Genomic DNA, 72,089 nt, shown 5'->3' with positions numbered 1-72,089 from the left:
ACCACAATTAAGAAGAATTACATTAAAATTATGCCAAGTAGCACTCCGCATCAAAAATTCTATTTTTATCATTTACCCACTCGAGGACGAGCAGGAATTAAGCTTGGGGATGATTGATACGTCTCCAACGTATCTATAATTTTTGATTGCTCCATGCTATATTATCTACTGTTTTGGACATTATTGGGCTTTATTATCCACTTTTATATTATTTTTGGGACTAACCTACTAACCGGAGGCCCAGCCCAGAATTGTTGTTTTTGCCTATTTTAGGGTTTCGAAGAAAAGGAATATCAAACGGAGTCCAAACGGAATGAAACCTTTGGGAACGTGATTTTCTCAATGAACAAGACCCGGGAGAGTTGGACCCTATGTCAAGACACAAAAGAGGAGGCCATGAGGTAGGGGGCGCGTCTACCCCCCCCAGACGCGCCCTCCACCCTCATGGGCCCCCTGTTGCTCCACCGATGTACTCCTTCCTCCTATATATACCTACGTACCCCCAAACGATCAGAAACGGAGCCAAAACCCTAATTCCACCGCTGTAACTTTCTGTATCCATGAGATCCCATCTTGGGGCCTGTTCCAGAGCTCCGCCGGAGGGGGCATCGATCATGGAGGGCTTCTACATCATCACCATAGCCCCTCCGATGAAGTGTGAGTAGTTCACCTCAGACCTACGGGTCCATAGTTGTTAGCTAGATGGCTTCTTATCTCTTTTTGGATCTCAATACAATGTTCTCCCCCTCTCTTGTGGAGATCTATTCGATGTAATCTTCTTTTTGCGGTGTGTTTGTCGAGACCGATGAATTATGGGTTTATGCTCAAGTCTATCTATGAACAATATTTGAATCTTCTCTGAATTCTTTTATGTATGATTGGTTATCTTTGCAAGTCTCTTCGAATTATCAGTTTGGTTTGGCCTACTAAATTGATCTTTCTTGCAATGGGAGAAGTGCTTAGCTTTGGGTTCAATCTTGCGGTGTCCTTTCCCAATGACAGTAGGGGCAGCAAGGCACGTTTTGTATTGTTGCCATCGAGGATAACAAGATGGGGTTTTCATCATATTGCATGAGTTTACCCCTCTACATCATGTCATCTTGCTTAAGGCGTTACTCTGTTTTCATTAACTTAATACTCTAGATGCATGCTGGATAGGGGTCGATGAGTGGAGTAATAGTAGTAGATGCAGGCAGGAGTCGATCTACTTGTCTCGGACGTGATGCCTATATACATGATCATACCTAGATATTCTCATAACTATGCTCAATTCTGTCAATTGCTCAACAGTAATTCGTTCACCCACCATAGAATACTTATGCTCTTGAGAGAAGCCACTAGTGAAACCTATGGCCCCCGGGTCATCTTCATCATATTAATCTTCCAATACTTAGTTATTTCCTTTGCTTTTTTACTTTGCTTTTATTTTACCTTGCATCTTTATCACAAAAATACCAAAAATATGATTGCCTGCTTGCATGATATGATTGACTTCACTGTGTGAAGACTGTTGTTGATTGGCTTCATACTATCTTCCATCTTGATCCATACTACCTAACTGATGATAGTCTTCGTGCTTTCACTTCATTGCTTACTTGAATATGGCTTGTCTAGTGTAGTCTACCTTCCGCTGCATATCAATTGGTTTATTTCTACTGTTTGTCTTCAAAACCCCCGTGTTTTGAAGACTTTCATAAAAATTGCCTATTCACCCCCCCTCTAGTCGATAACTAGCACTTTCAGCATTAAACATGCTTATCATCCTCTACTAATTAATACCATGTCTAATATCAGCATCAACTTAATCAAATACGAACCAAACGTGTGGTTGGATGGTTAGGGGGATAGTTCTATTTCAGCCCATCGGAGTTCAAGGTGCGCCCACTTCGTCAATCTCTAGATGATGTGTCAGCTCAGTCTCGCGGAGGTGCTTATAGGAAAGATTATGCATAACGTGCGTACATTCATAGAGGTAAGTGTATGTGTGTATGTATGATCGTCTAAGGACGTATCCGAGACTTTTTGTTTATCTTCCCTAACCCTAGATGGTTAGGTCAAACTCTCCCCTCCAAACTTTGTCGGTGAGCCGGTGAATTCGCCTTCCCTCTGCCCGTCGCTCTGGGGAGGGGAAACCCGGTGCCTCTGCTCCGGTTAGTAGTTTAGGTTAGGGTTTTTTAGTCCTCGCATGTGCGGGGATCGGGCGGATGGCTGCGCTACTTCTTCGAGTTTGTCTCCCGGGCTTTGATCCTCCTCGTGTTTGTCCATCTGGACGTATTCCACGGAGCTCCGACATAGATTCCTGATGTCTCTTTGGGGCGGTGAGGTTATGGTTTCTCGTCTTGTGGTGATATTTGATGTCAGGTGCCTCAGATCTATGCAAGGGTTGAACGGTGACGACAACAGCTCCAGGGCGTTGGCCCTTAGGGGCAAGTGCACGAAGACTTCCCAACTATAATCGACAAGGTCAAAGCGGCTCCGGAAGGGGAGTGGCGACAACGGTGTGTCGGTGGCTTGTTCGGTTGTTTGGGGTATTGGAATCTCAATGTGCTTCCGCCTCCGGTGCTCCGTCCGCGCAGGCGGCCAGATCCGGGAAGGGACGCAGCGGCGAGGAGGGGAGGCGGGGAGCGGCGGCGCGGAGGGAGGAAGGGGGTGGGGACAAGTGAGGGCTGCGGTGCGGAGGCGGTGCGCGTCCCAGTGCGGGAGCAACCGGGCCGGGCTGACACAAGGCTCGGCCCGTTATAATAGACGCGGGCGGGCTGTCTCGCTTATAACGAGAAGCTGCGCCGCCTGAAACCAGCGCCATACTAGGCCGGCCCAGTGCCACAGGGCTCAAACCGCTCATTTTTTTACTGGTTTTCTTTTCACATTTCTAGTTTCGTTCTTGAATTCGATCGGTACTATATATAAAACTTAAGTATTTATTGATCAGGTGGCAGGATTTGCAGTCCCCTGCATTAGCACTTGGCGATGCCGCCAAAATATCCAACTGAAAATCTAGAAAACAGCAAGTATTCACCCACGTTTTCTTATGAAAAGCCCCTTTCTTTTATTTTGAATATAATTATACTTACACTTCCAATATTTTTCAAAAAAATCCATTCCTGCTTTTTTTATCCAGCTTCGATGATCATAAAAAAACAGATAATCCAAAAGCCGAAAAATCTATTCCTACTTACCAAAAAAATCAAAAAAAGGAAGAAACCATCAAAAAATAATGAAACAGTGAAAACTAAGAGAATGAACAAAGAGAATGAACAAAGAAAAATAAAAACACAATAAATAAATAAAAATAGAAGGTAACAAATAAAACAAGAAATGATAGAAAAAAAAGAAACAAAGGAACCGAAAGAAATTGTAGAGAAAAAGAAAGAAAAAACTAATGAAAAACAAGAGAAGAAACGAATAAAACCAATGAAAAAGCATAGAAAGACAGAAAAAACAAAAAAAATATGAAGAAACGAAGAAAAATCAAAAGAAAAAACAAAAAAAAAGAGGACCCCGTTTTGTCACGAAACTTAGTCTGCTTATTCAGTTTTGCCGTTGGAACCTGTGTTGCCTCTGCCGCCTCTTTTCCTAATTATTCATCACTGCGCATAGAGAACAAGTCATGCCGTCGACTTAACTAACATTAATTTTTTCAGTGTGTAGACAGCAGACGCATATTATTTCTCGCTCTTGTTTCCCCATCATCTTCCTCCTCTCTACTCTCATCCTCTAGATTTCTCTTCATACTCGTACCGGACGTTGTTGTCACCGCATGTCGGGTGTCGACGGTCACAATGGCGGACAAGGAGGACATTGTCTGCTTTTGGTTGTTTATGTTGCCCTGCCAAAAAGTGGCACATAAAAAATAGTTGACCTCGGTGCAGTCGGTGTAGTTCATGTGGAGGTAAATCGCCATGTATCCTTCTTAATCTCGCCCAAATCAGGCTCAACTACTTTCTTGTACTAAACCACTTGTTGGTACTTTTGTACTGTTCAGTTTGTCATGACCGCATAGACTTGTGCGACGAGAGGAACGTTATGAAGAACAACTCTTTCTCCCCCTTCAGTCTACTCCCTCCGTTCCTAAATATTTGTCTTTCTAGAGGTTACAAATGGTGACTACATACGAAGCAAAATGAGTAAATCTACACTCTAAAATATGTCTATATACATCCGTATGTGATGACCATTTGAAATCTCTAGAAAGACAAATATTTAGGAACAGAGGGAGTACATGACTGTACAGAAACAACGACAGGTTCACATACTCATTCGAATCTTGTTCATTAGATGTCTGATTTGATGATAGTTCAGTATATGTTTTTGGCTATGTGTTCTTTTATTGACTGAACAAGATTTAGTTCCAACAATTTTCAATCCTCTTTGTTTATTTCAATTATACATTTTGCGTAATGCCAATTTCAATTATGCATTTTGCGTAATGCTAGACCACCACCTAACCATACATAATTTCTGTGTTGGATACCTGATTTGAGCCAAATCCATAATCCTAAAGTTCTTTGAGAGGGTAACTAAAAGCTTTTGGATCGCATCATGCATACATTATATTTATGCATCCATATATATATATATATAATATATATATATATATATATATATCTTTTATATATCTGTGCATGCTAATATGAAAGAGCGGGTTACGGAGATCCAATGAATCACGCTCGTTCAACCGTAACTATCTAACGGTCTATCTCGCTTAGGTGTTTAGCACTAAACATGCTTAGCACCCTCTACTAATTAATATCATGTCTAATTTAAGTGTCAACTTAATTAAGTACGAACCAATGTGTGGTTGGATGGTTAGGGGGACAGTGGTACCCCAGCCCATCGGAGTTTTAAGGTGCGGCCACTTCGTCAATCTCAAGATGATGTGTCAGCTCAGTCTCTCGGAGGTGCTTATATGATAGGATATGCATATGTGTGTACATTCATAGAGGCAAGTGTATGTGTGTATGTATGATCATCTAAGGAAATATCAAGGACTTCTTGTTTTTCTTTCCTAACCCTAGACGGTTAGGGCAAACTCTTCCCTCCAAACTTCACCGGCAAGCCCGTGGATTCTCCTCCTCTCTGCCTGCCGCTTCGGTGGCCGGTGGCGAGGAGGGGAATCCCGGTTGAAAGATCGTGGATGTCGCCTAGAGGGGGGGGGTGAATAGGCACTTTAAAATAATTACGGTTTAGGCTTGAACAAATGCGGAATAAACCTAGCGGTTAATTTGTCAAACACAAAACCTACAACAACTAGGCTCACCTATGTGCACCAACAACTTATACTAAGCAAGATAAACAACTATGTGATAGCAAGATATATGACAAGAAACAATATGGCTATCACAAAGTAAAGTGCATAAGTAAAGGGCTTGGGTAAGAGATAACCGAGGCACGCGGAGACGATGATGTATCCCGAAGTTCACACCCTTGCGGATGCTAATCTCCGTTTGGAGCGGTGTGGAGGCACAATGCTCCCCAAGAAGCCACTAGGGCCACCGTAATCTCCTCACGCCCTCGCACAATGCAAGATGCCGTGATTCCACTAAGGGACCCTTGAGGGCGGTCACCGAACCCGTACAAATGGCAACCCTTGGGGGCGGTCACCAAACCCGTACACTTTGGCAACCCTTGGGGCGGTCACCGGTACCCGTCAAATTGCTCGGGGCAATCTCCACAACCTAATTGGAGACCCCGTCGCTTGCCCGGAGCTTTACACCACAATGATTGAGCTCCGAACACCACCAACCATCTAGGGCGCCCAAGAACCCAAGAGGAACAAGCTCAAAGGTACCAAGCACCCAAGAGTAATAAGCTTCTCAACTTGTAACTTCCACGTATCATGTGGAGAACTCAAACCGATGCACCAAATGCAATGGCAAGGGCACACGGAGTGCCCAAGTCCTTCTCTCTCAAATCCCACCGAAGCAACTAATGCTAGGGAGGAAAATGAGAGGAAGAACAAGAAGGAGAACACCAAGAACTCCAAGATCTAGATCCAAGGGGTTCCCCTCACCTAGAGGAGAAAGTGATTGGTGGAAACGTGGATCTAGATCTCCTCTCTCTTTTCCCTCAAAAACTAGCAAGAATCCATGGAGGGATTGAGAGTTAGCAAGCTCGAAGAAGGTCAACAATGGGGGAAGAACACGAGCTCAAAGGATAAGGTTCATTGGGGAAGAAGACCCCCTTTTATAGGTGGGAAAAAATCCAACCGTTATGCTCACAGCCCGCACCGAGCGGTACTACCGCTCCAAGGAGCGGTACTACCGCTAGGGTGGTAGTAGCCCTTTGAAACACAACCGCGAGGAGGCAAAAAAGCCAGAAGAACCGTCGGAGCGGTAGTACGGCTTGACCTCACGGTACTACCGCTAGGGGTAGCGGTACTACTGCTTGCGAGTGGTACTAAAAAATTACATCCGTGCCTACCACCGCTGGACTTGTGACGAGTTTTTGGTCCCAAGCGGAAGTAGCCGCGGTAGTACTGCTCCAAGCGGTAGTACCGCTCCCAAGAGCGGTAGTAAAAAATTACATCCGCTCATGTCCGCGGTAGTACCGCTGCAGCCTTTTCAGAACACCAAAACCGACACAACTTCTGCAAACGGACTCCGAATTCGACAAAACCAAGTTTGTTGGAAAGCTAGAGACAAGGGCTAACACAATCTTGATAGAAATACCAATAAGAAGCAAATGAGAAAAGGCCCAAAAGAAAATGGTGAGAACCCTTCCTCGGATAAGACCGGTAAAACCTCCAACACCGAAAACATCATAGAAGACGCATGCAAACTTCGTTTTCGATGAACTCAAGCTTGTCATCAAGATGACCATAAGCTCTAAGACTCACAAAGAGAACCAAACAAGAACCAAGAAACATGATGCAAGGATGCAATGGTTTGAGCTCTCGACGAACGATACGATCAAGCTACTCACTTGAGAGCCCCCCTTGATAGTATGGCTATCGATCCTATAACCCGGTCTCCCAACTACCACCATGAGACCGGTAAAATAGAAAACCTATCGAGGGCAAACCTTTGCCTTGAACATGATCCACTTGAGCTAGATGATGACGATCTTGTCCTCCTCAAGATGGACCACCTTTCTTGATTGCGTTGGGTCGATGGAGACTAGATGATTGCTCCCCCATACTCCACTATGGGTGAGTCACTCTTCGGCACATCTTCACAAGTCCATTGACACCACAATGGATGGCAAGCTTCAAGCACTTGATCTCTTCGTGATTCCCCACTTGAACTTGTACACGGCAATCTTGATGACGATCACCACTTGATGTCATCCTTCCCATGGGTTGTATGATATCATCCTCTTGACGCAAGCCCATGGACACGTACCATACCATGGGATCACTTGATCCCTCTTGGTACATCTTCTACTCTTTGTGAGTTGATCAACTTGATTCACTCTTGACTTAGTCTTGATCAACCTTGAATCTTTCCAACTCTCTTCGTTTGGATGATGTCTTGAAGGCTTTGGTTTGTTCTGGCTTTGGTTTGTTCCTAAGCATACGCATCTCCTACGCATGCATTATTGGTTGTTGCATTGCATGGTGATGCATAATTCCTTACATAAACTCCTTGAAACCAACACATGGACTTCAAGAAATGCCTATGGAAAAATCCTTCAAATATAACTCAATGCAACCATTAGTCCATAGAGAATGTCATCAATTACCAAAACCACACATGGGGGCACCGCATGTCCTTTCAATCTCCCCCATTTTGGTAATTGATGACAATCACTTTCAAGAGAGTTTATATAAGGAATTATGCATCACCATGCAATGCAACAACCAATAATGCATGCGTAGGAGATGCGTATGCTTAGGAACAAACCAAAGCCAGAAGAGACAACTCTCTAAACTTCTCCACAAAACTCTCTGAAACTTTCCCCCCATTGGCATCGATTGCCAAAATGGGCTAAAAACTTAGAAGACCAATATAAAATGTGTTCCTCCATAAATTGTGTAGTTCTCAACAAGAGAGTGGAATGCAATACACATATCCAACGGTAAATAGTTGGAGGAAGACAAACTATATTGAGGCCCAAAGATTGCAAAAGGAAGATATGCCACAAAGACATAATTAAAGAGAGAAACAAGCAATCAAGCAATCAAAAGATACCAATTGAACCAACTAGGCCAATGATCCTACGAGCCACATGAATAAAGGATATTATGATAAGAGCGGAGCAGTGTTCTAAAGAAACTAGAGAAGCTCCCCATGATTTGTGCACATCAAGAATTTTTGTATTTGGATACAAAGTGCACAAAATAGGATCATAGCTCCGCCAAAATCAATAGAAACTTACAACAAGTGCAAGAGAGCATATAGGAAACTAAGCCTAGTACTTGCAACAAACACATGGTTGAGCAACAAGTAAGAGAGGCAACTTAAGAGTGGGCTCAACCAAAAAGATGTGTGTGAGTCAAGGCAATGCACTTGAGAAGACTAATGTACAGAAGAGCATTAAGCATCAATAAAGTCTTCAAAGAATGAGGCACACAGTGCAAGGCCTATCATTCCCACACACAACTAGCAAATGGGTTCACAAGCTTACTAATAAGCATATAGAGAACCTATGCTTGTGACAACCCGAGGTGAAGATAGAAGATGAAAGGCGCATCAAGACGAGGGATGCCAATTAAGATGGCAAAAACCTCGTAAATATAAGCATGAGGAAAATAATCTTCACCACACAAGAGCGCATCAAGATGCAACGATAGAAGACACGCACTCAAGGCAAAAGCTTTCACAGAGCCACCAAAGAAATAACATAAGAAAGACAAGGTGGACATGAAAGAAAGGATATCATCTAGATATGCAACTTCTTTCAAGTGTATAAGATTCTAGGTAGACGAAATCATGATGATATATATATATATATATCTACAAAGAAGGATGTACACCCGAAATAGTTACAACACGAAGGAACAAGATATCCAAAAGGAAGTCATACATATACCAATAAGATATTTGCTTGAGAGCATAGCATGTGGCTAGATATGGTCTTATTGTATATAAATGAATTCCAACCACACGAACATCAAAGACATCACAACTAGCAACAAGACATCATTGTTGGGATGCTTTGAGAAAGGAAACAAGTATCACAAGAAAGAATGGATAACATGCCATGATACAATCTACACAAGGTTGATGCAAGAAATGTGTGCATGAAGTATATGAAGATACTTGTTACCGAGATAACATTGGAAGGATGTAGTAGATACCAATTGAAGGTACAAAGTAGTTCATTAATCATCCTAGCTTGACTCCAATAAGCACATGGTGACAACACCTTCCTTGTGAGTGAGCCGAGCATCCAATGCATCTCCACTTGTTCCTAGAACAACAACACAAACAAAATGGTACCCAAACTCATTGGGACCAAAGAGTTAGAGAACCAACAACACATAGGACAAACTCCACATAAATGTGTGCATATAGATATGAAAATGAATTTCATGCACATCTCATCCAATTTGAGACTTGGTGGAGTTCCCCCTATATATTGGGTCAAAGAAAGAAAACATGCCAAAGAAACTACAAGAAGTAAATATGCATGCTCAAGACTTTCAAGAACCGAGACCAAAAGACAAAGAAATACCAAGCGAAGAAAAGATACCAAATGAATAAATCATCACTTGGAGGATATCCATAAAAGATACATCAAGGAATGAGATATCCATTGATACACTCAAAAAGAAAGATGTCAAACTCCCAAAAGAGAGAATGGTTCCAAACAAACCAAGCCCTCTACAAAGTTTCATGATGGCACAAAGCACCAAAAAGAAACGGCTTGCCTTCCACAAACACACACTTGATAAGGATCACAAGATGAGTGTTTTATAGAGAATAAGATAGCTCCCCCAAGACTAGTGCATTATAGAGAATTTGCATTTGAATACAAAATGCACGAGGTGGGATCACCACTTTCACTATATCTAGAAAACACTAGACAAGGTCAAGAAATTAACAAGATCCACAAGTGGTATGGAATACAATGGGAGTTGACACAATCCTAGGCAAGAGATAAAGCAAATAAAAGCAAAGGCCAATGTAAAGATGATCAATAATTTCTACCACACATAAGTGAGTACCAATTGTCAAAAGACAAGAAGTATTTGGAAATAATTCCCGGTGGTAGATAACAAGGATATCCGACATCATCTTCACACCAAACAAAAAGCAAATTGCAACTTGTAGAGCTAACATGCCACCTAGGAACAAGATAATTTACAATATCAATTCTAGGTGACAATATCTCAAATGTACACATTTTCTAGACTAGTAATATACACATAGCATATTACTCCCCCATAATGTGATACCAATTAAAGATAAACAAGAGGCAAAATAACGATCCAACACGAGATAACACTACAAAAAAATACACTTCCGTGATGATACGTGTTTGTCACAGTAGGTCGCTTTTTTTGTCATGCATGTACATCCATGACAAATTTATGACAGAATCAAGATAGTCATACCTGTTGAGGGAGTCCTGGATTAGGGGGTGTTCGGGTAGCCGGACTATACCTTCAGCCGGACTCCAGGACTATGAAGATACAAGATTGAAGACTTCGTCCCGTGTCCGGATGGGACTTTCCTTGGCGTGGAAGGCAAGCTTGGGCGATGCGGATATTCAAGATCTCCTACCATTGTAACCGACTTTGTGTAACCCTAACCCTCTCCGGTGTCTATATAAACCGGAGGGTTTTAGTCCATAGCACAACTTCATCAGACAACAATCATACCATAGGCTAGCTTTTAGGGTTTAGCCTCCTTGATCTCGTGGTAGATCTACTCTTGTACTACCCATATCATCAATATTAATCAAGCAGGACGTAGGGTTTTACCTCCATCAAGAGGGCCCGAACCTGGGTAAAACATCGTGTTCCTTGCCTCCTGTTACCATCCGGCTTAGACGCATAGTTCGGGACCCCCTACCCGAGATCCGCCGGTTTTGACACCGACATTGGTGCTTTCATTGAGAGTTCCTCTGTGTCGTCGCCTTTAGGCCCAATGGCTCCTTCGATCATCAACAACGATGCAGTCCAGGGTAAGACTTTTCTCCCCGGACAGATCTTCATCTTCGGCGGCTTCGCACTACGGGCCAAGTCGCTTGGCCACCTTGAGTAGATCGAAAGCTACGCCCCTGACCATTAGGTCAGGTTTGGAAGCCTAAACTACACGGCTGACATCCGCGGGGACTTGATCTTCGACGGATTCGAGCCACAGCCAAGCGCGCCGCACTGTCTCGATGGGCATGATATAGCTCTGCCGCCGAACAGTGCCTTGGAGGCCGCACACGCATCGGTTCCGACCATTGATTCAGAGCCTACTGCGCCGATCGAGGATCGGCGGTTGGACGCTGCCTCAGGGGATGCGATCTCAGAGGCGATCGAGCCGAACTCCAGCCCCGCACTCCGCATGGCCCATGACTCCGAGGAGCCGGATTCCTTTTCGAACTCCGAGCCTCCCGCGCCCCTGCCGATCGAATCCGATTGGGCGCCGATAATGGAGTTCACCGCCGCAGACATGTTTCAGCACTCGCCCTTCGGCGACATCCTGAATTCGCTAAAGTCTCTCTCTTTATCAGGAGAGCCCTGGCCAGACTACGGTCAGCAAGGATGGGATTTGGATGATGAAGAAATTCAAAACCCACCCACCACCCACTTCGTAGCCACTGTCGATGACTTAACCGACATGCTCGACTTCGACTCCGAAGACATCGACGGTATGGACGACGATGCAGGAGACAACCAAGAACCAACGCCTATAGGGCATTGGACAACCACCTCATCTCACGATGTGTACATGGTGGATACCCCTAAAGGAAGCAACAACGAGGAAAACGGGGATGGAAAGAGGGATCGATCTCTCAAAAAACAATCAAAGCGTCGGCGTAAACATCGACCCAAGCCCCGCCTCGATAAAGACCCAGCCATAGAGCAGGATGAGCCGGTAGACGATGAGCATGCCTTAGAGCAACCGTCCCAACAGGACAACCCGGATAGACAAACCGAACATCCCTCCCCCGGCAAAAATGGCATTCCGGACGACCCTACGCTGGACAAGCCCACGAAGCAGAAGAACCTCCACAAACGGCTCGTTGCAACCGCACGCAGCCTGAAAAAGCAGAAGCGGAAGCTAAAAACTACGGAAGATGCACTCAGGATCAGATGGAGTAAAGTAATCAATACCGCAGACAAATACGGCGACAGTCGCCGCACTAAAAGCTATCCGAAGAGAAAGCTACTGCCTGAATTCAACGAGGAGGCCTTCGAACCCTCGCATTCCAAAAGTGAGAAAGCCACACGGTCGGATAGACGACCCCATGGCTAGCATAAAGCGGCAAGCAGCGCCGCACTTAAGCCGGCATGCGACCCACTTAAGGATTCGCATCATGGCCCAGCCAGGTCCATTTACGGGCCAAGAAAGCAAGCTCTCGTAAGCAATGCACTAAAGCCATTATCAGAATCCGGCACACCCAAATACAGGGGTGCCGCACACCCCCTATGTTTCACCGATGAGGTCCTGGATTATGAATTTCCAGCAGGATTCAAACCCGTAAACATAGAGGCATATGATGGAACAACAGACCCTGGAGTCTGGATCGAGGATTATATCCTCCACATACATATGGCTAGAGGAGATGACCTCCACGCCATAAAATACTTACCCCTCAAGCTTAAAGGGCCAGCCCGGCATTAGCTCAAAAGCCTTCCTAAAAACACAATCAGAAGTTGGGAAGAGCTCGAGGACGCTTTCCGAGCAAATTTTCAAGGGACCTATGTCTGCCCTCCGGATGCAGACGATCTTAGTCACATAACTCAACAGCCCGGAGAGTCATCTCGGCAATTCTAGAATAGATTTCTTACTAAAAAGAATCAGATAGTCGACTGTCCGGACGCTGAAGCCTTAGCGGCTTTCAGGCATAATGTCCGAGACGAATGGCTCGCCAGACACCTCGGCCAAGAAAAGCCAAGAACAATGGCCGCACTAACAAGCCTCATGACCCGCTTTTGCGCAGGAGAGGACAGCTGGTTGGCAAGATGCAGCACCAGTGACCCAAGTACATCCGAAACTAGGGATGGAAACGAAAAACCGCGATGCAATAAGGACCGTCGCCGGACTAAGGAAAAAAGTCCGAAGAGCATGGCAGTCAACGCCGGATTCAAAAGCTCACGACAGAATCAGAAAAAGCCGCCCCTCCAAGATAACAGGGACGACCTATCCAACCTAAACAAAATCTTGGATAGGATATGTCAAATACAAAGCACTCCCGGAAAGCCTGCTAACCATACCCATAGAGATTGTTGGGTTTTCAAACAATCCGACAGATTCAACGCCGAACACAAGGGGCTCGACACACCAAGCGAAGACGAGGACGAACCCCAAAAGCAGAGTACCAGGAAACAAAAGAATTTCCCACAAGAAGTAAAAACAGTAAACTTACTCCACATAACAAAACGTGCGGCGCCCATAAAGGTACGCGCCCCATGGCCTATCCCAAAGGAATCCCGCCACTGGTTGTCAAAACCAATCATCTTTGATCATCTGGATTATTCTAGAAGCGTCAGGAACCCAGGCTGGACTGCCATGGTACTCGATCCAATAATTGGCGGACTCCAGTTTTCAAATGTCCTTGTGGACGGTGGCAGCGGACTCAACCTGATATATCAGGACTCAATCCGCCACATGGGGATCGACCCAAAAAGAATTCGCCACAGCAAAACCTCCTTTCAAGGAGTAACGCTAGGTCCGGACACCCATTGCATGGGTTTTCTCCGGCTCGAGGTTATTTTCGGCTCTGCCGATAACTTCCGTCATGAAAAGCTGACTTTCCACATCGTCCCATTCTCAAGTCGCTATCAAGCACTACTGGGACGCGAAGCTTTCGCCCGCTTTAACGCAATACCGCATTATGCATCTCTTACGCTTAAGATGCCCGGTCCACGCGGCATCATCTCCTTAAAGGGGAAGCAGTGAGAACACCTCCCCCAAGCGGAGGATTGTGCGGCCGCTTTAACAGCCCCACGATACAATGGCTTCACCAGCCAGAACATCGAAACAGGTCATTAAGACCACGGACACAGATAGACGAGTCCGGCACAAAAGTATCATTGATAAAGGCTTAGTGGCCATATACCCCTGCACTAGGGGCTTCACACGTATAAAATAAGAGACAATAAAGCTCAATCTTTCATATTTTACTTTACACTTTGTTTATTTCATATAACTTTTGTTCGGCATGCCCCTTTTTCAACTTAGTTGCTCTCTTTTTACAGATGAACGTCGTGCTGCGCTCGTCCAGGATACGGCACAACGGAGACACAGGCGCAGACGTGCAGTAGGGACCCGTTCCAAGGATTCTTTTCAGATTAAGACCGTGCGTAAACCTTTTTTACTGTCTCTTGTTGATACACATCCCTTGGTTCTATGACCAAGGAGGAGGCTGGCGTCTTGGCATGTGGCCACGTCAGAATTCTTGCGCGTACCTGGACACTAGGGGCTTATACCTCAGAGCGTTACCTCGCCCGCTCTCATAAAGACCGAATACCTTAGGGAGTGTTCGGCGTCGCGAGTTTGGCCTTATATGCATTAGCTCCGAGTCATGATTTTGGTCAAATGTTGGGTTGCCCGGCTCCTGTGTTCGGCCGCCTTATGTTCCGCTCTATCGGCTAAGGCGGCACTAGGAGAACTACTGCGATTGTGCCCTGGTTCGGCCAGGCGAGCACCTCAGTAGAGAAAGCCGAAAACCGACTGTCATGATATGGCGTGAGACTGGTCAACCACTCGATGACTCTCCGGAATCTGTAGGATTCCTCCGCATTAACGAAGGGCCGTTTCCCGGCCAGGCACATATGCGCCCCGAATTCGGGCGAGCGCAGTCGCCACCAGGGGCTACCTAAATAGTCCCATTGTCAAGCTCCTATGGCTAAGTGAAAGTGTTAAAGCATTATAGTTAGGTTGCCTAGCTCGCTGCGCTATCACCTCCTTTGTAGGACCAAGACGTTGGATTAAGTGTGAAAATGCGCCTTCTGCGAGCACCCCCGCACTATGTGCGTGGGGGCTGAAGCCAACGACTGCAATCTTTCAGATTTTGTATATATATCTTAAAAGGGCCGCACAGGACATGTTCCAAATACTTGAAGGCACAAGTATAAAAGGCTACTACAATTCATCAAAATATTGCTTTATAATTACATATGCTATCAGAACATAGCATCCTTCGAGCACTGCGCCTCTATTACACGAGCGCCTTCAAGGACTTCCTGAAAATAGTGCTCGGAGGGTACTTGGCTTTTGTACGAATCTCGGGATGCAACAACGGTAGTCTCCATCTCTGCCCAGTATGTCTTGACACGGGCAAGAGCCATCCGTGCGCCCTCTATGCATGCTGACCTCTTCATCGCATTGATACGTGGCACCGCGTCAAGGAATTCCTGCACCAAGCTGAAATAACTCTTTGGCTCCGATCTCCCCGGCCATAGATGACCCACGATGTACTTCATGGCGAGTCCGGACAATCTATTCAGTTCGGCCCATTGAGCCAGACGATCGTCCACTGCCAGTGGACGCTCTGGATTCTAGAACTGCGACCAGAAAAGCCTTTCCACTTTGCGATCTTCTTGATCTCGAAAGTATTCGATCGCATCTGCAGCACTCGCTGCCAAATCCAGATAGGTGTCCTCCGCACTCCACATCCGGTCCAACGGAGCAAACTTCGGATCGCAAAACTTCCTCCGCAGCATAAAGGGCTTTCCAGCCGCAATCTGTCCGGCCTGACACAACTCCTCCTTCGCAGCTCTCATCGCAGAGTGAGCGTCCTTGGCATCAGCAACGGCCTTCTCTAAGTCCGTCTGTCTCGCCCGGTCTTCTTTCTCAAGAAACTTGCAACGGTCAGCAGCACTTTTTAATTTCACGGCCATCACTGCCATCTCCTTCTTGCTTCGGCAGTGAGCAGCCTGTTCGGCTCTCAGCTCTTCAAGGGCCTTCTCGGCAGCCGCATCACTTTTCCTGGCTTGTTCCTTAGCTCGGGCAAGTTCCGCCCGAAGACTCTCCATGGCGGCCGCACCATCTGCGTCAAGCACACACATTGTAAGATACTGGCATAAAGCTCCTCTTACCAGATGCCGCTCGAGGAATTGCATACCTTGAGCCTCATCAAGCCGCTCGTTGACGAGCGCGATGTCGGCATCTACCACGTCAAGTTGCCGCTTTAGTTCGGCAAAATCATCAGTTCGGCTCGATTCCGGACACTTCGCCACCTGTATACAAAGGCGACATTTTAGACCTGGGATTATGATCCTCTGCGCGCCGTCAATTTTGACAACGCACAGAGTCTCAGGGGCTACTATCTACACAGGGCGCATCTTGTTTATGCGCAACTGACAAAGAAGTACATTATCAAATGTACCTCAAAACCCGTCAGCAAACTTCTGACGGCCTCATGCAATCCGCTTTCCATGGACGAAATCCTCCAATCACCGTACCCATCAATGCACGGTGCTCCTCTGAGATAGAAGCTCGCCCCAGCAGAATCATCAGCTCCTCCGACCACGCATCGGACGGTGCCGGACTCGTCCTATGACCTCCATCGAAGGCCGGACGCGGAGAACCTTGGGGGGACATATGGCTACCTTCCACCCCTGCCGGATTCGGAGAAACCCTCCGCGACGACACCTCAGGGTCGCCCGCCTCGCCAGGCAGTACGGCAGGGGGAGGCATTCCACTCTCCATCATCTCCGGAAGAAGATCCCCCAAAGACGAGCTCTGCTGAGAAGGGCTGAGGTCCGAGCTACAAAGTAAAATTTCGATTAATCTTCTCAAATAAAAAGCAAGGATTTCTCTCATCCCTCTAAAGGAAAATCTTTCTCTACTTACGGCTCGCTGGAGGGCTGATCCCTTTGAGGGCGTAGTTCGGCCGAGGATCTCCCCGGCGTCGGACCCTCTGACGAGGACTTTTTCCCCCGCTTTGAGGCCATGGTCTCCGGGTCATCAGAGGCGGCCCTCTTCTTCCCCTTAGGAGAGGAATTGTCGGTTCTTCCCTTCGGAGCAGCCTCCTTCGAGGAGGCCATAGTTTCCTTGTCCTCCCCCTCACTTCCCTCCAAAGGCACGATCTTCAACATCCTGACTAGCACGGGATCCGGCCTGGTCTCAGGAAGGGGAGCTGGACACCTGATCAGCTTTGCCTTCGCTATCCACCCCTATTTAAAAGGACAACTCTTTTAGGGGCGAATTTATGACAATTTTACGGATAGCGAGTCCGGGCACAAGGTTACTTACTTGAGTATCCGGGCGATTGCAGCTTAAACCTGCATCCTCGGTCAAATCCGGACACATTGCTTGTGATCCGAAGAATATTTTATACATCTCCACGGGCGTTGCGCCCATAAAATGCTGGAGAGCTCGTGGTCCCTCTGGATTAAACTCCCACAGACGAAGGGAGCGAAGTTTGCCGGGCAGTGTTCGGCGAATCAGCATGACCTGCGTCACCTTGACCAGGTTGAGGTCTCTTTCTAAGAGATCCCTAATGCGGCCCTGCAACAAGGGCACGTCTTTGGATAACCCCTAATCTAATCCTTTGTTGACCCATGACGCTAGCCGTGGTGGGGGACCCGAGCGAAAGGCAGGAGGCGCCCCCCACTTGGCGCTCCTGGGAGCGGCGATATAGAACCACTCTCGTTGCCACAAGCCGGGCTCCTCTTGAAAGGAGCCCTCGGGCCATGGAGCATCAGCATTCTTACTTATGACAGCGCCTCCGCACTCTGCGTGCCGTCCCTCGATCATCTTCGGCTCCACTCCAAAAGTCTTGAGCCATAATCCGAAGTGAGGAGTAACACGGAGGAACGCTTCGCACACAACAATGAATGAGGAAATGTGGAGGATGGACTCCGGAGCTAAGTCATGAAATTCCAGCCCATAATAGAACATCAGCCCCCTCACGAAGGGATCCATCGGGAAGCCTAACCCCCGAAGGAAGTGAGACATGAACACTACGCTCTCACCGGGCTGGGGACTGGGAATAGCCTGCCTTTGAGCAGGCAATCTATGCAAAATTTCGGCGGTCAAGAACTTAGCCTCTCTCAACTTTAGAACGTCCTCCTCCGTCGCATTCATCGGCCTTCAAGGTCGGAACCGGACATTGTCGAAGGTCTGAAGCGCCTGGAATCTGGAGCCTAGGGTGTTGGAACTCGAGGCGATGGGCGAACTTGTTTTGAGATTGGAGAAAAGGAGTAAGGCCTTGGTCTCTTTATAAGAGGTTGAATACCAGGAGCCCTCCCCGTAACCGTTTGGGACTCGCCTTTAATCGAGAAGACATGCCAACGGGCATGATTGGGTTACCCACGTCCGTATTGATGAGAATCCCGTAAATAAAGGGGACACGATCTCTGCTTTGACAAGACGTGCCAAGGAAACCGCCTCGCAAAACACGCTGAGGTGGAAAAGTGAAAACGATTCAAATAAAGGCTTGGCCGTAGTGTGATGTCACGCTGCGGAATACGTCAGTGGATTAGATTTGTGTTAATATTATTCTCTCTGTGGCAATATGTGGAAACTTATTTTGCAGAGCCGGACACTACTCTTGGTGTTTACAAACTTTTATGAAGAATTTGGAGGAACCCGCCTTGCAATGCCGAAGACAATCTACGTGCTAGACTCGTCGTCATTGAAGCCTGGTTCAGGGGCTACTGAGGGAGTCCTGGATTAGGGGGTGTTCGGGTAGCCGGACTATACCTTCAGCCGGACTCCAGGACTATGAAGATACAAGATTGAAGACTTCGTCCTGTGTCCGGATGGGACTTTCCTTGGCGTGGAAGGCAAGCTTGGCGATGCAGATATTCAAGATCTCCTACCATTGTAACCGACTTTGTGTAACCCTAACCCTCTCCGGTGTCTATATAAACTGGAGGGTTTTAGTCCGTAGCACAACTTCATCAGACAACAATCATACCATAGGCTAGCTTTTAGGGTTTAGCCTCCTTGATCTCGTGGTAGATCTACTCTTGTACTACCCATATCATCAATATTAATCAAGCAGGACGTAGGGTTTTACCTCCATCAAGAGGGCCCGAACCTGGGTAAAACATCGTGTTCCTTGCCTCCTGTTACCATCCGGCTTAGACGCACAGTTCGGGACCCCCTATCCGAGATCCGCCGGTTTTGACACCGACACCTGTGTTGTCGTAGAAGTGTTCCATGACATTACCAAAATTATCATCACAGAAGTGTCCACTTCCATGATGATAAATCGCGCGTCACAGAAGTGCTTTCATCAAGGGTGACTGACACGTGGCATCCACCATAACGGAACGCCGTTAAGCTATCGGGTCGGGTTTTGGATCCGATAACCCGTTAACAGCCCCGACCAATGGGAAATTTCCACGTGTAAAATTCTTATTGGCCGGACGAAACACGTGTCAGCTCGTCAGTGGGTCAGATAGGCGCCTATGATACGTCGACACGTGGAACGGCCCAACAAAGTCCCATTCCTGTGTAAAGGCCGACCCGTTTGACTTGGTCAAAAGCTGGCGGCCCGGCCCATGGAAAGCCTGTTAACAGCCTGTTCGAATATAGCCCATTTATAGCCCGCTAACCCAAGGCCCATTACCCTCTATCCGAATTAGGCCCAGTAGCGTCATCTGGGCCATCCAATATGATTCCAGCCCATTTTCACTTCTGGCCCATGTATGGCCCATGACGTCTTTCGGCCCATATGAGGCCCTATGTAACTCTTGGCCTATTAACGGCCCGTGGTGAAACTGGCCCACAATGAACAGTGTATCACTTTACACCCGTTAACGCCCCGTGGTGAAACTGGCCCGTGATGAACAGTGTATCACTTTATACCCATTAATGGCCCGTTATACTGTTGGGCCGTTTCCAGCCCATGTTATCTTCCAGCCTTCTTCAGAGCCCATTTATTCTTGGGCTCATTTCTAGCATTCGTTTACTTACGGCCCGTTATTGTCGTTTTCTGCTTGTGGGCCAAATTCAGTCCGTGGTTACAGTCGGCCCGTTTGTGGTCCGTTAATACGTTGGGCCGTTTTCATAGCGTCATCAAATACGGCCTATTAATGATGGACCATTATGGTCGGCCCATGAACGGACGATTCCAACTCTAGCCCGTTTACGGCCAGAATGCGGTTTGTTTGGCCCATGTTTGGCCAATCGATCATACGGCTCGTATAAGGCCCATTGATGATACGGCCCGTAGAAGGCCCATTGATGATACAGCCCGTAGAAGGCCCATTGTTTCTACAGCCCGTAGAAGGCCCACTGCTTCTACGGCTCGTAGAAGGCCCACTGTTTATACGGCCCGTAGAAGGCGCACAGTTTCTACGGCCCGTAGGAGGCCCAGTGTCACTACAGTAAATATTAGCCCATGGTTATTGTGGCCTAGCTTTTGAAAAAATAGGTTATTGCAGCCACTAGCAAACCGCAGAAAAAGAACTGCACTGACTACAAGCAAACAAATAAACAAGACAACAAGGAAATAAATAAGCAAGCAACTTACACTAGGCTATCACGGCTATTACACATATTACATCCACTGGGCATCAAAGTTCGCCACCAGTGCAAATATAGGTGAAAGGATCGATATGGTTGACTAGAGGGGGGGGTGAATAGGCAACTACCAATTTTTAACTTTTATTTATCAAATTAAACTTTGCATCAAAGTAGGTTGTCTAGATGTGCAACTAGGTGAGCAACCTATATGATGCAAAACCAACAAGCAAGCTAGCAAGAAAGAGAAGTAACACTAAAGAGCTTGCACAAGTAAAGGTAAGAGATAACCAAGAGTGGATTCGGTGAAGAAGAGGATGTGTTACCGAAGTTCCTTCCCTTTGAGGGGAAGTACGTCTCCGTTGGAGCGGTGTGGAGGCACGATGCTCCCCAAGAAGCCACTAGGGCCACCGTATTCTCCTCACGCCCTCACACAATGCGAGATGCCGTGATTCCACTATTTGTGCCCTTGAAGGCGGCGACCGAACCTTTACAAACAAGGTTGGGGCAATCTCCACAACTTAATCGGAGGCTCCCAACAAAACCACGAAGCTTCACCACAATGGACTATGGCTCTGTGGTGACCTCAACCGTCTAGGGTGCTCAAACACCCAAGAGTAACAAGATCCGCTAGGGATGAGTGGGGGAATTGAAAATCCCTTGGTGGAAGTGTAGATTGGGGCCTTCTCAACCACTCCCGAGCAAATCAACAAGTTTGATTGGCTAGAGAGATAGATCGGGCGAAAATGGAGCTTGGAGCATTTAATGGAGCTTGAGCAATAAATGGAGCTCGGGGAGGAAGAGATAGGTCAAAGAGAAGAAGGGGACCCCTTTTATAGTGGGGGCAACAATCCAACCGTTGCCCCTCACCAACCAGCCCCGCACAGGGCGGTACTACCGCTGAGAGGGGCGGTACTACCGCCAGGTTAGCGGTACTGCCGCGCCAGCCAGCGGCACTGCCGCGCAGAGGAGACTAGTAGGGAATAGGACCCAACACTGTACTACCGCGGTGGTAGGGGAGGTACTACCGCCTCTACAACCGCAACTAGTGCCGGAAAACCCAACACGAGAAAAAGACCCCTCAAGTCGAGGCGGTAGGAGCCACACAACCCAGCGGTACTACGGCAGCGGGGTCATGGGCGGTACTACCGCCGTGGAGCGGTACTGCCGCTTGTGACCCTTCAGCCGTACTACCGCTGGTAGTGCGGTACTACTGCTGGGGCACAGAAGAGAGAGAGAGAGAATCTCTCCAAAGAGGCTGAGGACGAGGCGGAGGTGCCAGGCACCCCAGCGGTACTACTGCTGTGGAGCCACGGGCGGTACTATCGCTGTGGAGCAGTACTGCCGCTTGTGGCTCCTCAGCGGTACTACCGCTGGGTTGCGCGGTACTACCGCTTGGACCCAAACAGGATAAGGAAGAGAGGAGAGATCTCTACAATGGAATGGAAAAGCTCGGAGGGTGAGAAGCTGATGTGTACGTGTTGATTCCACCCATGCAATACCCCAGCGGACCCCCTCTTGATAGTACGGTGCCCTCTACGCAACTAGTCCACCGAGAAAGAAATGAAAGAGCTGTACCGTCTTGAAATATACTCCAAGGGGAAGAAAATGTCTCGTGCCAGGGGAGAATCTGTGAATTATTCAAAGCATAAGATTAGTCCGCAAACATGTTGTCATCGATCACCAAAACTACCTTGAGAGAGATATGCCGTAACAATATCCCCCTTTTTGGTGGATTGATGACAACTAGGGATTTGCGCAAGGAAAAGAAATAAAAGAAGAAAACTCTGAACTACAAAATATAGACGGGCTCCCCCAGAATGTGTGCACCTAGATAGTGGAGCATTTGGAGCAAGACACACACATTCGGATCAACACTCCCCCTATATTTTATAGTCCAACAATACTAAGCACAAGATATATGAGAGAAGAGAATAAAACAGGACAAGCATGCATCTCATAATAAACTACAGTACTGAATAGACATAAGTAATAAGGTAGCGATAGGGAGCATATGTCTCACACCATATGTCTAGAACTTAGGTCTCACAGGCACCAAACCAAACCAAATAAAGACACGGAGAGAACACACAAGAAACCACCACAAGACGACTCAAAGCACGGCAATAACACAAATCCCTACACTCTCTCCCCATTTGGCAGCGAGACACCAAAAAGGGGAAAGAGTGATGCTACGACTCCAGGTGATGGGAAGATGAAGATCTCGAACATCACATCTCTGCATCTTCATCGTGGGTCGAAAACTGCTTGGCATCGGAGTCGGTCCAAGGGCAATGCTGATGAATCCATTCCTCCTCTTCAGTGATCTGACCCTCAGACCCACTAGCAACTGTCGCTCCCATCTGACGCATGAGCTCCTTGTGGCGCGTCCTGGCATGCTTCTCCGCCACATGAGTCATGTACTGACCATGAGACTCCATGCAGAAAAGCTTCTTCATCTTGCGTTTAAGCTTCTGTGCCCACGACGGTTCTGTACTAGAGGGCCCAAAGTCCTCCTCATGATCATCAGTAGCAGCCCCACCCTCGGTCCCCATGGCAATAGCAGCAGCAGACGGATCCCCCATGGCAGCAGCAGCAGACAGACCCCCTGTGTGAGGCGCTGGGGTGGCCCAATTGTCCTTCTTCCTCAGACACTTGATCTCATGAGAAACCAAGTCTCCAGTTTCTAGCAACACTCTGGGATAAGTCTGTGCCCAGGCCCTCTCAATGAGCCTCATGATGAATGGACCATATATAGGGCACTTGCGCTCAGACACGGCAGAGAGAAGTTCAGACCACATGACATGAGAAATATCCAGGCTCTCTCCAGTGCTTGCTTCCTTCTCATGCTGACAGAAAAGGAGCATGTCCACGAGGTAAGAGTGGACCATATCCAGATTCCCGATCTGAGGGAAGAGAGTCTCACGGAAGATGCGATGAAGAATGTCCAGATACGGAGACAACTCATAGGTCTTCTTCTCAGTTACTGGGTGAACTTTCATAGTCCAGTAGGGACAAAGGGCTTGCTTGTGGGTGGACGTAGCATTGCGGTGAGGGCGGAAACCGACAGGATTCTCAAGCCCGTGATCCACCACATCAAGTAACTCCATGAAAGCCTTCCACTTGACGGAAAGCAGCTTGCCATTGGTCATCCATGTCAGAGTCTTGTCGACATCCGTCCCAAGATGGACGGTGGCATAGAATTGAGCCACCAAATCCGCATCGAAATCCTTGTTGAATTGCATGATCCTGAGAATGTTCAGCTGAGTGCACATCTGAAGGGCTTCGCCAAAGTACTCCGGGTCCTTCTCCATAGAATCAGTGTCAATGGAGCGAATATCAACAAAGAGATTCTTCTTGGCCTTGATCACATCAAAGTAGATGGCAAACTGAAAACGGTTCCAGAACGGGCGGTTGACCAAAGTGGGTTCTTGGTCCACCGCATAGGGGTTGCGGCGCCGCTTCTCCCAAAACTCCTTGTTGGTCATCTCAGTCACAGCTTCCCTTTTGGCTTGTTGGCGGATCTCTTGGTTTGCTGAGGAGGTGGAGGAACACTTGCGGATGCACTTGCTGGAGGCAGTTGGGTGCTCGAGGAGCCACCGGCTGGCTCAGAGGTGCGGTAGCTTTTTGATGTTGCACGCCCGGGGTTGATACGGCGAGCTTGATGCTCAGAATGGTCATCACCTGGAGCCAAACACAAGAGCACGCAAAACAACCAGAAAGAACGAGCATAAGCCAACAAACACAATAAAAATAATCAAGGTAAGGTAGGAATTTGATGGAATTTGGCATGCAGCGGTAGTACCGTGACATGTCCGCGGTAGTACCGCCCCAAAGAGAGCGGTAGTACCGCTCGAGGTCAAGCGGTAGTACCGCTCCAACGAGAGCGGTAGTACTGCTCGAGGCGGAGAAACAGCAGTTTCCTACAGCACGAGGCAGAGAAACAACGGTTTCCTACTACCGTGGTCAGATCCGGCACTACCGGCCTGCCAAATTCAAAAATATTCCTACCAAACTCTAATCGAGATAGTCTAGTTGCCTTCTCCAACTAACTCAAGCCTAGATTTAGCCAAACGAAGACCACGCTCTTCCTCAAGAGCATTGGAAAGATCCGAAATCTCATCGGCATAGTCATGACTATGCCCTTCCATCTTAGTGATGGTGTCTTCGTGAGCCTCGATCATGTCATTGGCTTCACCAAGTTGTTCCAAGAGAGCAACAAAGTGCTTCTTGGATTTTCCCTTGAGTTTGCCCATAAAGGCCTCAAACTCGTTAGCCTCCACATTAGCTCCCTCAAGTTCATTAATGCTATCCGTCGGAGAAGGATGATTAATGATGGTAGTTTTGATATTGGGGGTTACCTTGTTGGTGTCTTTAGCCATGAGGCACTTGGCGGTGATGCTCTCATTGGGTGAGTCGAAGAGAGACACCCGTGAAGTCGTCGCAATGGCAACGGAGGCCATGGCAACTGACTCATCATCTTCATCATCGTCATCATCCTCATTGTACTCTTCTTGTACAACCAATGCCTTGGGAGGAGTCTTCTTGGTGAAGTTGTTCTTGTTGGGGAACGACTTGGCCTTGTCTTTTCGGATGAGCTTGCCACCATTGTCTTCCCTCTTCTCATACGGGCATTCCACAACAAAATGACTCACGTTGCCGCAATTGTAGCAAGTCCTTACACGTTGCTTGCCCCTCGTGCCACTCGAGTTGTTTTTGCTAAAGTTTGGCCTCGAGTTTTTCTTGCTCCAAAATTGCCTTGAAGCAAGTGCCATGTGTTCATGATATGCATACTTCGTATCTTCGGGGTTGCTCTCCTCTTCTTCCTCTTCTTCTTCTTCAATGGTGAGCTTGGCCTTCAATGCAAGGTTATGCTTCTTTGCCCGTTGAGAACGGAGCACCGCATTGTCGGCGGTCTTGTCCAAAATGTTCATGGCCACAAACTCATCCAACACTTCGCTTGAGGTCAAAGTGTGGAAGTCTGGTCTTTGACGAATGATGGAGGACATGGCCTTGTGGTAGGGCATCATTGCCTTGAGGAATTTGCGCTTGATCCAATTGTCATCCGTGTCCTTGCTCCCGTGATCTCGTAGTGAGATCGCGAGTTTGGTTACTCTCCGATAAAGCTCACGAGGTTCTTCATCTTCTTTCATAGCAAACTCATCGGCCTCATCTTGCACCACTTCATAGTTGGAGCGTTGAATGCTTGCGCTTCCCCGGTAGAGAGAGACAACACAATGCCATGAATCTTTGGCCAAGGTGAAGGGACGAAGATGAGGTAGGTCTTCGGGTGGAATTGCATCTTGAATGATAAAGAGAGCATTCTCATTGAATTGACTATCCGCGGCTTCTCGAGGAGTGAAGTTGCTTGGATCATGCGGATAAAAACCTTCTTCAATGATTCTCCAAAAGTTAGTGTTCACATGATTTAAATGACGTTTAAAGCGGTAAACCCAAGAATCAAAGTCCTCATTTTTCACAATCTTAGGGGGAGGACCGGCATGATTCAAATGAGTAGAAGGAACCGGTCCACCATAAACAAGTGGTGGTTCCACATGAGCAAAGATGCCGGTGCCATTTTTACCACTAGAAGATGGAGCATTTTCACTACTAGCTTCCCCCTTGTCGGGGATAGCATCCGTCACCTTGTTGGTGGGATCACCCACTTTCAACGGTGCGGTGGAAAGTTTAAGCCCCTCAAGAAATTTAGTAAACATGCTTTCAACCTTAGTCGTCATGGAGGTCTTCAATGTCTCTAAGGCCACATTGAATTCCTCACGAGAGACCGAGGTTCCCCCATCGCCCGTGGACGAGATTGGATTCACACCGGAGTGTTCCTCCACACCGTCTACGGTATCAACCATACTCTTTGGACGGTAAAGTCCTTAATAAAGAGACGAGGCTCTGATACCAATTGAAAGGATCGATATGGTTGACTAGAGGGGGGTGAATAGGCAACTACCAATTTTTAACTTTTCTTTATCAAATTAAACTTTGCATCAAAGTAGGTTGTCTAGATGTGCAACTAGGTGAGCAACCTATATGATGCAAAACCAACAAGCAAGCTAGCAAGCAAGAGAAGTAACACTAAAGAGCTTGCACAAGTAAAGGTAAGAGATAACCAAGAGTGGGTCCGGTGAAGACGAGGATGTGTTACCGAAGTTCCTTCCATTTGAGGGGAAGTACGTCTCCGTTGGAGCGGTGTGGAGGCACGATGCTCCCCAAGAAGCCACTAGGGCCACCGTATTCTCCTCACGCCCTCACACAATGCGAGATGCCGTGATTCCACTATTGGTGCCCTTGAAGGCGGCGACCGAACCTTTACAAACAAGGTTGGGGCAATCTCCACAACTTAATCGGAGGCTCCCAACAAAACCACGAAGCTTCACCACAATGGACTATGGCTCCGTGGTGACCTCAACCATCTAGGGTGCTCAAACACCCAAGAGTAACAAGATCCGCTAGGGATGAGTGGGGGAATCGAAAATCCCTTGGTGGAAGTGTAGATCAGGGCCTTCTCAACCACTCCCGAGCAAATCAACAAGTTTGATTGGCTAGAGAGATAGATCGGGCGAAAATGGAGCTTGGAGCATATAATGGAGCTTGAGCAATAATTGGAGCTTGGGGAGGAAGAGATAGGTCAAAGAGAAGAAGGGGACCCCCTTTTATAGTGGGGGCAACAATCCAACCGTTGCCCCTCACCAACCAGCCCCGCACAGGGCGGTACTACTGCTGAGAGGGGGCGGTACTACCGCCAGGCCAGCGGTACTGCCGCGCCAGCCAGCGGCACTGCCGCGCAGAGGAGACTAGTAGGGAATAGGACCCAACGCGGTACTACCATGGTGGTAGGGGCGGTACTACCGCTCCTGGAACGGTACTACCGCCTCTACAACCGCAACTAGTGCCACAAAACCCGACATGAGAAAAAGACCCCTCTAGTCGAGGCGGTAGGAGCCACACAGCCCAGCGGGGTCACGGGCGGTACTACCGCCGTGGAGCGGTACTGCCGCTTGTGACCCTTCGGCCGTACTACCGCTGGTAGTGCGGTACTACCGCTGGGGCACAGAAGAGAGAGAGAGAGAATCTCTCCAAAGAGGCTGAGGACGAGGCAGAGGTGCCAGGCACCCCAGCGGTACTACTGCTGTGGAGCCACGGGCGGTACTACCGTTGTGGAGCGGTACTACCGCTGTGGAGCGGTACTGCCGCTTGTGGCTCCTCAGCGGTACTACCGCTGGGTTGCGCGGTACTACCGCTTGGACCCAGACAGGATAAGGAAGAGATGAGAGATCTCTACAATGGAATGGAAAAGCTCGAAGGGTGAGAAGCTGATGTGTACGTGTTGATTCCACCCATGCAATACCCCAGCGGACCCCCTCTCACTACAGGAATCAGCTATTTTGCCGTCTGCCACGGCGGACGGCAAAGGCATGAACGGCGGACGGCAAAGGCCTTTGCCGTCAGCCGCGGACGGCAAAAGGCTCCGGCAAAGTAGGCTACGGTAAACAGCTACTTTGCCGTCTGCTTCCTGGCGGCTGACGGCAAAGGCCCTTTGCCGTCTGCAGCGGACGGCAAAGAGAGCGGACGGCAATAATTGCGCTTTCAGTCCGTTAAGTGGCTAACGGCAGGCCTTTGCCGTCCGCCGCTGACGGTAAAATTTCTAGTGTCTTTGCCGTCCGCAGTATGATGTCATCTACACGTCACTACATGGCAGGTTCTTTGCCGTCTGCCACTGATGGCAAAGTGCAGGTTCTTTGCCGTTTGCCACTGATGGCAAAGTCTTTGCCGCCTGCCACTGTAGGCAAACTGACCAAATGGGTCAGCTCCCAGGAAGCACAGCTGGATGCCACGTGTCTTCTTTGTCGTCCGCGGCAGACGGCAAAGAGCCCGTTGCCGTCGGTGGCGGACGGCAAAGAGCCTGCATATTGGCTCTTTTATCTGTTTTTTTATTAAATCCAACAATTTTCATCACAAATATATATGACATATATAGATATATTTCAAAAGGCCATTACAGAGCAAACATATAAGATATCCAACACATAACTTCATCATCCAACCATATATATTACATGCATAGTTCCATCATACATAACAAGTTCAACATAGAGGCATCCAACCATATATATTACAATAGTTTCATCCAACGATACATGCATAGTTCAACGATACAAAAGAAACAGAGAAAGGGATAAGGAGCACTCCATCTATGCAAGCTTTCGTCAAGTGAATGAAATCTGCAAAATGAAAAATAAGAAAGTTAGAACAAGAGGAGTAGAACAAGAAGAAGAGTAGAACAAGAAGAAGACTAGAACAAGAAGAGTAGAACAAGAAGAAGACTAGAACAAGAAGAGTATGTCATTTATGAGCTAACTTACGTGAAATGGATCATATATATATGAGCTAACTAAGTTGAAATGGGTCGTTTATGAGCTAGCTAAGGTGAAATGGATCATTTATGAGCTAACTTAGTTGAAATGGGTCGTTTATGAGCTAACTAAGGTCAAATGGATCGTTTTTGAGGTAACTAAGGTGAAATGGATCGTTTTTAGCTAACTTAGGTGAAATGGATCATTTATGAGCTAACTTAGTTGAAATGGATCGTTTTTGAGCTAACTTAGGTGAAATGGATCATTTATGAGCTAATTTAGTTGAAATGGATCTTTTTGAGCTAACTTAGGTGAAATGGATCATTTAAGAGCTAATTCAGGTGAAATGGATCGTTTTTTAGCTAACTTGGTGAAATGGATCGTTTATGAGCTAAATTAGTTGAAATGGATCGTTTATGAGATAACCTAGGTAAGATGGGTCATTTTGGAGTTAACCTAGGTGAAATGGGTCATTTTAAAGCTAACGTAGGTAAAATGGATCATTTAGGAGCTAATCTAGGTAAAATGGGTCATTTTTGAGCTAACTTGGATGAACTGGATCATTTATAAGCTAACCTAGGTAAAATGGGTCATTTTAGAGCTAACTTAGGTAAAATGGATCATCTATGAGCTAACTAAGCTAATTATGCAATTTTTGACATAAGTATGCTAAGTACAGATCGTTTTAGAGCTAACTTAGGTAAAATGGATGGTTTTGGAGGTCAGTAAGCTTATTAAGTCATTTTGGAGGAGAAGAAGCTAAGTCTAGGTCATTATGGTAAGCATTGGAGGAAATAAAGCTAAGTCTAGGTCTTTATGCACGTGTTAAGCAAAACACTAGATAAACTTACCAAGATCCAGGAGGTGTAGGAGCTGGGTGGCTCGTGTCGGTAGCTGGAGAAGGATCGTGCGATGCTTGTCTGGAGTTACGCTGCACCAAAGATCATTTCCAATGTCTTGTTAGCATGATGACACTCAAATGTTAAGACTAGCAAGTAATGTCCATTCAAATAAAACTCACCGTGGTCCCAGGAGCAATCACTGGCATCGGCGGAGCGGTCTGACCTGTCTTCTCGCACACAGACTGCACATTTGGTTTTGACGACTCAGTCATACTAGTTAGTAATGAGACAAACACTACATGAATGTTTTGGCTAATCTGCAGAAGAAACTTACCACAAGGAGCTCGTACATGGCCCTTGCCTGCATGTCATTCCGTGCCCTCTCCTCCTCCATCATCTTTGTCGTCCTCTCCTCCAACTCCCGCTGCCTCTCCGCCGCCTCCGCCAGAAGTTTCTCCGTTCTATCTCTCTCACTCTGTATAGCAGCCTGCAACACCACTCACATGACCATTTGTAATCATTGATGGAAGCGCACACAATGTAATGGAGAAAGATAACTGAGTACGTATCACTAACCTTGATGGCGAGTTGCACTGGCCGTTCACGAGGCCTTATCTCAGGAGCGAAGCTCGACTGGCGCGCCTTGATCTCCGGGAGAGTGCTAGGACAACGGATAAGTCCATCTCCAATGGCTATGGAGCCATGGGACCTCCCGCCACCAGATATCATCACCAGCTCTGGATCAATGGGACCCTGGCTCGGGTTAAAGTCCTCCCCTTTCCTCGCCTTCCCCTCATCTCTATATCTCACGAGCTTGTTGTGGGAGGAGATGTTGGTGAAGTTGTTTGCATCATCGAGGTCAGACTGAGAGAAAGCCTTGACTTTCTTGAAAGAGGCAGTGTGAGCCATGGCATACAGGTCGTACACCTCTGGCACCTTATCCGCCTTATTGTAGCGTGCCTGAAAGAGAGAAACAATGAAAATTAGTAATTAAAGGGCTCAAGCTAGCATGATGAATGAATTGAAGGAAATATGCCCTAGAGGCAATAATAAAGTTATTATTTATTTCCTTATAATCATGATAAATGTTTATTATTCATGCTAGAATTGTATTAACCGGAAACATAATACATGTGTGAATACATAGACAAACAAAGTGTCACTAGTATGCCTCTACTTGACTAGCTCGTTAATCAAAGATGGTTATGTTTCCTAACCATGAACAATGAGTTGTTATTTGATTAACGGGATCACATCATTAAGAGAATGATCTAATTGACATGACCCATTCCATTAGCTTAGCACCCGATCGTTTAGTATGTTGCTATTGCTTTCTTCATGACTTATACATGTTCCTATAACTATGAGATTATGCAACTCCCGTTTACCGGAGGAACACTTTGGGTACTACCAAACGTCACAACGTAACTGGGTGATTATAAAGGAGTACTACAGGTGTCTCCAAAGGTACATGTTGGGTTGGCGTATTTCGAGATTAGGTTTTGTCACTCCGATTGTCGGAGAGGTATCTCTGGGCCCTCTCGGTAATGCACATCACTTAAGCCTTGCAAGCATTGCAACTAAATGAGTTAGTTGCGGGATGATGTATTACAGAACGAGTAAAGAGACTTACCGGTAACGAGATTGAACTAGGTATTGGATACCGACGATCGAATCTCGGGCAAGTAACATACCGATGACAAAGGGAACAACGTATGTTGTTATGCGGTCTGACCGATAAAGATCTTCGTAGAATATGTAGGAGCCAATATGGGCATCCAGGTCCCGCTATTGGTTATTGACCGGAGACGTATCTCGGTCATGTCTACATTGTTCTCGAACCCGTAGGGTCCGCACGCTTAAGGTTACGATGACAGTTATATTATGAGTTTATGCATTTTGATGTACCGAAGGTTGTTCGAAGTCCCGGATGTGATCACGGACATGACGAGGAGTCTCGAAATGGTCGAGACATAAAGATTGATATATTGGAAGCCTATGTTTGGATATCGGAAGTGTTCCGGGTGAAATCGGGATTTTACCAGAGTACCGGGAAGGTTACCGGAACCCCCCGGGAGCTAAATGGGCCATGATGGGCCTTAGTGGAAAAGAGAAGAGGCAGCCCTACATGGGCTGCGCGCCTCCCCCTTCCCCTAGTCCTATTAGGACTAGGAGAGGTGGCCGGCCCCCTCCTTCTCTTTTCCCCCTCCGCGAATCCTATTCCAACTAGGATTGGGGGGGGGGGGAATCCTACCCCCAGAGGGAGTAGGACTCTCCTGGCGCACCCCTTGTGGCCGGCCAGCCTCCCCCCTTTGGTCCTTTATATACTGAGGTAAAGGCACCCTAGAACACACAAGTTGATCCACGTGATCTATTCCTTAGCCGTGTGCGGTGCCCCCAGCCACCATATTCCTTGATAATACTGTAGCGGAGTTTAGGCGAAGCTCTGCTGCTGTAGTGCATCAAGATCGTCACCACGCCGTCGTGCTGACGGAACTCTTCCCCGACACTTTGCTGGATCGGAGTCCGGGGATCGTCATCGAGCTGAACGTGTGCTCGAACTCGGAGGTGCCGTAGTTTCGGTACTTGGTCGGTTGGATCGTGAAGACGTACGACTACTTCCTCTACGTTGCGTCAACGCTTCCGCAGTCGGTCTGCATGGGTACGTAGACAACACTCTCCCCTCTCGTTGCTATGCATCACATGATCTTGCGTGTGCGTAGGAATTTTTTTGAAATTACTACGAAACCCAACAGTGGTATCAGAGCCTAGGTTATTTATGTTGATGTTATATGCACGAGTAGAACACAAGTGAGTTGTGGGCGATATAAGTCATACTGCCTACCAGCATGTCATACTTTGGTTCGGCGGCATTGTTGGACGAGACGACCCAGACCAACATTACGCGTACGCTTACGCGAGACCGGTTCCCCCGACGTGCTTTGCACATAGGTGGCTTGCGGGTGACAGTCTCTCCAACTTTAGTTGAACCAAGTGTGGGTACGCCCGGTCCTTGCGAAGGTTAAAACGGAGTCTATTTGACAAACTATCGTTGTGGTTTTGATGCGTAGGTGAGATTGGTTCTTGCTTAAGCCCGTAGCAGCCACGTAAAACTTGCAACAACAAAGTAGAGGACGTCTAACTTGTTTTTGCAGGGCATGTTGTGATGTGATATGGTCAAGGCATGATGCTGAATTTTATTGTATGAGATGATCATGTTTTGTAACCGAGTTATCGGCAACTGGCAGGAGCCATATGGTTGTCGTTTTATTGTATGCAATGCAATCGCGATGTAATGCTTTACTTTTATCACTAAGCGGTAGCGATAGTCGTAGAAGCATAAACTTGGCGAGACGACAACGATGCTACGATGGAGATCAAGGTGTCACGCCGGTGACGATGGTGATCACGACGGTGCTTCGGAGATGGAGATCACAAGCACAAGATGATGATGGCCATATCATATCACTTATATTGATTGCATGTGATGTTTATCCTTTTATGCATCTTATCTTGCTTTGATTGACGGTAGCATTATAAGATGATCTCTCACTAAATTATCAAGAAGTGTTCTCCCTGAGTATGCACCGTTGCGAAAGTTCTTCGTGCTGAGACACCACGTGATGATCGGGTGTGATAGGTTCTACGTTCAAATACAACGGGTGCAAAACAGTTGCACACGCGGAATACTCAGGTTATACTTGACGAGCCAAGCATATACAGATATGGCCTCGGAACACGGATACCGAAAGGTCGAGCGTGAATCATATAGTAGATATGATCAACATAACGATGTTCACCATTGAAAACTACTCCATCTCACGTGATGATCAGTTATGGTTTAGTTGATTTGGATCACGTAATCACTTAGAGGATTAGAGGGATGTCTATCTAAGTGGGAGTTCTTTAATTAATTTGTTTAACTGAACTTAAATTTATCATGAAACTTAGTACCTGATTAGTATCTTGCTTGTTTATGTTTGGTTGTAGATATATGGCTCGTGCTGTTGTTCCGTTGAATTTTAATGCGTTCCTTGAGAAAGCAAAGTTGAAAGATGATGGTAGCAATTACACGGACTGGGTCCGTAACTTGAGGATTATCCTCATTGCTGCACAGAAGAATTACGTCCTAGAAGCACCGCTGGGTGCCAGGCCTGCTGCAGGAGCAACGCCGGATGTTATGAACGTCTGGCAGAGCAAAGCTGATGACTACTCGATAGTTCAGTGTGCCATGCTTTACGGCTTAGAACCGGGACTTCAACGACGTTTTGAACGTCATGGAGCATATGAGATGTTCCAGGAGTTGAAGTTAATATTTCAAGCAAATGCCCGGATTGAGAGATATGAAGTCTCCAATAAGTTCTATAGCTGCAAGATGGAGGAGAACAGTTCTGTCAATGAGCATATACTCAAAATGTCTGGGTATAATAATCACTTGATTCAATTGGGAGTTAATCTTCCAGATGATTGCGTCATTGATAGAATTCTTCAATCACTGCCACCAAGCTACAAGAGCTTCGTGATGAACTATAATATGCAAGGGATGAATAAGACTATTCCCGAGCTCTTCGCGATGCTGAAAGCTGCGGAGGTAGAAATCAATAAGGAGCATCAAGTGTTGATGGTCAACAAGACCACTAGTTTCAAGAAAAAGGGCAAAGGGAAGAAGAAGGGGAACTTCAAAAAGAACGGCAAGCAAGTTGCTACTCAAGAGAAGAAACCCAAACCTGGACCTAAGCCCGAAACTGAGTGCTTCTATTGCAAGCAGACTGGTCACTGGAAGCGGAACTGCCCCAAGTATTTGGCGGATAAGAAGGATGGCAAGGTGAACAAAGGTATATGTGATATACATGTTATTGATGTGTACCTTACTAATGCTCGCAGTAGCACCTGGGTATTTGATACTGGTTCTGTTGCTAATATTTGCAACTCGAAACAGGGACTACGGATTAAGCGAAGATTGGTTAAGGACGAGGTGACGATGCGCGTGGGAAACGGTTCTAAAGTCGATGTGATCGCGGTCGGCACGCTACCTCTACATCTACCTTCGGGATTAGTATTAGACCTAAATAATTGTTATTTGGTGCCAGCGTTGAGCATGAACATTATATCTGGATCTTGTTTAATGCGAGACGGTTATTCATTTAAATCAGAGAATAATGGTTGTTCTATTTATATGAGTAATATCTTTTATGGTCATGCACCCTTGAAGAGTGGTCTATTCTTATTGAATCTCGATAGTAGTAATACACATATTCATAATGTTGAAGCCAAAAGATGCAGAGTTGATAATGATAGTGCAACTTATTTGTGGCACTGCCGTTTAGGTCATATCGGTGTAAAGCGCATGAAGAAACTCCATACTGATGGACTTTTGGAACCACTTGATTATGAATCACTTGGTACTTGCGAACCGTGCCTCATGGGCAAGATGACCAAAACACCGTTCTCCGGTACTATGGAGAGAGCAACAAATTTGTTGGAAATCATACATACAGATGTATGTGGTCCGATGAATATTGAGGCTCGTGGCGGATATCGTTATTTTCTCATCTTCACAGATGATTTAAGCAGATATGGGTATATCTACTTAATGAAACATAAGTCTGAAACATTTGAAAAGTTCAAGGAATTTCAGAGTGAAGTTGAAAATCATATTAACAAGAAAATAAAGTTTCTACGATCTGATCGTGGAGGAGAATATTTGAGTTACGAGTTTGGTGTACATTTGAAAAATTGTGGAATAGTTTCGCAACTCACGCCACCCGGAACACCTCAGCGTAATGGTGTGTCCGAACGTCGTAATCGTACTTTACTGGATATGGTGCGATCTATGATGTCTCTTACTGATTTACCGCTATCGTTTTGGGGATACGCTCTAGAGACGGCCGCATTCACGTTAAATAGGGCACCATCAAAATCCGTTGAGACGACACCTTATGAACTGTGGTTTGGCAAGAAACCAAAATTGTCGTTTCTAAAAGTTTGGGGCTGCGATGCTTATGTGAAAAAGCTTCAACCTGATAAGCTCGAACCCAAATCGGAGAAATGTGTCTTCATAGGATATCCAAAGGAAACTATTGGATACACCTTCTATCACAGATCCGAAGGCAAGACTTTTGTTGCTAAATTCGGAAACTTTCTAGAGAAGGAGTTTCTCTCGAAAGAAGTGAGTGGGAGGAAAGTAGAACTTGACGAGGTAACTGTACCTGCTCCCTTATTGGAAAGTAGTACATCACAGAAAACTGTTCCTATGACACCTACACCAGTTAGTGAGGAAGTTAATGATAATGATCATGAAACTTCAGAACAAGATACTACTAAACCTCGTAGATCAACCAGAGTAAGATCCGCGCCAGAGTGGTACGGTAATCCCATTCTGGAAGTCATGATGCTTGATCATGATGAACCTACGAACTATGAAGAAGCAATGGTGAGCCCAGATTCCGCAAAGTGGCTTGAAGCCATGAAATCTGAGATGGGATCCATGTATGAGAACAAAGTATGGACTTTGGTTGACTTGCCCGATGATCGGCAAGCAATTGAGAATAAATGGATCTTCAAGAAGAAGACTGACGCTGACAGTAATATTACTGTCTACAAAGCTCGACTTGTCGCAAAAGGTTTTTGGCAAGTTTAAGGGATTGACTACGATGAGACCTTCTCACCCGTAGCGATGCTTAAGTCTGTCCGAATCATGTTAGCAATTGCCGCATTTTATGATTATGAAATTTGGCAGATGGATGTCAAAACTACATTCCTGAATGGATTTTTGGAAGAAGAGTTGTATATGATGCAACCAGAAGGTTTTGTCGATCCAAAGGGAGCTAACAAAGTGTGCAAGCTCCAGCGATCCATTTATGGATTGGTGCAAGCCTCTCGGAGTTGGAATAAACGTTTTGATAGTGTGATCAAAGCATTTGGTTTTATACAGACTTTTGGAGAAGCCTGTATTTACAAGAAAGTGAGTGGGAGCTCTCTAGCATTTCTGATATTATATGTGGATGACATATTATTAATTGGAAATGATATAGAATTTCTGGATAGCATAAAGGGATACTTGAATAAGAGTTTTTCAATGAAAGACCTCGGTGAAGCTGCTTGCATATTAGGCATAAAGATCTATAGAGATAGATCAAGGCGCTTAATTGGACTTTCACAAAGCACATACCTTGACAAGATTTTGAAGAAGTTCAAAATGGATCAAGCAAAGAAAGGGTTCTTGCCTGTGTTACAAGGTATGAAGTTGAGTCAGACTCAATGCCCGACCACTGCAGAAGATAGAGAGAAAATGAAAGATGTTCCCTATGCTTCAGCCATAGGCTCTATCATGTATGCAATGCTGTGTACCAGACCTGATGTGTGCCTTGCTATAAGTTTAGCAGGGAGGTACCAAAGTAATCCAGGAGTGGATCACTGGACAGCGGTCAAGAACATCCTGAAATACCTGAAAAGGACTAAGGATATGCTTCTCGTATATGGAGGTGACAAAGAGCTCGTCGTAAATGGTTACGTTGATGCAAGCTTTGACACTGATCCGGACGATTCTAAATCGCAAACCGGATATGTGTTTACATTAAACGGTGGAGCTGTCAGTTGTGCAGTTCTAAACAAAGCGTTGTAGCGGGATCTACATGTGAAGCAGAGTACATAGCTGCTTCGGAAGCAGCAAATGAAGGAGTCTGGATGAAGGAGTTCATATCCGATCAAGGTGTCATACCTAGTGCATCGGGTCTAATGAAAATCTTTTGTGACAATACTGGTGCAATTGCCTTGGCAAAGGAATCCAGATTTCACAAGAGAACCAAACACATCAAGAGACGCTTCAATTCCATCCGGGATCTAGTCCAGGTGGGAGACATAGAGATTTGCAAGATACATACGGATCTGAATGTTGCAGACCCGTTGACTAAACCTCTTCCACGAGCAAAACATGATCAGCACCAAGGCTCCATGGGTGTTAGAATCATTACTGTGTAATCTAGATTATTGACTCTAGTGCATGTGGGAGACTGAAGGAAATATGCCCTAGAGGCAATAATAAAGTTATTATTTATTTCCTTATAATCATGATAAATGTTTATTATTCATGCTAGAATTGTATTAACCGGAAACATAATACATGTGTGAATACATAGACAAACAAAGTGTCACTAGTATGCCTCTACTTGACTAGCTCGTTAATCAAAGATGGTTATGTTTCCTAACCATGAACAATGAGTTGTTATTTGATTAACGGGATCACATCATTAAGAGAATGATCTGATTGACATGACCCATTCCATTAGCTTAGCACCCGATCGTTTAGTATGTTGCTATTGCTTTCTTCATGACTTATACATGTTCCTATAACTATGAGATTATGCAACTCCCGTTTACCGGAGGAACACTTTGGGTACTACCAAACGTCACAACGTAACTGGGTGATTATAAAGGAGTACTACAGGTGTCTCCAAAGGTACATGTTGGGTTGGCGTATTTCGAGATTAGGTTTTGTCACTCCGATTGTCGGAGAGGTATCTCTGGGCGCTCTCGGTAATGCACATCACTTAAGCCTTGCAAGCATTGCAACTAAATGAGTTAGTTGCGGGATGATGTATTACAGAACGAGTAAAGAGACTTACCGGTAACGAGATTGAACTAGGTATTGGATACCGACGATCGAATCTCGGGCAAGTAACATACCGATGACAAAGGGAACAACGTATGTTGTTATGCGGTCTGACCGATAAAGATCTTCGTAGAATATGTAGGAGCCAATATGGGCATCCAGGTCCCGCTATTGGTTATTGACCGGAGACGTATCTCGGTCATGTCTACATTGTTCTCGAACCCGTAGGGTCCGCACGCTTAAGGTTACGATGACAGTTATATTATGAGTTTATGCATTTTGATGTACCGAAGGTTGTTCGGAGTCCCGGATGTGATCACGGACATGACGAGGAGTCTCAAAATGGTCGAGACATAAAGATTGATATATTGGAAGCCTATGTTTGGATATCGAAAGTGTTCCGGGTGAAATCGGGATTTTACCGGAGTACCGGGAAGGTTACCGGAACCCCCCGGGAGCTAAATGGGCCATGATGGGCCTTAGTGGAAAAGAGAAGAGGCAGCCCTACATGGGCTGCGCGCCTCCCCCTTCCCCTAGTCCTATTAGGACTAGGAGAGGTGGCCGCCCCCCTCCTTCTCTTTTCCCCCTCCGCGAATCCTATTCCAACTAGGATTGGGGGGGGGAATCCTACTCCCAGAGGGAGTAGGACTCTCCTGGCGCACCCCTTGTGGCCGGCCAGCCTCCCCCCTTTGGTCCTTTATATACTGAGGTAAAGGCACCCTAGAACACACAAGTTGATCCACGTGATCTATTCCTTAGCCGTGTGCGGTGCCCCCAGCCACCATAGTCCTCGATAATACTGTAGCGGAGTTTAGGCGAAGCTCTGCTGCTGTAGTGCATCAAGATCGTCACCACGCCGTCGTGCTGACGGAACTCTTCCCGGACACTTTGCTGGATCGGAGTCCGGGGATCGTCATCGAGCTGAACGTGTGCTCGAACTCGGAGGTGCCGTAGTTTCGGTACTTGGTCGGTTGGATCGTGAAGACGTACGACTACTTCCTCTACGTTGCGTCAACGCTTCCGCAGTCGGTCTGCGTGGGTACGTAGACAACACTCTCCCCTCTCGTTTCTATGCATCACATGATCTTGCGTGTGCGTAGGAATTTTTTTGAAATTACTACGAAACCCAACATGAATTGCATGAATCATGAAGCAAACCACATACCCAGTTGCGCCCGAACTGATATAAGTTGGAGCTGCCTTGATGGTGTGGCACACCTTCCATTTGGGCACGTTTGTCCTTGGCCTCGTTGTGGAGGGCTAGCCATTGTTTTGAGCACCACTCATCGACCAACACCTCCCAACAATCCATCCGATCCGCACACCATCTCGGAGGCGCCTAAGTTAGCAAATAGAAACTTGAGCGCTACGGCTAAGAATTACTAAATGAAGGAACTTAAGTAGAGAAGGCCTTAAGAATTACCTTCATGTACTGCTCCTTACTCAGGAACTTATCGCGGCACGCTGGCTTGGTCTTCTTGATACCACGCAAGGCGTAGTAGTCTCGAACAGCCTGCACCCGAGCCTCGTGCCGTAAGTTCTGGAGTAGGCGCTTGCAGACGTTCTCGATAACATGTGCCGCGTCCTCCTCGTATCCCTCCTCACACCTGTAGAATGTCTGCAATCAAATGAGACAATATTGATTAGTACAATTAATAACTAGCTAGTTGAAGATTTTTAAATGTGTAAAGGAGAAATTACCCAGAACTTTCTGATCACCATGTCTGCCCTCGTGTCGCACACGACACCGTCGATAATCTCATCCGGCGGGGCCGGGGCAGCCACGTAGTGCTCCCAGCTCAATCCAAGCTCTGGAAGCCGACCCTCACCAGGCAACGTGACAAACCCCGGGAAGTTTTGCCGGCAAAGAACTCCAAGGATGGAGTTGGGCCGGCGGACACTATGATGGTGGTCCCAACCCCTGCAGCATGACAAGGCCAACGCATTAGTTATTTGAAGAAACGTGAATGCAGAAGGTACAAAAATATTAAATGCACTTATGTACCTCTCCCCATCAGGGAAAATCAACCACCTCTGCTCGCGGGTCACCGGCACGGACGGGAGCCGTGTAGCACCACGCTGGTAGACGTTGCCCCCCTCCTCCCCCTCCTCATCAGTCGGCTCCCCGCCATCATCAGCATGGCCACTCGGCTCCCCGCCATGCTCAGGCTGACCCGACCAGGTACCCCATCCAGACGTGTGCTCCTCCGGGGTCTCGTGGGCCGAAGGCCCGTCGACCCAAGGCTCGTGGGCCAAAGACTCGTGGACCGGAGGCTCGTGGACCGGAGTCCGTGCAGCCTCCTCCTCAGACGAGTCCACCCTAGCAGTCACGTGCTCGGGTGAAACAGCTGGGGGCGGTGGCGAGGAAGGCGCCGTAAGAGTCACCCTACCTCCTCTCCCGCGACCACGTGCTCCACCTCCTCTCTTCTTCTTACCTCGTCCCCTGCTGGGCACCACGGTCGACGAAGAAGGGCCCGGCGGTGTCACCATACTGTCCAGCAACGCTCGGCGGAGAAGTGTGTGTGGAATGGAAGACCTCGCACCACGCGCCGACGAAGAAGGGGCCTCGGCGCGCTCCCGACCAGCGCTCACCATCTTTCAACACCTGCCATGACAAAGAATAAATGAAATTAGTACAACATAAAAAAAGTACCGACATGAATAATAATATGTATATCACTTAAGTGTATCATCATCAAGTACAACATAAAAAAATTGAATACCTGACACTACTAATAATCTCGATCAGTATCATCAATAAATGCATAATCATCATCATCACTATAATCAATGATGGGCTCATAGGGTTCATTGGCATCAACATGTGCAAGGCCACCTTGACGTAATCGGTCAAGCATTGACAGGTCATCCACATCAGTAACCTCTTCTTGTTCCGGCTCTTCTTGTTCCTCCTCTGGGGTGATGTCGGATTCATTGTCGCTGTCTACTTCAATGTTTTGGGGTGAAGTATAGCGGTTCTTGAAACGCTTTTTGGAAAGACGTGTCTCTTGGAAGAATTCTCCTTCATATGTGTCTGGGTTAATGTGAGGTTAATAATCCTCTTCCTTTGGGGGAGAAAGTCTAGCACGTGGCGGCACTTCATAAACGACATCCCAACCTTTCAGATTTGGATTAGTTTGGCAGGCCCATGGTAGATAGAATACTTGGGTCGCCTGTTGAGCCATAATATAGACATCAGGAACATCTAAATGAGTGCTTTGGTTGATTTCAACTAGCCCTATATGTTCATGAGTCCTTCTAGTCTCCTTCGTCTGAAACCAATAACATTTGAAGACTACAACATTCGGTGGGTTTTCACCATAGAACAGAAGTTCATAAATTGCTTCAACTCTCCCATAATACTCGGTACCTCCTTCGCCGATAGCAGATACACAACAATTTGTAGACTTTCGGTCGGCCATAGATAGCTCTTTGCCATAGGTACGAAAGCGATACCCGTTGATGTCGTACTTGTCAAATGAACGGACCTTATAGTCAAAACCATTAGCGACTTGTCTCAATTCGGCGTCCATAGACTCTGAATTAGCCTACAAGTTTAATATGAAAGGATTGTTGCATTATGCACAAATTAGCGAATGAAATGAAATTGTCTAATAGAAATTACCGTTTGTTTGAACCAAGAGATGAAACCAGGATAGCCACCTCCTTGCTTTGCGAGAAGCTCATACTCTTCGACGGAATCCTTTTGGATCTCCGCTCCATACGAGAATATGGCAACGTATCGATTGTATGACATATCCAGGAATAAGAGTAGTTCAAAGGAAATAGAAGTTGCGAAACAATGTACCGAGAACTTACTCGATGTACGGCCGCACTTCTATCAGGTTGTTGAAGATATACAACGAAATGGTCCGCCATTCTTCGTTATCCAAAGATACTGGATGTGAAACACTAGCTGGTGCGAGATTCCCTTTGAATAGGCTGAGGTTGGATCCACCCTTTTTAGGCTCGTCAGCATTGTACCGAGGCTTTGGATTATGCAAATGACGATTTTTGGCTTCGTAGTGCGCTGTTATGAAGTTTGCCGCCTCCTTTGTGATGAATGCCTCAGCCATAGATGCTTCAATTCTATGTTTATTTTTACATTTTTCTCGAAGCGTCTTCTGCATCCTCTCAGTTGGGTAGCGCCAATGATTTTGCACGGGCCCCCCAATCTTGCCTCGGTCGGGAGATGCAAAATCAAATGCTGCATTGGATTAAAGAAGCCCGGTGGAAAGATCTTCTCTAACTTGCAGATCAACCCCGGCGCCAACTCTTCCATTTCTTCTAGCACGCCAGGCGATAGTTCTTTCGCACAAAGAACACAGAAGAAATAGCTGAGTTCTGCCAGTACTAGCCATTCATCCTCAGGGATGAAGCCACGCAACATCACCGGCATTACCCGCTCAATCCATATGTGCCAATCATGACTCTTGAGACCAAATATCTTCAGTTTATCAAGATTTGCTCCCCTCTTTAGATTCGCTGCATACCCATCGGGGAACATCAACTGTTGTTGCACCCACAAGAGAATTTCCCTCATAGCTGGCCTTCCAAGATTGAACCATGCCTTTGGCTTCGTCCAGTTCTGCTTTCCTTTCGGTTCTTTCATGTTTTGTAATGGCCTATCACATAGCGCCTCCAGATCGACTCTAGCCTTAGTATTATCCTTTGACTTCCCATCTATGCCGAACAATGTACCAAAAAGTGCCTCGGCGATATTCTTCTCAGTGTGCATCACGTCGATGTTGTGTGGGCAAAGGAGGTCTTTGAAGTAAGGCAGATCCCATAAGCATGTTTTGTGAGTCCACGCGTGCTTAGTATTATACCCCTTGAAGTACCCTGGACGTTGTGGATCTGGCTCGAGAGCGTTTAACTGATCCAGGGTCTGTTGGCCTGTCAATGCAGGTGGTGCAGAGTTTTTGACAACTCTACCCCTGATGAAGTTCTTCTTGTCTTTCCTGAACTTATGGCAAGGATCCAGGAACTGTCTATGCATGTCGAAGCAAGAAAACTTGCGACCGGCCTGAAGCCAACGAAACTCAAGAGCTCCCTTGCATGTGGGGCACGGGAACCTTCCATGCACACACCAGCCAATGAATAGCGCATACGCCAGCAAGTCATGCGTCGAGTACATGTACCAGACATGCATTATGAAGTTCCGTTTGCTAAAGGCGTCGTATGTCTTGAACCCATTATCCCAGGCTTCTTGCAATTCGTCCTTAAGCGGCTGCATGTACACATTCATATTTTTCCCCGGATAGTTGGGCCCTAGAATTATCAACGTTAGGAAAATGTTCTTTCTTTGCATAATCTGTCCGGGGGGGAGATTGAGTGGAAAGACAAATACGGGCCAACAACTGTATTGGGCTGCCGTCATACCAAACACACTGAACCCATCGGTGCTGATGCTGACTCGAGGATGCCTCGGATCTGCCGCTTTGTCGGCATGTAATTCATCAAACTTTTTCCACGCAACACCATCCAATGTGTGTACCATCATCAGATTCCCATCTGCATCTAGTTCAGTTCTTTTGCCTGTTTTGTGCCATGTCATTTGTCTGGCCGTCTCTTCGACCATGAAAAGACGTTGAAGTCTTGGTACGATTGGCATATACCAAAGAACACTAACGGGGATTTTGGTTTGTGTCTTCTCACCCATATCGTTGTCTACCACAATATACCTGGAAGACTTGCAAATGGGACAATAGTTCAAGTCCGCATAGTCAAGCCTAAATAAGGCACATCCTTTCTCACAGGCATGTATCTTCTCATAGGGCATCTTCAGTGCACGGAGGATTTTGTCCGACTGGTACAGGTTTGCAGGCATTACATGGCCTTTGGGTAGAAAGCGTCCAAATACTGTCATAATTGAGTCATAGCATTCTCTGCCCAAGTTAAACTGAGCCTTCAGAGCCATTACTTGTGAGATGGCATCCAACTGACAAAGCTCAGTGTGCTCGTGGAGCGGACGTTTCGAAGACTCCAACATTTCATTGAAGGCCTTTGCAGATTCCTCCATCTCCTCGTCCGAATCCCGAGCATCATCATAGCCTTGCACCATGTTTTCCATCCCGGTACCATGCTCGTCGGTGCGACGATGATCCACCTCAGCTCGGTCACGTTGGGCAGACTCACCATGAAATGTCCACACCGTATAATCGGGCGTAAAACCATTCTTCTGCAGGTGTTTACCCATTTCCGCCTCTGTCCTCTTTTCCCAATTGCCGCATCGGAAACAGGGGCACCAAGTTTTCCTCTGGCCATTTGCAAATGCGGCTTGCACAAACCCCTTGGTTTTTGTGAACCATTCAACGCTCCATTTGTTCTGACCAGTGTGACCGGTATACATCCAAGCACGGTCACTCATCTTGACTTTCAGAGCTACTGGACACACAACAATTATATATGTAGTTCACCATGTATATATTCATCAGTTGATCTACTTTGTCAATTTTATTACGTCCATGCAACCTACACTCTAATAGGTAATGATAGGTCCTAATCCCACCCGAGTATGTGTAGATTGGGTTCATTTTCCCATATGCTATGCTCCGGATCCGACGCAAAATTTCGGCAGCACCTCCCCGCTGTTCTCCTGATACACGTCTCTGCAATAAACAGAGAGGATGTGTACCCGGAGAACAACAGGGGAGGCACTGACGAAATTTATGCGTCGGATCCGGAGCAAAGCATATGGGAAAACGAACCCAATCTACACATACTCGGGCTGTCCGTGGATAGCGTTGGACAATTCGAAAGAATCAAGGTTATAAATATGCAAATGCATGCATATTTATAACTATGACGCTTTCGAACGGGAGACACATATTGGTTACGCATACTGATGATTCAAGACACATATATAGCTAGCTACCAAATTTCATGTCATTTGTGCAAATAATTAATGGGGGAGAAGGACATGTCATTTGTGCTCACCCACGAACGAAGGGGCAGAGCTCGTCAAACGCACGGCGCGGTCGTCGAACACCAAACCTCGCAGCGATGAAACAACTGCACATTTAAATCTACCCGATCAACACAATTATATATGATGTTTTTCATAACAAAATCGAAAAATATATGACCTAACTAATAATTCACAAATATATAACCCCGTCGGCCTCTGGAAGGCCAAAGAGCACCTTTTCGGGAGGTTTAGGGGGTCAGGGTGTCATGTCGGTGTCGGGGTGCTGTTTCGGGGTTAGGGTGTCGTGTTGGGGTCGGGGTGTCGGGGTGTGGTGTCGTGGTCTGTGTGTCGGGGTGTGGTGTCGGGGTCGGGGTGTCGGGGTCAGGGTGTCGGGGTGTGGTGTCGGGGTCGGGGTGTCGGGGTCAGTGGTCGGGGTGTTTCCTTCTATCCTTCTTCTTCTTTCCTTCTCTTCTTCTTCTTCTTTTTTCTTCTTCTTTCCTTTCTTCTTCTTCTTCTATCCTTCTTCTTCTTTCCTTTCTTCTTCTTCTTCTTCTTCTTCTTCTTCTTCTTTCCTTTCTTCTTCTTTCCTTTCTTCTTCTTCTTCTTTTTTCATCTTTTTTCTACTTCTTTTCTTTTCTTCTATTCTTCTTCTTCTACTTCTTCTACTTCTTCTACTTCTTTTCTTCTTCTTTTTCATCTTTTTTCTACTTCTTTTCTTTTCTTCTTTTTCATCTTTTTTCCACTTCTTCTTTTCTTCTACATATTCTTTTTTCTAACACTAACACTAAATTTTCTTCTTTTCTAACACTAACACTAACACTAACAATTAAACAAGAATTAAACAGAAAAAAAAACTCACCGGAGCAGGGGGCGACGCTGGCGCCGGGGTGGTGGGTGGGTGGGGGGGCGGCGGGGCTCCGGGGCAGTGGGATGGCTGGGCGGCGGGGGCGGGGGCGGCGCCGGGCGGGCGGGGCGGGGGCAGCGCCGGGCGGCGGGATGGTGGGGGCGGTGGCGGGTGGGGGAGGGGGTGGGAGCGGCGGCGGCGCCGGACGGCGATGGGCGGTGGCGGGTGCGGCGAGGGCGGGGGCGGCGCCGGGCGGTGGGGGCGGGGGCGGGGGCGGCGCCGGGCGGTGGGGGCGGGGGCGGCGGGGGCGGGGGCGGAGGAGGTCGAGGGAGAGAGATGAGTAACGGGCGGGGGAGGGGGCTCGGCCGTTAGTTAGGTTAGTTAGGGTAGCCTTTGCCGTCCGCCCTCCTTTGCCGTCCGCTTTTCTTCATATTTGCCATCTGCGGCGGACGGCAAAGCGGGGGGACGTTAAGTATTCTTTAACCAGCTCCTCAGTGGGCCCCCCCCTTCCTCTTTGCCGTCAGCTAGCGGACGGCAAAGATTCTTTGCCGTCAGCTAGCGGACGGCAAAGAGCTGGCTGATGGCAAAGGCTTTCTTTGCCATCAGCCAGTTCTTTGCCGTCTGCTTTCGGGTAGCTGATGGCAAAGAGCTTCTTTGCCATCCGCTAGCTGACGGCAAAGAGCTGGCAGATGGCAAAGTAGCTGATTCCAGTAGTGTCTTGATAGTATGGTGCCCTCTACGCAACTAGTCCACCGAGAAAGAAATGAAAGAGCTACACCGTCTTGAAATATACTCCGAGGGGAAGAAAACGTCTCGTGCCAGGGGAGAATCTGTGAATTATTCAAAGCACAAGATTAGTCCGCAAACATGTTGTCATCAATCACCAAAACTACCTTGAGAGAGATATGTCGTAACAATAGGGAACACAATAGCATATAAACGCCGCAGCAAAACAAGTCCAGAACTGAAACCACTTCAGAAAAGCTCAAGAAACAATATCCTGAGTACCCATAATGCTGGCAAGATGCTTAGCAAGCTTATTAACTTTCTCTTGTTTGGCGCTTAAGTCCTCCAGCGCTTGCTGTTGCACCAGAAAGTATGCATCTGAATTCTGCAGGGACTTCCTCAGTCCTTCGGCTTCCTGTCGCATAACATCTGATCGATGTCTTTCAACTTGAAGTTGAGACTCAAGAAGCCGAACTGATTCAGGCAACGAGTTCGAAGAGCTGGTGCCACCAGTGGTAGCCAGTAACTCGAACACTACATCAAGACAGGACTTTGGGGTTGTCTCAGTGTCTTCAATATAGTTTTTATCAGCTTTCTTGGAGACCAACAGGGATGTCTCACTATCTTGAACCTTATCTGCATTACTTCCTTTACCATTGCATAATAGGGTACTCTTCTCCAATATTTTATCCGCGTTCTAAAAGAGAAACAAACAAACACATCTCAGGTTTACCAGTTCAGTAGTAAGGTGGACAGGATAACAGCATGAAACAAACATATATCTATGTAGTATGGTCACTGTATGGTCTATATCATTCTAGTTTATGTTGCCAAATTAAGATAGATACAGTTCGAATCATATCTATTTAAGACAAAGCAGCATAGACAGAATATAAGTGTGGGAAACTACACAGCAATAACAACACTTGTAATGTGCATGGCATGAGAACATAACTGTTTATTCAATTGAAACTGAAATCAACATAGAGCAAGTTACAACAGCAAACAGCCAAACACGTTGAAGAAACAGGTTTAAAACATACCTGTTGCGCCATTGGAGTTTCAATTGCATCCTTCAAATTTGAAATTAGTTGGTATCAGTAAATACAGTGATGCAAGAGCAAAGTAGTATGAAACATAGCTACGGAACCTGACCTGAGAACAATTCTTCTTCTGCTTTAAGCGTTGACTTCGGGTTCGGAGTGGTGGTCCTCGTGATTTGGGCACTGCAGTTTCCTTACTAACTGCTCGTGTTTGGGTGCTCTGTGGTGGAGACGGTGTTGTGTCAACGGGAACTGGGTGTCTATCTGCTGGGGTTGGGGTTAGAAGGGGTGTAGCTGGTTCTTTGTCCAACTGGGTAGGGGTACAATCTGCATGAGTGTGGGTTATGTGTGGTGGGGCTGGTTCTTGGGCAAGTACAACCGTGGTTCTACCTGCATCGACAGGTAGCACGATCTTTTCTGAAGACCGTGTTTTTACTCCCACAGATACTGCCATCACTCCCTCCAATTGAAATGGCTGATAAACAAGAAAAGTAATTGAATGTACAGACATTGTAAGATAGACAGGTGCAATGGATAGTAGGTAAGAAAACAGGGCATGAAATAATTCACATTTATGTTGTCTAAGCAAACAGAATAGCAGGACATAATTTCACATATATGATGGCTAATTAAACAGGATAGCATGACACAATTTCACATGTATGATGGCTAACTAAACATGATAGAATGACATACTTCATAATATGATGACTATGTAAACATGATGACATGATATAACTATACGATGTGTCTATTAAAGTGGTTGGCATGCCATAAATCACAAACATGCCATCGATGGAAACATGATGGCATGATATAATTCACAGATAGAATGACATAATTTAAATATGATGACTATGTAAACAGGATGAGATGATATAACTATATTATGTCTTTAGAAAATGGGTTGGCATGCCATAATTCAGATACATGTTGTCTATGTAAACATCGTAGCATGACATAATTCAAATATATGATTTATATACTAAGTAAGTGAGCAGAGGGCAATCGCATATATGATGTGTCAACTAAGGAGATGGCATTCAATATTGTGTATATGATGTAAAAACTAAGCATTGCAATACAACATATGCATTATATGAGTAATATAACTCTGCCAAGTTTGAGCATACACCTCAGGGGGATAATAGGACTGGTCATCTGCCTCTGAATCCTCCTCTGAAGAGCTATCTGTAACCAACAAGATATCTGCTTCAGCAGGTAGCATTGTCTGCTCTAAAGACCTTGTTTTCACTCCAGATTTCTCCATCACCAATTCAAATGGCTGATGCACAGGAAGAGCAGTTGAATATACAAACATTGTCGACAAAAGCAATGAGAAATACAAAAAAAAGGACGGCATGATATAATTCACATATATGACGCTTGCCTAAATAGCATGGCATTGCATAATTCACATACATAATGCCTTGCAACAAGATAACATTGCATAATGCACATATATAATGTCTTGCAACAAGACATCATTGCATAATTCACATATATGGTAATTAGACACTAAACAGGTGGCATTCACACAAAGCACTAAGCAAATGACATAGCAATGCAAGATACCATATGCACGATATGAGCAACATAACCCTGCCAAGTTAGGGCATGCACCTCGGGGGGGAAATATGACTGGTCATCTGTCTCTGAATCCTCCTCTGAGGAGCTATCGGTAACCAGCAAGACATGCGCTTCGTCAGATAGCATTGTCTGCTCTGAAGACCTTGTTTCCACTCCAGATTTTTCCATGACCGTGCCAAATGGCTGATGCACAGGAAGAGTGATTGAATGTACTAAAATTGTTGACAAATTTAACACGTAATAAAAAATGATGGCATGATATAATTCACATATAAGATGACTGGCTAACCAGGGTGGCATTGCAAAATTCACATATATGATGCCTGGCTAGACAAGATGGCATTGCATGATTCACATATACGATAAAGAAACTAAACAGATGGCATTGACACAAAGCATGTCTAAACTAAGCATATGACATTTTAATGTATACAGTAAGCAATGCAAGGCACCATATGCATGATATTACCAACATCAACATGCCAAGTTAGAGCGAAGACCTCATGGGGTAAATAGGAGTGGTCTTCTCCTTCTGAATCCCCCTCATAACAGTTATCTTCCTCTTGATTACGATCCGAAATGGGTGGAGGGGGGCTGCCTTTGCGCCCACCATGGAACGACGTCTGCATGAAATTTTATTGCCACGCAAGGCTCATCTCTTTTGCTCTACATGATCAGTTCCATTGTGTACAATAACTGGCATGCATAGGAATAGAACATAGTGAGATTATGTAAGGAGTGCATGCATAAATCCAGAGTGATGGTAGCAAACTGTGGATAGACCCAAAACCAATGATAGCAGGAAGATAATAGCTTTAGTTAAAAAATACAGATAATGGCTCCTTTAATGTTTGTTTGCACCCAACATGAAACTCATAATAGACACCGGAGATTAACCAGATAGTAGACAGATAGTACTGATTGCTGCCCCAATATGTACCCCACAACCATTTAAAAACTCAAGTTTCAGCATTAGTTTGGAACTGACTCGGAGTCTAATAGGTGAACACGACGATAATGTAGCATGTCATCATATTAAGCGACGCATAACGTAAGCAGACATGAAGGAGTGCGACCTCTCTTGCGGACCCATGTAGTCCTCAAGGTCATCTGCTCAGTTGATGATGGTAATGCAGTTGCCGTGGCTGCCGGCGGCGGGGAAGAAGATCTGAGGCGGCGAAAGACAGTCTGGAGAGCGGATCCCTGCTATGGTGAACCCTTCCGTCGTTGGAGCAGCTGAGCTGGGGTGGAACACAGCGCCGCAGGAGCAGGACAAACCACACAAGGTTTTCTATGACACATATCTGTAACAGAAGTAATTGAGTAAGGGCTTGTTTGAATTTGAGGATTCTAACAATGCAGGGATAGGAAATAGACAGGAATAGGATAGGAATGCACGTGCAAAACAGAGAATTTAAAAACACAGGATTTCTGCCAATCTGGGTGTTGGATTCACAACAATTGGAAGATCACAGGATGCAAAAAAGCATGGTGAGATTAAGTCAAACCATAAGAAAATGTACAGTTATAATGCTATTATGCTACTATCTCTTAGTCTTGTGCTTGATGAATAGGAATATGAAAAGGAGGAGAAGTGGAAATTAGAATTCCTACGGTTTTTCTTTCAAGGAGACACTAAAGGAACAAATCCTACAGTTTTCCTTTGCTCCATTCCTTTGCACCAAATTCATGAAAAGTAGTACCATAGGAAACTTTCCAATTCCGATGTTTTTCATTCACTTTTCCTTTCAAGCACTGGCGATTCTAGTAGGCAGGCTTGAGCAAGGAAAATCCTACACTAAAAAAATGTTTTTGTGCTACTTCTATTACTTTGGACCCAGGCCACTGCCATACTAGCTCAACTCCCAGGCCCATCGACAAATGCACAGCTGAAACACGCAGAGATAAATAATGATGGTGTTCAAGAGAATCCATCACGGATAGCTAAGTTGCCTGGTACATCACTGCTTGTCATATAGTAGGATAAAATAATCATATTTCCCGTTACTACGAGTGCTCAGTGGACAATATATATAACATGTAGAGTAAAAAAGAGATGCAACAAGTGTAGAACCTCTTTGGCGAAGCCATGTCGATCTCAGCGTGATTGGGTTGGCCGGTGAGGATGCTCCGGCTGACTTGGCTGTCGGAGGAGGGGAAGAAGATCTTAGGTGTCTGGAGATGGAGCCCGAGGTACTGCTCCGCTGTGATGGAGGGTTCCGTCGTTGGAGCAGCTCCGGTGAGTTGTACGACGCCGAGGCTGAAGCAGGACAAGAGAGACAATGAACAACGTTAACCTGAGTGGAATTCTAATAGCATCTCCAATACATGACGTAAAATACATAACCACAAAGTGCTAGATGTAAAATACATCAGCCGCTCATCTCTGAACTTAACTGTCGAAACTGAACTTAACTGTCGAAACTGAACTTAACTGTCGAAACTGAATTTTGCTGTCGAAACTGAATTTTGCTGTCGAAACTGAACGCACTAGCAAGGTGAGGCTACACGTCGGTCGACTGACTTTTTCATCTCTGGTCAGTCGATTTTGCAGCCATTGGATATGAAATCAAGGGCCTGCGGTTCATCTTCAACCTCCACCCCCCTGAGCCGGCCAAACAGCAGCCCTCCGCCGCCCGCGGCCGACGGTGCGCCGCCCCGCCCGCCCCGAAAACACTCCCCACCGCCGGTCCGCCCCCGCCCCGGCCATCCCTCTAGGTCACCCCGTGCCGAGCTTTTTCTCCGGTGATCCCCACGCCACCGCCCCGCCAACGCCCCGCCACCAACAGTGACCACCGCCCCCATCCTGAACCCTAAGATAGATAGTGGGGTATCTCTCCAGCAAGCCCCTCTCCCCGCTGCGGCTGGTTCTTCCTTCACCCCGGCGAGCCCCCCCACCACCTGAAAATCGACTGACCCAAAAGTCGATTCAGTCGACTGAAGTGTAGCTAAATCGGAGCAGCATCGCAAGCAAGAGCAAGAGCGAGAGCAGCAGCGCGAGCGAGAGCTAAAGCAACAACATGTCCTACTGATGTGGACATCGCCGCCGAGGGAGCGACGCCGTGGAGGAAGTGGCCGGTGACGCTGCCATGGATGGAGCCGCGCCATGTCGGCTCGGGACCGAGCGCCGGCAGCACCGTGAGATCGAATTAAGAAGAAAATGCGGCAATTAGTGTACAACCTCTTTGGTGGCGCCGATTAGGCCGCAGCTTCATCCGAGGAAACGGTGATGATGATGCTCTTCCGGTGGTGCAGGTGAAGACGGCGGTGTGGGAATGGAGGTGGCACGGAAGACGAGGGGAACGTTGGGGCAGCTCCTTGGAGGTGGAGGATGGGGTGGCTGAACCGGCGGGACAATGAGATCGACGACGGATCCTCATCCGGTACGGTGGATGAGGGACGTCGAGGTGTTGCTGTGGACGATGTCGTCGGGGAAGAGGCTCCGGCTGGGTGGCAGACGGAGCAAGGTGTGGGGTTTCGTCGCGGGTTTTCGCGGCCTCGGTGTACGAATGGGTGGGCGGATGGGATGGCAGTGGGGCACCATGGCTTAGAGACGCGCTTGTCCGAAATGTGGGGTAAGTTACGAAAGTATCCCCACCGATTTGAGGCGGTTCTTTCGGTTCAGGGGTACCACGGGCATTTTGCGTGTCTGGATTTCACAGGAGGTGGGAGTTTTCGTGCGCGTTGTAATTTCGGAATAGCAAGGCGTGGGTTGACATGGAGGGAGTTGTCGGAGCACAACGAGACAAAGATATATCTTAAATATTTCGGGCTAACAAGGCGCGGGTTTAAGAGGCGGGAGTTTCGCAGCATGATAGATAGAGACGCTAGCTTGAATTTTCGGCATAACAAGGTGCGGCTTGAAATTTTGGAAGAACAAGCTTAACGTGTACCCAAAAAAGACAATTTGCACCTCAACACGCACAACACACACACAAACACCATTTAGACTAGAGTAAGGTACACGTGCATTGCACACATGAGATTTGGCAACCAAATTATGAATAAATACCACATTATAGTATGCAAGCTTTGAGTCATATATGCATGATGTAGATGTTCGTTTAATTCTTATAGTTCATTTCATTCAAAATCATCTAGTTTTTATAAGAAAGCTAATCTATTTTAAGATTCATGGAATTGTGTGTCGTAAGACATAAAGTAAAAACAAATAATGGCAAATCATGTAAAAACATTTGGGCAATTCTGATACGGAAGATTCTAGAACAAATAAGAAGTGCTTGTGTTTTGATGTTTGTGCATTATGCTTAAGTTCAACCATGGAGTCTTCTAGATTATACATGTGGCGAAATATGGTGGAATCTAGATGATATCCAACGGCCAGTAGTGCTCAAATTTGCCATCTTTGGACCATCGGATTCGCCTCATCCAACGACCATCTTTCAAAGTTAAAGTTACCCACACACAATATAAAAAAACATAATATATATAGGGGTATAGATATAGATATGTGATGCAAAAGCCGCCCATCATCTCCAATTAGAATAGTGTGTCCATGCACAGATGCAACGTGGCCAAATGATGTGTGCTATCGGTATCTCAAATTCAAATCAGTCTGACCTTGTTCAATGTGTATACATTACAACATGCTCGTTTCCAAACCACACCACGCAGATCTCTGTTATATTCATGCATGCACGGGTTTCAAACATCAGGATCTCTTATTCAAATATTTGAATTCAACTTTACATTGATTGTGACCTCACCTATTCAGCTATTCTTTTACACCCACACAGTAGTCTTCTCTTTATAATTGTACCACTAACTTTCTCTCGTGCATGCATGCACACACACTACCAGTCGGCATTATCCATCGCACGCATGCAATCATTTTCTTCAGGTCGGTCTCCCATGAAGGCACACACCAACACACATCCCCTCTCCATCATATCGGGCATTCTTTATCTCTCACGCGTGCATGCGCAACGATCGATGTTCCTCTATGTATGTGTGTATATAGCTAGGTCTTTCATAGTTTTCCACACAAATCGATCAATCAATATATTCAGTGAGGTCTCACCCTCTTTCCCACGTCCACATCGATCAATCTATATCTCTCTATATAGGATTAACATATATAGCTAATACACCCACATTAATTATGTATCCAACGCCCCCCTCTCATCATCCATGTCTTCCTCTTCATCTCTCAGATGCGTGCACAATGGCGAAGACAGGGGGCAGTAAGGGCCCTGCCCCCTCCCCCCTAACATCACTATATATCAAGGCTAATATGAATGTGATCATTAGACAATTGCTGCTAAAAATGGTTTAAGTTCATGAATTGACCCTCCTCATAAAGGATTAGCAATGCTTGGCCCCCTAGCTCATTTATTTTTCATGGCTCCGCCACTGTGCGCATCAGCGCACGTGTTCGCCCCCTCTCTCTAAATATCGATCTCCACTTGTGCATTCCTTCATAATCTCCCTCCACTCGGCCCCTCGCACCATCTTCTAGTCCACCCACCGGATTTTGCCACATGTACAATCTAGCAGACTCCATGATTGAACTTAAGCATAATGCACAAACCTCAAAACAACAGTGGTTCTCTTTTGTTCTAGATTCTTCCGTATCATAACTGCCCAAACTTTTTTTTCTAGTTGAATTGCCATTATTTGTTTTTACTTTATGCTTTACAATGCACAATTCCATGAATCATAAAATATATTAAGGGCTTCTTTGATTCAAAGGATTCTCAAAGGAATTTTGGAGGATTCTAATCGTTAGGAATTTTTCCTATCTTGGTTGTTTGATTCGTAGGATTGTAAACCATAGGAATTTTTCCATATGATTCATTTGCACTAGATTTCATAGGAAACATCCCATCCACTCAAACCTCTTTGAAATAATTCTGTGTTTTTCTATGCACAATCAAACACTCGTACAATCCTGTAGGATTCAAGACGACATTCCACTATAATCCCATGTTTTTCCTATTCCCACGTTCTTAGCTTTTTTATAAAAACTAATTGATTTTGAATGAGATGAACTATAAGAATTAAACGAAGGGCTACATCAGGCATATATGACTCAGAGCTTACATGCTATAGTGTGGTATTTATTCATAATTTGGTTGCAAAATCTGATGCGTGCAATGCACGTGTACCTTACTAGTATTTCGAGTTTGTGCAAAACACATAAACTAGAATACCAATGGCACGCTACACAGTATCTCTCTTACAGTTCATGAAGCCACGTGGCACATGTGTAGGCGTTGTCGCGACCTCCTTGCGTGGATTGATCACAGTGACGTGCTGCTGGTTCCAGAAGAATGTACTCGTCCTCCCTGAGCCATACTGGCGGTAAATGCACAAAGCGAAGATGTGCACGCACGCCATGCACGCACTCATTCCTCGCACGCACACGCGGGTACACGGGCGGACACAATTTTGTACCAAGATCCACCCCATGTGATAATTTGATGCGTGTAAAGTCGTTCACTTCATTGATGGTCGATTAATACAGCGCATGCAAATTGAGTGGACGTGACGGCGGAAGAAAGACATTATTACTCCACTGCGTGCATGCGAGTAGTTAAATCGTGGGTTGCTAGTAGTACTTCCATTAGTCTCCTTCGTATTTGTGCCAATTTTTGACAGTAACATACTACTCAATATTTACGCATTTGAGCAGTGTAGTACTTGAAATTTATGTTCCGCTAAACTCATCGGGAGCCGTTTCGGGCCTCGAAACCAAAACCATCAATTAATCTTTACCTTGTTCCCATCACATTCAAAAGCCTGCTCACACCTACTAGTAGTATGTACCAAGCCTGAACGTGTTCCCACTATGCAGGTATTAGTACTAGTTCTAGTACTTAGGTTATAAAAAGGGGAACTACCTAACCGAAAATCACTCTACCTTTCCTCCTCATAAGTGCTTCTTCTTCGTCCGTCGTTGCCATGGCCGGTGAGCGGAGCTCTAGGTCGAGAACTACTCGTAACAAGGGAGCGGCAACCAAGAATGCGGAAAAAAAGAGAGGGCTCGCCGCCACGCAGAGACCTCGAAAGATCTCTCACGGGAAGGCGATGGCTCCCAGGAGCGCCCTAGCCGCGGAGGCGAACATGCCGAGCCGGCGGAGCTGGAGTCGTTATCCCTCGACGGCATGCCCGATCAGCTCAATAAGCAAAAGGAGTTCATCCAAGGCTTGATGGAGTTGCTGAAGGAGAGCCTCGACGACATGCTCGCTGAGCTCAATCAGCAGGGGGAGTTGACCGCCGGCTTGGTGATGCTGCTGAAGAAGAACATTGCCTCGGAGAAGAAGGCGACCGGCGAAATCCTGCGACTTCGGGAGGACAATGCGAAGCTCTGCCACGAGATCGACCTGTTGAAGGAGAAGAACGCCGGCTGGAAGAAGCTGCATGAGAATAGTAGTTCCTCGATGAAGATGCTGCAGGCCCTCGCCATGGAACAGAAGGAAGAGTTGGCGAAGCTCCGCATTGAGCACCCGGCTGCTGTCAAGGTACGTAATATGGCCGTGGAACAGATGATGAAGGCTCGCGTCGAGAAATGCCGCGTCATGGACACAATGATGAAGATGGCGGAGGAGACACGCAAGGAGATGGAGGTCGTGCAGGCGATGAAGAAGCAGTTACGACTCCGCGGCGAATTAGATCATTTGGGGTGATAATATTTCTTCTTCTTTTGCTCCTGTGTTTCATCTTTTGCTTCGGGTGTTTCGCCGCACGTGTCACGTTCTCTGCGAGGCATGAATAGAACAATATTTTTTTGAGGGAATGAATAGAACAATGCTAACAATGAGATGACTAGCAAATTAGATCATTTTTTATCGCCATATGGCACTGGGCTGCCATGTTTCGTGCTCCTCCGTCGCAGTACTACTCCAGTGGAAAACTTGAGTATACCGCATGGTTCTTTGCTCCTCCTCGATCAGGTAGTTGGCGCATTTATACGAGCAGTCAAATCACAAGGCCCCGCCTTCCAGCAGTAATGAGCCGTCAAATCACAAAGGCCCTCGCCTCTCGTGAAACCGACCAAGCTAGACTGCCCCGCCCTCTAGCCTTTTAAAAAATGTATACTTTTGTACAACAGTAGTATCGATGGATTGCGCCATGGAGCAAAACTTGAAATTAAAAAAAAGGTGGTACATATAGAGAGCGCTCATCGCCAAATTATGCATATAGTACTATTAAAAAGGCTAGTCACAATAATGGTGTCCAGCACAACCCACCCCTCAAATAAAACTAAGAGGGTGCTTGGATACGTTTTAGTCCCATGACTAAAAGTAGTGGGACTAAAACATGCTAGCCTCACCCATGCTTGGATCCAAATACTAAAAAGGCTAAAATCAAGTTAATGAGCATTTATTATCCTCCAAACCCTCCAATCCAGAACTCGCCTGTGTTAAAGGAGAGGAGTTAAATGAGTAAAGAGAAGACTAATCCACATTTTAGTAGGGGTACCCCTGACTAAAAAAATTTAGTCTCAAGACTAGTTTTAGCCCCTCTTTAGTCAGGGGTGCTTGGAACTTTAGCCTCTTAAAGAGACTATTTTTAGTCAGACTAAAATAAGTCCCTTGGATCCAAGCACCCTCTAAGCATCCTGGAGTTCTTTGACAAAACTAAGCACCCTGAAATTTTTTGACAACTAAACTGCTGGCTATATGATGTTGGCCATATATATTGTACGTATATAATGTGAAGAAACGAGTGGTAGTACTATACCAACTAAAAGATGAAATGTAAGAAATACTAGTATGTACGTACTGAAGAGTTAAAGTAACGAGAAGAAACATAACATAGTTCTGCTGGGGGCTCAGCACAACACACCCCTCAAATTAAATTAAGCACACCTGAAATTAAACTTTGCAACTGTTCCGGTAGACACTGCATTAGAACCACCATGAGCAACGACACTGCCACCTTACTTGGAGTCCTCGTCCACGTCCTTGAGTTCGTCCTTGTCCCTCTTCCTCTTGGCCGATACTTCTTTGCTTGAACCGCACACTTGGCTGTTGCTCTTCATCCAACCCTTGTAGATATTAAAGCAAGGGTAGCCATCCACTGCAGCATACTGGATGTGGTCTATATCTAGTACATTCTGCTGCCATGCATGACGATGAAACGTGTATGGAGGTTTCACCAGTTTACCGTACGAAGGATGAACCATGGCTCCTGCCAGGGTCAGCATTGAAGGCTGACGAGAGGGCACCAGCCGATTCTTCTGGAGGTCGAAGGGGTTGCCTACAACGAGGCCTATCCGACCCAGGATTTCTTTGTCGTTACCAAAGTCTACAGTAACGAATTTGACTAGGTTACTCCCGAGGAAGTCCTTAAAATCCTGGCACTCAACGTCGGCATGGCATATGTGGTAGACCAAGCATAAGTCATGCACGCAAACCTGGATCACAGCGGGCTTCTTCCTCTCTTCGTCCTTTAGATCCTTCTCTCGTCCCAGGACTGTGGTGTACTCAACATCTAGCCCAGCGACCCACTCATCATCTGAGTTTTCGAACATGTGTCTGAAGCGAGAAAGGCATCCTTTCACCGTCGCGAAAGAACGGCTGTAGATGACGTCGAACTCATCGCCGGTGATGGTTCTAACCTTGTACTCACCGCCGATCATGGAGATTTGGGACGCCATGGATTTCAGAGGAGGGTTAGGATTAGTGGAACTGCCGTAATGTGAATGGACGGGACGACTAGGAGCGAACCGCCGTAGTATTGAAGGACGTGCGGGGACGAGTAGGAGCGAACTGCCAGCGTGTGAACGGCAGGGTAGTGGCTTTCCATTCTCCCATGATACGGGCTTCCGAGAGCCCTTGGATCTGAGATCGAATGGTTGCATGGCGTGATTCTAGACCTATGGGTGAATATCCTATCCTGGAGGGTTATTCTGCAAATTTTCAACAACTTAGCATGCGACCGTTTGATCTCAGATCCAAGGGCTGCCAGCAGCCCGTATCATGGTCACGCCTACCACGACCGTCGCGTCGCTCGCGCGGTCGCGCCCTTGGAGATTTAACACGGTGCGTTAGGCTATCTAATATTGGCATGTCATACATAGTCATCACTTAGTCACTCATACTACAACAAGGTTGGTTATAAGTGTATTTTTTGTTACTCCTCTCTATCTCTTTCTTCGTACTCAAGGAAGAAACAGTGCTAGTAAGCGCGTGTATTTATTGCATTTGCCAAGGAGTGACCTCTTCCAATGAAATGGTGTTGCTAAGTTTGCTTCATTTAATTAGCTATAGACTCAAAATTGTCTTTTCACCTAGGTACACGCGCTTAGCACCATTTCTTCCTTGGGTCACCAAACTAGTCTCTCTCTTCTTGATTAACTTGCCACATCAGACTTTATGCCTATGTGGCAAGCTTAAGCACCTGTAGGAGCAAGTAAAAGTAAGTACAATAGTGCGCTTTACATGGCATTTTTGCATATGTGGAGGAAAGAGAGGCAAGAAAAAAGTGGAGAAGTGGGCTCTCATGCAAGAGCCAGCCTCTACTACATGGTGGAGCATTGGGAGAGGCACCTGTATGGAGGTGGTCAGGAATCTGGGAGACTCACGCCGGTCGTAGCTCCGCAGTTAAAATGATAATGGCAAGTCAAATCACGGGGCCCCAACTGTCCAGCAGTAACTCGCTGTCAAATCACATAGCCCTACGTTTGCAGCAGCCTACTCCCTCGTCTTCTCGCATCTCTGTCGAACCGACTAGGCGGAACTGCCCCGCCGCCTACCGCGCAGGAAAAGCCCCACCCTCGACTTTTAAATAGTATACAGTATACTAATTTTGTATCCATGGATTGCGCCCGCGCCATGGAGCAAAGCGTCTAGAAAACGGAGGAGACACGGTGGTCTTGCAATAGAGAAGAGGGAGAGGCGAGACAGTGGTTTTGGAATGGAGATGATGGAGAGGAGAGGAGATGGTTTTGCAATGGAGAAGAGGGAGAGGAGCGTGCGGCAGCGATTTAGGATTGGACAAGAGGGCCGGCGCGCTCTGACTGGATCAAAATATTAACTTTACTGCCGAGCCGGATGCCCTGATTTGGCAGCTGGACAATAAGGGGAAGTATTCCTCCATCTCCCTCTATCATGTTATCAACTTTAGAGGGGTTCAACCCGTGTTTATCCCTGCTGTCTGGAAATTGAGAGTTCCCCCTAAAATTCATGTATTTCTATGGTTTCTCTCCAAAAACAAATTGATGACTAGGGATAACCTTAGGAAGAGACACATCATCAAACCCCTTGATTGTGTTTACTGCTTGGAACAAGAGTCTTGTTCTCACCTATTTTTTGAATGTATAGTTGCTAAACATCTCTGGGCCCACATTGAGGAATATTTCTCTAGTCAGATTGGCTCATCCTTCGAATCTGTCGCCAGATTCTGGATTGCTACCAAAAAGTGCTCAGTTTTAAACATTGTTAGCTCAGATGTCCTTTGGTGCCTCTGGAAATATAGAAATGCTATGATTTTCAGTAACACCTCCTAGATTTCCATTCCGCAGGTCTTGAGGTTTATCAGGAACATGGTGAGGAACTGGGCGATTCTCTCCTCCGGATCGGACAAGGACAAGTTGATGAGCTTCGTGGAAACCCTAACAAGATCCCTCCAGAAACCGTTGGCGATCACTTGTGGCTGAACAAGGCTCGACCTGCTCTGGGGCTGAACCCGTGGGCTCGTCTCAAGATCTCTGATGAAGATGATGGGCACCTGGCGCCGAAAAAGAGGGACATCCACCATGCTACGCCTTCCAGCCCGGTCTCTCCGCTTCCTTACTGGTCGCCGCAGGCTGACACGGCCCCTTGGTTGAAGACCATGAAGGCTTCGCTGGACCCTCCTTGTGTCATTTGAGTGCTCTATCCGCTCTGCCTTTGGCACCGCTCGGGTGATTTGTGTTATTCAGAGAACTTGTTCATCCACCCCCCTAGTTTGTTGCTTTTTTACCTTTGCTTTCGAACTGCTCTTTGAGCTGTTGTATCAGAATATGTTGTGGTTTCATTCTCAGCAACGGAACTGGGGAGATGCTCCCTGTTTTTCTAAAAAAAATATTTCATATGTTATTATATATTATTTTTATTGTCATCATATATTTAACAGATACTTACATATGTAAGAAAACAATATCCCACGTCTTCTTAATTTATAAAAATAATTTCTTAACAAATAAAATCCTGGATTGTTTTGGCACGAAAATCCTAGTGATTGTGTACAAAGCTTGGTAAGATTTAAGGACGAATGTAATAATATCACTTATTATTTAAATATATTTATAACAAAATGCTCAACCCCTTTTTATTTTTTGATAACATTGCTGGCCCAACCCAACATTATGATTAGAATCAACCCAGCAAAATCGTGTATTTCGAGAAAGTGCAAATGGCCTATAATTTTTTAGGAAATAAAATAAATGGGCCGCATGGACGCTACATTATTTGTTCACCCAGTCCAGCTAATGGCTGTAATTCAAAAAAAGATCAAATTGACTGTAAATTCTACCGCGCAAAAAAAAGACTGTAAATTCTGAAAAAATGGGTTGAATACGTGCCACATTTTTGGAGGCTGAAATGTGGGCCAATAGGTCGAAGCCAATGCAAGTCATTGTCAATTTAGTCAACAAATGATTCTGACATGTTAGCCGTTGGATTTAGATCCAACGACAGGCATCCATCTTCAATCTCTCGTCTTCTTCCTCCAGCGCCGTCGGGACCACCTCCCGCCTCCTGCTGCTAGCAGCTCTGCTTAGCATGCTTTGCTATGAAGCACTACTCCACCGTTGGCCAGGCCATCCCTCCACCCCTCCACACCTCCTGTTCTTCTCCACCGACTACCGAACCACACCGCACTAGAACCAGTTAACCCTCGTACACCTCTCCGTCTGCGACTCTACTCCCGCGTCTTCCCATCTCCGGCTCGTTGCTGTCCGGGGCCTCGCTGTCGTCCACCACCTTGGATGCGCTCGGCGCGGCGTGGTCAATGTGGTCAACGAACGACACCATCGGAAGTAGAATGTGCGTGGAGAGGCTGACAGCTGGGTCCACGGCCGCACACAAGGAAATGCCTCCTTATTACGCGCAAAATAATGATTCCTCCACCTGACGTCTGGGACCCACCGGAAGGGCCTCTGTATTTCGCGAAATAAAGTGCCCCCCGCTGACATGTCGGACCCACCAGCTATCTTCGCACGCAAGGAAGTGCCTCCTTATTACGCACAAAAAATGAATATTCCCCCTGCCAGCTGGAACCCAGCATAGTGGGAGGCTGACTTGTGGGCCTACCAAGTTGACGGGGACGGAGGGCTTTGTCAACTTAGTCAATATGAACGATTCTAGCTCCTATTACCGTACAATGTTCATCCAACGGCTGTAGTGCTTCTTCAACCTCTGGTCTTCTTGCTCCAGCCACCCAAACCAACGCCGGTCGTGCCGCGTGCTCCTGCCTCCCGTGGTCGGCTGTGATGCCGCGGAGGCCTCACCGCCCCCTACTACTCCCACCGCTGGCCAGACCATCCCTCTACTCACCCACACCCCCTGTTAATTTGCGGTGACAGCAGCCTCACACCGCAGCCAAACCAGTGAACCCTCGTACTCCTCTTCGTATGGGCATCCATTGCTGCGTCTTCCCCGGCTCCGAGTCGTCCCCTTCCTAGTCCTCGCCGTTGTCCACCGCCCTGGTGCTCTCGACGCGGCGTGGTCAACATGGTCAACGACCGACTTCCATCGGAAGAGTACTGTACGTGCAGAGGCTGACAGCTGGGTCCACGGCAGCCGCAAGGAAGTGCCTCCTTATTACGCGGAAAATAATTATTCCTCCACCTGACAGCAGGGACCCACCGGATGGGCCACCAGTATTTTGCGAAAAAATCGTTTTCCCCTGACTACTGGGACCCACCGGACGGGCCACCGTATTTCGTGAAAAAAATGTTCCCCCCGCTGTCAGCTCGGACCCACCGGAAGTGCCTCCTTATTACGCACAAAAAAATGAATACTCCCCCGGCTAGCTGGGACCCACCTTGCTGGGAGGCTGACTTGTGGGCCTACTAAGTTGACGGGGACGAAGGGCTTTGTCAACTTAGTCAATATGAATGATTCTAGCTCCAGTGACTGTACGATGTCCATCCAACGGCCGTAGTGCTTCTTCAACCTCTGGTCTTCTTGCTCCAGCCGCCCAAAGCAGCGCTGGTCGTGCCGCATGCTCCTACCTCCCCTGGCCGGCTGTGCTGCCGCAGAGGCCTCACCGCCCCCTACTATTCCCACCGCTGGCCAGGCCCTGCGGCGACGGCAGCCTCACATCGCAGCCGAACCAGTGAACCCTCGTAGTCCTCTCCGCGCGGGCTTCCACTGCCGCGTCGTCCCCTTCCTAGGCCTCGCCGTCATCCACCGCCGTGGTGCTCTCCACGCGGCGTGGTCAACGTGGTCAAGAAAGGACTTCCATTGGAAGAGTATTGTACGTGGAGAGGCTAACAGCTGGGTCCACGGCCACAGCCCAGTTTTTTGTGATTTGCCAAGTAAGTCGCTTTGTCAGACCTGTTGGGCTGCAAATCTTTCAAGACGAGGAGAGCTTTCATTCGGCTGGCCGAGAAAATGGCCCATCAGTAATGAGAAATAGGTTGTACATTTTTAAAACACATCAAACCGGCAATTAGTTTCAAATATCTTTTTTTCATTTCAAGATTTTAAATTACATTAATTTTTATGCGTGGGGAATTTGTTGGATTTTATATTGATATACATTTATTTTTAAAATCAGTTTGAATGTGAGTCGAAATTTCGGGATTAAAAACAGTTCGGACCGCACCGAAATATGCAAAATTTCGTATAATTTTTTAACTGTTGCCACAATATGGGCTGCAATGCTAACAAAAAGAATATGGGCTCCAAAAAAACCTTAAGAATTAGCAAATGGGCTGTAAATTATTAGAAATAATGGCAGATGGGATGTATGCTGTTTTCCACAGATTTGAGGCTTTCCTAAAAAAGGTTGACGCACAAGCACTGACTGTTGGATGTCCATCCAACGGTCGTCGTGCTTCTTCAATCTCTGCTCTTCCTGCTCCAGCCGCTCAAACAAGCGCCGGCGGGACTGCCTGCTCCCTCCTCCTCGCGGCCGGCTGTGCTACCGCGCAGGCCTCACCGCCCGACCGTACTCCCATCGCTGGCCTAGCCATCCATCTACTCACCACACCTGCTGTTATTCTCCGGCGACGGCAGACGAACCAGTAAACCCTCATACAGTCGTACTCCCCTCCGCGTGGGAAACAACTGTCGAGTCTTCCCTGCCTCCATGTCGTCCCCTTCCTAGGCCTCGCCGTCATCCACTGCCCTGGTGCTCTCGGCACGGCGTGGTCAACGTGGTCAAGGAACGACTTCCATCGGACGTGGACTGTACGTGGAGAGGCTGACAGCTGGGTCCACGGCGGCAGCAAGGAAGTGCCTCCTTATTACGCGGAAAATAATGATTCCTCCACCTGACAGCAGGGACCCACCGGACGGGCCACCGTATTTCGCGAAAAAAACGTTTCTCCCTGACTACTGGGACCCACCAGCTACACCTTCGCACGCAAGGAAGTGCGTCTGGGCAAAAAAAATGATGAGCCCCCCTGACTGCTGGGACCCACCAGCTACATCTTCGCACGCAAGGAAGTGCGTCCGGGCAAAAAAAATCAAAACGATTCGCCCCCCTGACTGCTGGGACCCACCAGCCCCCCGACTGCTGGGACCCAGCAGCTACATCTTCGCATGCAAGGAAGTGCGTCCGGGCAAAAAACGATTCGTCCCCTGACTGCTGGGACCCACCAGCTACATCTTCGCAGGCAAGGAAGTGCCTGACAGTCGGGACCCACCTGGTCGAAGCGTACGTGGCATTGTCATTCTGGTCGCGAACGTGTACGTACATATATACTGGTGGATGTAGAGGCGCGCACGTGTCGTAGTAGAGGCGGCCAGGGTGCAAGAAAGAAAATACGGCCATGTATGTGTACATACGGGCGGGGTCTCGAACGCCTACTCGCGCATACATACGGCGAGGGCTCGTGTACATGGCTGGGTCCGAACGGAGAAACAGCGTCGTCGTCGTGTTCATGGGTCGGAACAGAATGCGTGGTCGTGTTCATCGGAAGGGCTTGGACGGAAGAGGCGATGGAAACGAGGCCTGGCGTACCGCACAACGGAGGAAACGGACCTCCTACGGTCGAAACGAGGGTCCTGTTGATCGGGAGGGGTGTGGCGTACCGCAAAACGGAGGAAATGGACCTCCTACGGTCGAAACAGGGGTCCTGTTGATCGGGAGGGGTGTGGCGTACCGCAAAACGGAGGAAACGGACCTCCTACGGTCGAAACGGGGGTCCTGTTGATCGGGAGGGGTGTGGCGTACCGCAAAACGGAGGAAACGGACTTGTGTTGGAGCGCTACGGTCGAAACGGGGGTCCTGTTCATCGGGAGGGGTGTGGCGTACCGCAAAACGGGACTCCACGGGATACTGTTCATCTCCACCGTCGACCCCCTCCAGCCTCCACGAGCTACTGTTCATCCACCGTCGACCTCCTCCAGCCTCCACGGACTCCTGTTCATCCAGCCTCCACCGCGCGCTACTCCACCGGCTACTGTTCAACCACCCCTCCACCTTCTACTGTTCATCCAGCCCTCCACACCACGGGGTCCTGTTCAACCACCCCTCCACAGGCACCCCTCCACCGTCTACTGTTCATCCTGCCCTCCACACCACGGGGTCCTGTTCATCCACCCCTCCACCGTCTACTGTTCATCCAGCCCTCCACCACACCACGGGGTCCTGTTCATCCACAGGCAACGCCACCGCTCACTGTTCATCCAACCCCCCCCCCCCCCGCAACGCTCACTGTTCATCCCATCGATCGGCTTCAGTTAGCAGCAGTAGCCAAGGAATCGCTCGATCGGGTTCAGTTAACAGCCATCGATCGATCGCTCGGGTTTAGTAACGCGTAGCCTGCAGTGCAATCGCTCAGGTTCAGTTAGAGCCCAACGCCTCGCTCGGGTTCAGTTAGAGCCAACGCCTCGCACACACGCGCGTACGTGTACGAGAGAAACGCGCATCGCTCGGCCCCCGACCTCCCACCGTAACCGGGAACTCCCCGAAATTTTCCTCCCCCTCGCTTCTACCACAGTTTTTTCCATCATGGACGGCCCAAAGAATGTCATGCAGCTGCGTCTCCGGCCCGCCCAGGACGAAAAGCCCATTTTCTGTCATGATTTTTTGTCATAGAAGTAGGAGCCCACCACATCTATGATGATACCGGGTTTTGTCACAATTATCGTCATAGAAGTGTCATATGTATGACAGAAAAAATTTCGTCCGGCCCAAAAAGTCACGGATGTGTCTTTTTTTTAGTGTAGTTAATGGACAATATAGAATTTGAATTTCTCATGAGAAGACATACCACATAGCGACTAGATAATCTTGAAATATCAATACTAGATGGTATTACTCATGTACACACATATATAGGATTGTGAGGTGCACAAAGCACATCACTCGCCCATAATGGGATATTCCATTAATCTCTCACAAGAGCCAACTAAGAAAAGAACAAGATGCAAAAGGCTCAATGCATGACACACACGTACATGATGGGCAAACCAACACACACATACTTGATTGCTCAAGATAATCAAGTTAGAAGCACAACATATACAAACACATGCAAGGAACAAAACCAAACATGCAAAGGGGTAAGTAACTATCAATGTAAACACTTTAAGCACGAGTTACCACATGGAGAAACATTGGATATAAGATAGAAACTTGATAATTCGAATAACTTGGCTTGAGACAATTAGAATGATGAAGTCCCCTTAATTCTTCATAAAGTAGCCAAGTCTCCAATGCCCTCCAACAACACCTATTGATCAAGTTTGAGCTTGTTGGTCCCCAACCAAGTTGGGTCCTAAGAGGTTAGTCACAATAGGCTTGGCTACCAAAATGGTTCTCTTCTTGACACCACTTTGAGTACCAACAACTTTGGCAAACACATTGCCAACCTTATCCTTCCCAAGAGAATAGATATCATCAATAATAATTAGGTTGGATAAGTTACCACTAGTGCATGAAGAGGCGAGGTGACCTTTCTCACGACATAAGTAGCAACATCTACTCTTCACTTTCTTTTCACTTGATTTCTCAACTTGAGAAGCATTAGCTTGAGAATTCTTGGGAAGAGGACTTTCTTCAACTTGTGGTTGAGCATGAGATCGAACTTGTGGCCGCTTCCCTTGTTGCTTGTCACTAATGGCCTTCTTCTTCAATGGGCAAGATCTAACATGATGCCCTTCTACTTTGCACTTGAAGCAAACAATCTTGGCCGAATTCTTGACTTGTTCTTGGCCCTTCTTTTTGTTCATCTTGGACTTCTTCTTCTTCTTCTTCTTCTTGGAGTTGAATCCAAGTCCACCTTTGTCATTGGGGGATTTTTGCACACTCAAGATATTGTTGAGTGTGAATTTCCCTTCATGACTCTTTTCCAAGTCTTTCTTCAAAGAAGTGACTTGGGCCTGGAGCTCTTTGATTTCCTCTACATGGTTAGTCTCAACACAAGTACTAGAGGAAGTATAAGCTTCATTGTTAGAGCAACAAGGCAAGGAAAGCAATTCATCACAAGATGTACCAACATTGTGAGTAGATGAATTACAAGGACTAGCACATGTCAACATAGCATTTTGACTAGAAGTAGTGCTAGTATCCACATGAGGATCACTAGATGTTACCTTAGCAATCATGGCCTCATGAGCTATCTTTAGCACATTATGGGATACTAGAAGATCATCATGAGAGCTTGAGAGCTTTTCATGACTTTCTTCCAATTTCCCATAATTGCTAGATAGCAACTCAAGTTGAGCCCGTAGCTCAACATTCTCCTTCAAAATGGATGCTTCACAAGTAATAGAGTTAGTAGCACAAGCATCATCATTAACAACAAGAGGAGACGACAACTTGGAAAGCTCTTTTAAATAAGAAGCTTCAAGTTGAGCATGAGACTCAGTGAGTTTGATGAGCTCACCCTTAATGACCCTTGAGCCATTTTCGAGGTGCTCAAAATCCTCAAGGAGTCTAGCATGAGCAACTTCAAGCTTAGAATTTTTAGTTTCAAAATCATTGGCCACCACAAGAGCTCTATCACGAGATTCCCTCACTCTAGATAATTCTAGAGCAAAAGTCTCCTCAAGAGATTCCTTGGTGGTTTGTTCAAGTTCAAGAGCTTGAGAGAGGTCCGCAATCTCATTAGCGTAATCACGCTCATGACCTTCCATTTTATCAATGGTGACCTCATGCTCCTCAAGATGAGATTCCAACTCATCAATATATTTCTTGCCCTCAGTAGCAATAGACATGATTTCCATGAAGTTGGAACGAGCAATTTTATTCTTAAGAAGAGCTTTAAAAATCATTTCCCCCTTAATTTTTAAGGAGGCAACATCATCATTCTCTTCATCATAATCAACATCATCATCACTCTTGCCATCATCAATATCATCACAAGATATATTGGGATTCAAAGTGGGAGATACCTTTGAAGCCTTGGCCATAAGGCAATATGCAATAGAGGATGATTTTGGATCCCTTGAAGCACCATCCAAGACCACATCTTGTTCCATGGAGTGTTGGGTTTCCTCTACATTGTTAGCACAACAACTCGAGGAAATACATGCATTTTCATCATGGCAACAAGATATAGCAAGCATATCATCATGAGATTTAGTCAAGCAATTTCTACATGATATGCAAGGACTATCAACACAAGCATGTGAAACATTTCGAGTGCTCAAAGTGCTAAAGTCCAAAGATGAAGCATTGCAATAAGAAAGTGATGAAGGATTATCAACAATGAGCCCACTATCATCATTGCAATGAACACCACTACTCACCATGTCATTACCTTGTGGCAAACCACACGTAGGTGAAGTAGAAGAAGTTGAGAACACAACACGGCCGGAGGTGGAGGGAGAACAATCATCCCCACAAAACTTGGACACGCCATATTTATCTTGAAGCTTTGTCGACAACTCATGAGCATCCCGGAACGGCATGAGTTGAAATATAACTACATTGCTCAAAGCAACGAAAAGCACATTAGAAGCTTGAGCATTGAGATAAGAGTTTTTCTCATCCTCTAAAGATAATCTTAGGGGATCCTTTGGAGGAGAAAAACCCATATCTACAATTCACTCTAAATTTGGGTCCATGACCCTAAAGACATTAAGCATGCGAATTACCCAAACATCAAAATTTGTGCCATCGAAACTAAGAGTGTCAAAGAATCCTAATCCCCTAGTCGACATATTTACTCTCTAGGTGGTTAAGCCTAACAAAGAGAGACGAGGCTCTGATACCAATTGAAAGATCGTGGATGTCGCCTAGAGGGGGGTGAATAGGCGCTTTAAAATAATTACGTTTTAGGCTTGAACAAATGCAGAATAAACCTAGCGGTTAATTTGTCAAACACAAAACCTACAACAACTAGGCTCACCTATGTGCACCAACAACTTATACTAAGCAAGATAAACGACTATGTGATAGCAAGATATATGACAAGAAACAATATGGCTATCACAAAGTAAAGTGCATAAGTAAAGGGCTCGGGTAAGAGATAACCGAGGCACGCGGAGACGACGATGTATCCCGACACCCTTGCGGATGCTAATCTCCGTTTGGAGCGGTGTGGAGGCACAATGCTCCCCAAGAAGCCACTAGGGCCACCGTAATCTCCTCACGCCCTCGCACAATGCAAGATGTCATGATTCCACTAAGGGACCCTTTTGGGCGGTCACCGAACCCGTACAAATGGCAACCCTTGGGGACGGTCACCGAACCCGTACACTTTGGCAACCCTTGGGGGTGGTCACCGGTACCCATCAAATTGCTCGGGGCGATCTCCATAACCTAATTGGAGACCCCGACGCTTGCCCGGAGCTTTACACCACAATGATTGAGCTCCGAACACCACCAACCATCTAGGGCACCCAAGCACCCAAGAGGAACAAGCTCAAAGGTACCAAGCACCCAAGAGTAATAAGCTTCTCAACTTGTAACTTCCACGTATCACGTGGAGAACTCAAACCGATGCACCAAATGCAATGGCAAGGGCACACGAACTGCCCAAGTCCTTCTCTCTCAAATCCCACTGAAGCAACTAATGCTAGGGAGGAAAATGAGAGGAAGAACAAGAAGGAGAACACCAAGAACTCCAAGATCTAGATCCAAGGGGTTCCCCTCACCTAGAGGAGAAAGTGATTGGTGGAAACGTGGATCTAGATCTCCTCTCTCTTTTCCCTCAAAAACTAGCAAGAATCCATGGAGGGATTGAGAGTTAGCAAGCTCGAAGAAGGTCAACAATGGGGGAAGAACACGAGCTCAAAGGATAAGGTTCATTGGGGAAGAAGACCCCCTTTTATAGGTGGGGAAAAATCCAACTGTTATGCTCACAGCCCGCACCGAGCGGTACTACCGCTAGGGCGGTAGTAGCCCTTTGAAACACAACAGCGAGGAGGCAAAAAGCCAGAAGAACCGTCGGAGTGGTAGTACCGCTTGAACTCACGGTACTACCGCTAGGGGTAGCGGTACTACTGCTAAGGGTAGCGGTACTACTGCTTGCGAGCGGTACTAAAAAATTACATCCGTGCCTACCACCGCTGGACTTGTGGCGAGTTTTTGGTCCCGAGCGGAAGTAGCCGCGGTAGTACTGCTCCAAGCGGTAGTACCGCTCCCAAGAGAGGTAGTACCGCTCCCAAGAGCGGTAGTAAAAAATTACATCCGCTCCTATTCGCAGTAGTACCGCAACAGCCTTTTCAGAACACCAAAACTGACACAACTTCTGCAAACGAACTCTGAATTCGACGAAACCAAGTTTGTTGTAAAGCTAGCGACAAGGGCTAACACAATCTTGATAGAAATACCAATAAGAAGCAAATTAATAAACGCCCAAAATAAAATGGTGAGAACCCTTCCTCGGATAAGAGCGGTAAAACCTCCAACACCGAAAACATCATAGAAGACGCATGCAAACTCCGTTTTCGATTAACTCAAACTTGTCATCAAGATGACCATAAGCTCTAAGACTCACAAAGAGAACCAAACAAGAATCAAGAAACATGATGCAAGGATGCAATGGTTTGAGCTCTCGACGAACGATACGATCAAGCTACTCACTTGAGAGCCCCCTTGATAGTACGGCTTCGATCCTATAACCCGGTCTCCCAACTACCACCATGAGAACGGTAAAATAGAAAACCTATCAAGGGCAAACCTTTGCCTTGCACATGATCCACTTGAGCTAGATGATGACGATCTTGTCCTCCTCAAGATGGACCACATTTCTTGATTGCGTTGGGTCGATGGAGATGTGACGCCCCAAGGACGGAGCTTCAGATTCCTTCGAGGGTTTCCGTGATTCATCGTGTGATTTGTTTGGTTCGTTGCATTCATCATTGCTTCATGTGCATTGCATCATGTCATCATGCAACCCGTTCTAAAGCTCAACTAAATAAGTTGCATGGATCTTCAGTCCATTTAAACCGAGGGAATTCACGTGGTGATTCTCTTTACAACATATACCCCAATATTAGGGAGCTATAAAATTATATTCCAATAATTTGGAATCACCCATAAACACACTTGCAA

General features: G+C 46.7%; 1 protein-coding gene across 1 annotated transcript; it reads right to left on the bottom strand.

Annotated features, from left to right (window-relative positions):
• Nucleotides 1-39,740: 39,740 nt before the first annotated feature.
• LOC147961906 (uncharacterized) lies at nt 39,741-69,067 on the bottom strand. Its single transcript, XM_087533983.1, has 4 exons — nt 68,981-69,067; nt 40,350-40,513; nt 40,046-40,265; nt 39,741-39,962 (listed from the first exon to the last, which is right to left on the bottom strand). The coding sequence occupies exons 1-4, from the start codon at nt 69,065-69,067 to the stop codon at nt 39,741-39,743; spliced, it is 693 nt and encodes a 230-aa protein (XP_087390109.1).
• Between the last annotated feature and the right edge of the window lie 3,022 nt (nt 69,068-72,089).

The sequence above is a fragment of the Triticum urartu genome, chromosome 7A, assembly GCF_056163025.1.
Source record: "Triticum urartu cultivar PI428250 chromosome 7A, HENAU_Tu73, whole genome shotgun sequence".
NCBI classification, from domain to species: Eukaryota; Viridiplantae; Streptophyta; class Magnoliopsida; order Poales; family Poaceae; genus Triticum; species Triticum urartu.
The sequence above is the reverse complement of the archived record's forward strand: the minus strand, read 5'-3'. Positions and strand labels throughout refer to the sequence as shown.

Coding starts and splice junctions, on each gene's coding strand:
- LOC147961906 (XM_087533983.1), bottom strand. CDS start 69,067: ATGGAACAAGATGTGGTCTTGGATGGTGCTTCAAGGGATCCAAAATCA. Junction 40,266..40,349: donor ATTTTCCCTGATGGGGAGAG/GTACATAAGTGC, acceptor GTCATGCTGCAG/GGGTTGGGACCACCATCATA. Junction 39,963..40,045: donor TGGTGATCAGAAAGTTCTGG/GTAATTTCTCCT, acceptor ATTTGATTGCAG/ACATTCTACAGGTGTGAGGA.